The 72,089-nt window shown below is 38.6% G+C and overlaps 1 protein-coding gene across 1 annotated transcript; it reads right to left on the minus strand.

Annotated features, from left to right (window-relative positions):
• Window positions 1-29,801: 29,801 nt before the first annotated feature.
• Window positions 29,802-37,829, minus strand: LOC107402989 (UDP-glucuronosyltransferase 3A2-like). The gene is made up of 4 exons (XM_042261888.2): window positions 37,362-37,829; window positions 34,159-34,390; window positions 32,645-32,864; window positions 29,802-31,134 (listed from the first exon to the last, which is right to left on the minus strand). The coding sequence occupies exons 1-4, from the start codon at window positions 37,812-37,814 to the stop codon at window positions 30,858-30,860; spliced, it is 1,182 nt and encodes a 393-aa protein (XP_042117822.2). The 5' UTR covers window positions 37,815-37,829; the 3' UTR covers window positions 29,802-30,857.
• Window positions 37,830-72,089: the final 34,260 nt, after the last annotated feature.

Below are 72,089 nucleotides of genomic sequence, written 5' to 3' on the forward strand. Positions count from 1 at the left end.
AGCTTTATTTGTTAGAGCACAAAAAAATCATCACATTTACTGAGACTTTACAATAATGCAAAAACATTTATACAGTCTACAATAATGTAAAATTCTAGCAACAGCTTTCATTTAAAGACCCAGCTATTATTTTCCACTTTACATGTGAGAAAGTATGAAGGAAAACTGTCTAAATTTATTCATTAACTTTGTCACTATAGTGAGTTAGAGTTTACAGGTAGCTACAAGTCAGTTTGACTGCAGAGTCCCTGCATTTCATAGAAAAATTAAAATGAAATATGCCAAGAGTTGATATGCTTGTTTGCCTTTTTGTTGCTGTTCATTTCATGTTAGGAGTTTGTTTGTTTGGTTGTTCATTTCTTTGATTTGTGGAAAGTCATGTTTAGTAGCCCACATTGGCTTTCAACTCACAAACCTGTTTCTTGAGGCAGCCAAGCACTTGGAGTATAAACAGGTGCCAGAACAAAGTGGTGTTTCCATGTTTGTTTATGGTTTGTTTGATCAAATTCAAGGGTTATAAGTTTAGTTTAAATGCTTATTCAAAAAAAAGAAAAGGAAGGAAGGAAGGAAGGAAGGAAGGAAGGAAGGAAGGAAGGAAGGAAGGAAGGAAGGAAGGAAGGAATGAAGGAAGGAAGGAAGGAAGGAAAAGCAAGAAAGACAAAAAGGCCACCGTGCCTTCACTGGGCATTCTGGCACTTCTCCTTATTACTCATGTGTTAATTAACAGTCTGTTTGCAGTATTGAAGTTTAACTCCTGACAATTTCAACCTATATCTCTCATTTACAGAAAAAAAATCTCAACCCATCGATTCTTGATATTTTTGAGAATTTTAAATGAAGACAATTAGGTCAAAAACAGAATCCCCACATGAGATTCACTGGAGAGTTTCAATTATTATTTGAAGACAGAATATAGGATTGGGACTTCCTTTTCATTATTCCTGCATCATGTGTCTCAGCCCAAACTTATTTTAGAATCTGAGACTCAGATATGATTGTAGATTACAGCACACACTATTAATGTGTCTCCTCAGTGGAAGGCCTCTCACCTTTGGGTCTGCAAGGCAGTAGTGTTCATAGTAAAGAGTTAGGATGGCTACTCTGTATGACATAATATCCAGCTGAATAGATCCAACTGAACGTTAAAATTAAAGAAAATATTTTATCTATCCTATATTTGTGAGTCTAAAATATCATATCTAATTATGATATTTTAGACTCACAAATATAGGATAGATAAAATATTTTCTTTAATTTTACAGAATACAAATAGACTAGCTATTGTAACTGTAATTTTTGCTTGATATATGTAATTATACTAGGTTAAAGTTAAAACCTTCCTTTTGTTTAGAAAGAAAAGGGGAAGTAATGGGGGCCTATGTGGTGGTATTGTGTTCCCCAAAATATTATGTACCCTAATAAACTTATCTGGGGTCAGAGAACAGAAAAGCCACTAGATACTTAGGATAGGCAGTGGTAGCACACATCTTTAATTCTAGCATTCCAGATGCAGAAATCCATCCGTTCAAGGATACAGCCAAGCACAGTGACTCACGCCTTTAATCCCAGAAAGTGAACCTTTAATCCCAGGGAGTGGTGGTAGAAAGCAGAAAGGCATACAAGGTGTGAGGACCAGAAACTAGAAGCATTTGGCTAGTTAAGCTTTTGGCTGGTTAAGCTTTTAGTCTTTTGAGCAGCACAGTTCAGCTGAGAGCCATTGGGATGAGGACACAGAAACTTCCAATCTGCGGAAACAAGACCAGCTGATAAGTTGGCCAGAATCTTTAAGATTCTTGCTACAGGACTGTCTTTTTTCTGCTGTGAAAACATGTTACATTGATTGGTTGATAAATAAAGCTGTTTGGCCAATGGTGAGACGGAATAGGGTTAGGCAGGACATTCTAACTAGAGAGGAGGAAGGAGAAAGGCAGAGAGAGGAGATGCCAGCCGGCCGCCAAAGGAGCAACAAGCAATGGGATGCAGGTAAAGCTACGGAACATGTGGCAAGACATAGATTTATAGAAATGGGTTAATTTAAGATGTAAGGTCTAGCTAGTGAGAAGCCTGAGCCATGATCATGCAGTTATACATTATATTAAGCCTCTTTGTGTTCATTTGGGTCTGAGTAGCTGCAGGACTGTGAGGACTCAGAAGATGGGTGGGCATGAGAGAACAAAGTGCTATGTGAGAGGGAGAAAGTCTTTCATTGGAGATTTCCTAGAATCAGGTCAATCCTAACATTCCAATCCTCCTCAGTTCAGCAGTGATTAAGAAATAGTCAAGTGGAGCGCTATACACATGGTCCCTCCCTATGCCATTGTCCTTGATTCAACTGTTGATGTATAGAAGGGTTTCAATTGCCTCAAAGCAAATAACAGTGTGATTCTGACTCCTGTGAGAATGATCTCTCTCTCTCTCTTTCTCTCTCTCTCTCTCTCTCTCTCTCTCTCTCTCTCTCTCTCTCAGTCTGTGTATATGAGAGAGAGACTCTGGGTGAATGTGTATGTGTCTGTGTGTCTGTCTGACTGTTAGTCCGCTTGCCTTTCTGATATTTAAGGATAAATGTGTGTTTTAAGATGTAGAACTGCCGGGCGTTGGTGGCGCATGCCTTTAATCCCAGCACTCGGGAGACATAGCCAGGCGGATCTCTGTGAGTTCGAGGCCAGCCTGGGCTACCAAGTGAGCTCCAGGAAAGGCGCAGAGCTACACAGAGAAACCCTGTCTCCAAAAACAAAAACAAACAAACAAACAAACAAAAAGGATGTAGAACCAACAGTATTGAATCAACTTCACCTTACATAGTGAATGAAAGTTTCATACATTTCATTCCTATGGACTAAAGTCAATAAGCTGATGGAAAAAGAAAGGCCTGTGTTTTAATCTGAAACTAAATTCTAAGTTAGGGATATCATCATATCTGCTCTATCTGCTTTTTTAACTAACTACCATGACAAAGAAGAACCAGCCTACTAGAAGGGATGAAGGTTGGCTGGTCAGGCAGAACATGTACACAAACAGGTCCTGGCCTGAATATTTGTAGCAAATCACTGAGGATCTCTGCTGGTCCCCCAAAAACAAAAACAATATTTAGCTTGAGATATATACATAGTGAAAAGTGGGGTAGACAGGTATTTATATATGGTTCAGTTGTTACAGTGCCTGCCTAGTATACACAAAGTTCTACATTTGTTCTCAAGAACCATACAAAAAATTTATGTCAGACATTTTTTATCCCAAAACTCAGAAAGTAGAGGAAGTTTGACCAGAAAATCGAGGTCATCATTTAATACAAAGCAGTATTGAAGCCAGCCTGGTATATATGAAAACTTTTCTTTAGATGATAAATAGACAGATAGGTATGTAGGTAGACAGACACACACATATATACATGGATACATACCTACATACATACATACATATGCTATGGGATGTATTTCTGTATGCTGTGAATATGTGTTGCTCTCATTGGCCTCCATGGGCATTTCATGCACATGCTACACTTATATACTATATGTGCTGGCAAAGTAATCATGAACACAAACATAACAGTAAAACTTTTTCAAAAATCTAAAGGTTCCCATCTTGATTAATGAGCTACCCTGCTCAGACATTAGACACTCTTCATCCTGTGGTTCATGGATATTTCCCACTGTGTCTTCCCATAACTACATGAATCATTCTGGCTCCTCTTCTGAAATGATCCCTGAGCCTCAGGTCCAGAAGTTGCTTCATCCAGTCATTTTGTTTGATAAATTACCACAATGACGGAAAATATATCACATTAAGATGGCTGATATTTTTTCAGTGAAAAAATTTTCATGGGGACAGATGGCTATTGAGCCCTTAAGAAATTTCTCTTCTTAGACCCAAGTTTCTACCATTTTTAATAAAGCCATTAAGGGTCATCATGAGGTCTCAACAATTCTGGGGTGCTCATGAAGAACATCAGATGCATGAGGAACTGGGGCAACAAATTCTCCAAAAATCCTAGGATCTTCAGGAAAGGTACAAGTATCTATAGAAGGATTTCTATTTGGGCCACCAGCTCACAAATAATGGCACAGAAACTTAATATGGATTCTTAAAACTAGGCCTTAGAGCAGGCTTATCTCAGTAGCTCTGATAATTTAAATTAGGCCATTTATATTAATCTACATTTTACCATGTGGCTTTTTACCTTTCTTCCATTCTGTATGTCTGATTTCCCCCCATCTCCTTGCCATCTCTTCTGTTCCTCAATTATGTCTTTTACTTCCTCTCTGTGTCCATAAGTCCTGCCTTTACTTCCTGCCTACTATTGACAATTCAGCTCTTTATTAAACCAATTAAGCACTATATCTTCACACAGTGTATAAATATCCTACACGTATCATCAAACAATAGATTCTCTGTGGCTACAATTTCTTTAAAACATTAGTTTGAGTCCAGAGCTGAAGCATGGAAAGATAAATTTAGAAAAGAAATGGAATTTGTACAACAAAACCTGGGAGGCCAAAGTGATTAGGAGTTATACCTGGACATGAGTGGGAGTAATGAAGGGCGAGGGTCAAGGGAAAGAGAGCCTATGAGAGCAGGAGATCCCAGCTGGATCAAGAACAGAGAGGGGGGAGAACAAGGAATAGGAGACCATGGTAAATGAAGACCACATGAGAAAAGGAAGAAACAAAGTGCTAGAGAGGCCCACAGAAATCCACAAAGATACCCCCACAATAGACTGCTGGCAATGGTCGAGAGATAGCCGGAACTGACCTACTCTGGTGATGGGATGGCCAAACACCCTAATAGTCTTGCTAAAAAACCCCATCCAACGACTGAGGGATCTGCATGCAGACATCCATGGCTAGGCCCTGGGTGGAGCTCGAGAAAGAGGAGGGTTTATATGAGCAAGAATTGTTGAAACCAAGGTTGGATAAATCACAGGGGAAAATAGCCAAACGAATGGAAAAACATGAACTATGAACCAAAGGCTAAGGGGCCCCCCAACTGGATCAGGCCCTCTGAATAGGTGAGACAGTTGATTGGCTTGACCTGTTTGGGAGGCATCCAGGCAGTGGGACCGGGTCCTGCGCTCAGTGCATGAGTTGGTTGTCTGAAATCTGGGGTTTATGCAAGGACACTTGGCACAGCCTGGGAGGAGGGGACTGGACCTGCCTGGACTTAGTCTACCAGGTTGATCTCAGTCCCCCGGAGAGGCTTTGCCCTAGAGGAGGTGGAAATGGGGGTGGACTGGGGGAAAGGGGAGGGGGGCAGGAAGGGGGAGAACAAGGAAATACGTGGCTGATATGTAGAACTGAATGGTATTGTAAAATAAAATAAAAGGGAAGAAAAGTGATTAGGAGTTATCAAAGCACCATGATTGGGGCAGAGCTGGAGAAGTCAGGGAAGTTAAAACTATATGTTGTGTGAACCACTCTTTTCACTTAGATTTGTGTTGTCTGAAATAACACAACACAGATGAAAGCCCATCACACCTTGAGTTTCCTTCTCTTGTTCTCGTTAGACTGAGAAGGGGTGCCCAGGGAAAGAGCCATTCTAATGAGTGCTCATGAAAAGGAGTTCATCCTGCAGAAAAACTGAGAATTTCAAACTGCACAAACTGAGCCAGTGAGGCTGGGAAAAAGTGAAGTTTCAAGAGTTGGGTCTTTACCTTCATTACATTAAAAATACTAGCACAAAAGCAGATGGATGAAACAACTTCTGCACCTGAGGCTCAGGGATCATTTCAGAAGAGGGGACAGAATGATTAAGAGTCAGAAGAATATGGAGTTGGCTGTGAGATTGTGTCTCCTAGGAATATCAGAATCTAAACTCATGAAGTCTCACCAGCAAGACATAAGCTACATAAGAACAACATAAAAATGCTAAAGTTGATGTAGGGAAGCACAGAAGCCTTCAATCCTTCACATTTATAACAAAAAGAAACAACAAAAATACAGACACAGATAAGAAAGGCTGAAAATGGCAGAACCAATCTTACCTAGGGAAGACCACAGTAATTGCTTATCCAATACAAAATGGACATGGTTTTGATATAATAGATCAAACTATGACACTCTAAGACTGTTAACAAAGTTAACCTTGAATCAGGGGGCAGTGTCCATGACTATATGGCCAGAATTAGCCATGGAGAATTTTTAGGACTCAGGATATGATAGAGAACATGGGAAGAAATAGAGAGCATAGAAAGATATGTAGGCCCTTTCAGTCTGGGAAATATGGATGGAGAGGGTCAGCTGGTTATTCCATTGCAGCTTTTTTGAATTATCAGGGTTTTATCCCAATATCTGACTCCAGAGTTGTTATTGATAATAGAACAATTGAGATAAATGCTTCCTGTCCTCCCTAAAAACATACATTTAGGATTAAATTAGATAATGCATTCATCAATTCATCAATTCTGCCTTCCTATTATATCTGTGTCCTTTCCTGCCTTAATCTTTGGGTCACATCCTATTTAACTATGAATGTGATCATGTTAACAATTCATGTATATAAAGCCCTACCCAATTGTTGTGAGCCTCAGACCAATAATGGAGCCAGGACATTTGTGGTGTACAGAGTAACACAAAAGTACCTACAATGAGATGATGCCCTGGTGGCATGCAAACTTCAGTGACTGCATGCTTATACAGAAGAACAGGAACTATTTTTGAAATCAAAAATGTTTATGGATGTAGCCAAACTCCTGAAAAATCAATAAATTCTCATTGCTCCCTTTTTTGGAGGAATAGACTGATCACTTTGACTGATATGTTTCCAATCTACTCAAAATCTAAAGTCCCAGTAGAGAAGCTTTTCTTATCTTCCTTACAATATACCACACAGTCTGCTGCTGCTGTTTCTACAAGAGATGCTATTTCCATCAGCTATTTTTCCCCACTCTTTGGTAGAATCCCTTCTTGAGCACCACATTGCACAATGCACCCTTCCTACCCTAGGTTTGATCTAAGCTTAGCTATAAAATCTCCTGCATGGTCGGTCCACTGCATGCTGTTTGCATGAGACATGTTAACCCAAGTATACTGGTCTCACAAGACTATATTCCTAGCAAGCACTCACCAGCTGTAGATAAAGTCAGGATTTTTGCAGCATCCAAAAGAAGAACCTCAAGGAGAAATAAGCTCACTAGAATCCCAATCCGATGCTCAGCCATCTGTAAATCAAGTGGAGCACAGGCACAGGATGCACAGCTTGAGAACTGTGTGCCACTAAGGGACCCTGTGAGCCTCTGTCACAAAGCACTGGCTGTGGCCTTGAAATAAGGTAAAATCAGGAAATCTTATTCTGGTCTTCCAAATGTCCTCTTGCTCTTTGCCTTGTCTCTGCTGGTCTCTTTCCATTGGACATTCTGTTTTACCGTCCTTCACCAGAGTCGATAGAGGAAGAGGTGCTGAGTTAATATTTAACTTGTCCTCTAGCCAAAATATCCTCTTTACTGCCCCTAAATAACTCTCTACTTTGTGAATGAAGGGACCCTGAGAAATCCTGTCAATGACAGCATCTTGAAGTGGCATGTACCATGAACATGTTACAGGCTAATTCCTTAACTTACAAGACTCTGCCTCCTCTGTCGTTTCTCTATTTGTATCCTATTGCCATGTCTGCAAGCCATTATGCCCAGTGCCAGTCTCAAAATCTCCAATAGTGTCAATGTAAGCTAGTGATTCGGGAAAACATCTAAGATTATTGCCCAAGGCCTCTCACTAGTCACAAATTCATGAAAATATGTTAGTGGCCTAAGTGCAGGACTTTATCCCCCAAAATAAAATATGTACCTTTCTTTACTTCTTGCTTTGCGGCTTGCTGTGTAGCTGGGAGGATGGACCATGGAGTCCTCTACTCCTTTTCCTTTCACTTCCTGTTCATTCTTCCCAAATTTCTCCTTCTTTTTAATCTCCCTGCCTGCCAGTCCTGCCTATATTTTCTCTTGTTTGACTATTGGTCATTCAGCTCTTTATTGAACCAGTCAGGTGTTTTAGACAGGCACAGTAACACAGATTCACAGAGTTAAACAAATGAAACCTATCCTTGGTTCATTAAACAAGTATTCCACAGCATAAACAAATGTAGTACATTTTCAAATAGTATTCCATATCATTTCCCCCCCTTTGGCCTAAATAAAAATTAAAAGTTTTAACTTAACATAGTAAAATTTTATACAACAAAAACATTTATCAAGTAAGAATTTCTTTTACAATATTCAGTCCATTAGTATTTTGCAATTTAAAGAAAATATTCCATTATCTATCTTATCTTAGTGATTCTAAAGTTTTATACCTAGTTTACTTTTTAACCTAACTGAAGAAAAACTATAACTATTTAGTCTTTAACACCAAAGACTCCAGGATGAAGGATGACATAACAGTAAACGCATCTGGCTTTCTAGACAGTCACCTAAAGTTCCTCTGTAACATTGGAGCATGCACTTTCAGCCTATAGGCCTACAATATCTGGCAAACTTTTCAGTGAAGCAGGAAATTTGAAGGACTCTCCTACCTTGTGTTGGTGAAGTTTATCAGTCACTTTCCTCTGAATCCTGCAGAATATCTGACAGATTCCTCTGTGAAGCAAGAATTTTGAAAGACTGCCTTGCCTTGTTTTGCAAAGTTCAGCAGTGACTTTCCTGTGAGTGTTACATGTGCAGTCTGCACAGCACACTGTCAACACTCAAGGCAAAAGCAGTTTCTTGCCCAAATGGCTAGCCTTGCCACATTGAAAATAAACTCCACCTGGAGTTTCTCCTATGCCTATCATCCCTTTGTGAAGTAAATTTTTGCTGCCAGGATCAGATTATGTCTTATTGTCATGAAAATCTTAGGTCATTAAATTTCTTAAGTGCTATATCTGTAGAACTTTGAAGTATTTGAAAATCATTTATCTGTCTAAAATATACCTGTCTAATCATGAAAACATACCAGATGTGACTACAAGTTTAATTATTATAGACTAACTACTAAACTCATCTCTTAATAATATTTTGCATTTTTAAATGAGCTGCATAAGCACTATACCCTAAAACAAGAGTAGAAGCATATACACAGTATAACAAAAATAATTATAAATTTGTATTAATTTGTCAAAATCCATTCTAATGCATAATATATGAGATTGATAGTTGTTTTTTATCCTATATTTCTATATTCCTGTAAATGATAGAAAACAGACATAACTCATCAAATAACAAAAGACAACCCACCCCATCTTTTGGGAATGTTGGCATCATGTACTCCAGATTTCTTCCTGTTGTCTGTGTGTAAAGGCATCTTTAGGGGTCCCTGAGAAAATGTGAGCTAACAGCCAAGTCATGGGAAGATCAGCTATTACCTTTATTGATATATATCACCTTACAAGATTCAGGAGGCCTTCCCCAAATAATCATGATCCATATCAACCCAGAATGAATCTACAGACTCTCATTTCCTATGGAAACAAAAGCTAAACCTCTTCTCCAATGTAACATATTTTTTGACATTATTTTAAAGTTAAGATAGCTCTAAAGTATGTAGGTGGGCTCAATTTAGCAGTCCAGTTCTCAAGTTCATGTCTGCCAGCAGCTGTCATTTGCTCCTCAGCATTCAAAAAATTCAAAATCAAAACAATACTATACAGGATCCAGATTCCCTGTGTATTTTGCATCATTATGTGGCTTTTTCTTTTATATTACTTATACTCTCTCTTTAAACAGTTTATTTCTTTCTATGACTGTTAAAAGCCTTTTTCTTTTTCTGAAACCTTCACACATTGTAAAACACAGTGGAACCTATTTAGAGTTTTTTTTTTCCTCGCTTGAATCTGCTTTACTGCATATCTCTAGTTTTTTTTTGTTGTTGTTGTTTTTTTTTTTTTTTTGACATGTGAACAAACTTTAAACTGCTAAGTGGAGAAGCTTTGGGGACTGGCTTTACCCCACTTCTTGGGTCATGAAAGCCAAGCCTAAAGTTCAAGACCCAGTCAGACTGCCCAGTCAGAGCTACCAGAAGTACCTTTGAGAAGGAACTGTCTTCAACCACCAAACTATGGAATGTTGGTGCCCTGCACTTTGGAAGGCACTTTTTACTTAGCTTTTGGTTTCTATTTAGTGAGAAAAGCCTTCTTCAGTGCTGTGCTATAAGGCAGAGTTTCTTAAAGGAGTAGTATTTATTTTGACTTTGTGGGTGTTTTTTTTTTTTTTTAGTTTTGTCAGGCTATAGGAATATTTAAGACTCACAGTGAATGCCAAAATATACTTGGTTGTTTTTACACTTTTTACTCTTTGCTCTTTGGGGGCTGAAGCCCACCATCCAGCTCCCAAAGAATTACGCAGCATCTTATTCTTACTTATAAATGCCTAGCTCTAGCTTGGCTTTTTTTTTTTTAACAGATTTTCTTAACTGAAATTATCCAGTCTATCTTTTACTTCCAGGATTTCAACTTTCTATATACCTTCCTTTACTTCTTACTCTGTGGCTAACATTTCAGCTGGGTGACTGGACCCTGGAGTCCTCTTCTCCTTCTCCATTTGCACTCCAATCTCTCTTTCCAGATTTCCCCTCTTAATTATTCTCTCTGCATGCCAGCCCTACCTGTCCTTTCTCCTGTCAAGCTATTGACCATTCAGATCTTTTTTTGACAAACCAGGTGTTTTAGACAGGCAAATTAACACAGCTTTACAGAGTTGAAAAATGAAACATAACAAAATGCAACAAATATTTGCATCATTAAACAAATGTTACACAGCATAAACAAATGTAGCACATCTACAACTAATATTCCAGAACAACAGAATAATTAAGATTGAAGCCTACAGTTCTGAATAAACACCATAAAACAGAATGGAAGTATTGCACAATCCTCCCAAGAGCAAGTTGGAGGTGCCATCAAATTCTGCCCACTTGTAAATCAAACCAAGAAGAGGACCATACAGCCCTATGCTCTCATCTTCACATTATGGTCTAAAATTAAACAGTTTTAGTGAAGTTTACCAGTGTAGTCTCAAAGCACGAGATGCTGTGGAATAATCCTTTTGTACACTGTAAAGATGTATCTTTGCCACGGCACATCTTGATTGGTTTATATAAAAGAGCTGACTGGCCAATAGTTGTGCACAAAGAGTCTGAGTAGGAGAGCAAGACTAGGAGGATTCTGAGAAGAAGAAGGTTGTACTCTCAGGGTCACCAGCCAGACACAGAAGAAGCAAGAGATAAACAGGCCATGTTGAAAGAAGGTACTCTTAGCAGAGAGTAAGTAGATAAGGAATTTGGATTAATTTAAGTTGTATGAGCTAGTTAGTAACAAGCTTAACCTATTGCCTGAGAATTTATAATTAATAAGTCTCTGTGTGGTTATTTGGGAAATGGCTGGGAGGACAGTAAAGTCCACCTACAAAGAAGAGAATCTGCTTCAACACTTTCAAAGCATGTAGAAGAATACAGCTTGAATTTTGCTGTGTAGTATTGTGTTTTGTGTCTACAAGTTTTTAATCTATGTCCAAATTTAGACTTTATATTTGTATATAATCATGCTTATTTCATAGTCATGCAACTAAAGATACAAAAAAGGAGGAATAATATGAGAAAGGAGACTGCATTGTTCTTCACAACAAATCACCAGCCAATCTATTGTTGTCATACTTCTCAAATGTATTAATGTGATAGTGAATTTCATTTCTAATTTCATTAGATTGAAGCATACTCAGATAGATGGAAAATTTTTATTTCTGGTCATGTATGAGATTGCTTCCAGATGGGAGTAGATTTTGAATTAGTGAAAAGAGTAAAGAAATTCTCTTTTCACCCAAAATGTCTATGCACTGTCACATCTGCTAAGGACTAGAAGTGAAAAAAAAATACAACGGAAAGGTAGATTCTTTCTTCCTCCCTCTTCTGGAGCTGAGACAACCATCTTACCTTACCTCCAACATCAGACCTCAGGACTGGAGAACTGGTTAGGTACATGAAGCACCTGTGGACCTGAGTACAGATACACACTACTCATATAAGAGATAGGCAACTATAATCCCAGATCCAGGAAGGTAGAGATAGGTACATCCTGGGCTTGCTGGCCTGACAGTCTAGATTAATTGACAAGCTCCAGGTCCAATAAAAGACCCTGTCTCATAAGTAGGGTGAGCAGTATAAAGGAAGACACCTAATAATACCTAGTGTCAACCACTGCCTTCCACATACATGTTCACATATGTATATATGAAGTGTCACACTCATATATGCACACAAACACACATATATCACATACAGATACATCTCCTTCTCTCTCTGTCACACACACAAATACACACACTCACACTAACACTCACACTTACATACACACACACACACACAAAACAAGCTTTCTGCTTGTGTGTACAAGCAGAAAGATATGAATGGGAGGGAGACTTCAAGAGGAAAGGAAGTAGATGAGATAGAGAGAAACGAGGAGGAATTATGACCAAAATGCATTACACATATGTATGAAATTCCACATAAAAACGTTCAGGTACTGCATTTCCAGCCACCAAGGTAGAGAAAATAGTTTTTATACAGAAATGTGTGTGTGCATAAGTGTGTGCGTGTACAAAACATTTACAACAGGTTATTTTTTTCACCCAACAAAACTATAAATAGCCTAGATTCTATCAATAAAAAATGAAATGTATTAACTGTGACAATGCACATAATAGACTATGACTAAGAAACACAATGAATTACAAATATTATGGATAAATCTTTACATAATAACTTACATTTAAAACAATACAATGAAAGAATATATAATTTAGGATCCCATTTATATAAGGTCCAGAAGATAAAAACAAACATAGTAAAAATATTTATTGACCACCAATGGCTACTGGAAAATAAGATGGCCAACAGCAAAAATTATGAAGTGCTATATAGGAGAAATCTTCTGTGTTGATAAATCCTCATTGTGATCAGAGATATAAATATAGACATCCATATATGTCTAATTATTTGTTTTAATTATGATGAGTTTGTAACTCAATAAAACACTTTCCAAAAAGAAATTTACCAAGAGGAAGCAATAGATCGATCTGCTTTCTATATTAAATGATTAAAGACTAAACTAGAAACGCTATCTGGATGAAAATGTTATTCACATTTTGTTCATTAGGAAGCACGAAACACTCAGTACTAATTGTACTCAGTTTTCAGAATTCAGATCATAGAGAAATATTCAAATCTGGTCAGGCCTTCTCCCTGAGTGAGAGGACTGGATTCAGATTTTAGGAAGGACCTAACATCTGGCTGGAATTTACAGAACAGAACACCAAGGACAGATTGATGCATGAGAGAACAGAGTGGTATGTGAGAGGGACAAAGTCCTTCACTGGAGATGAAACAGGTCAGTCCTAACATTCCAATCCCTCCTCAGTTCAGCAGTAATTAAGAAATAATCAATTGGAATGATATGCAGAGTGCATACATTGTCCCTCTCTATGTGATTGTCCTTGATTCAACTGTTGATTTATAGAAGAATTTCAGTTGGCTTGAAACACTTAAAAGTGTGATTCTGACTCTTGTGATTCTGACTCGTGATCCATTCTCTCTCTCTCTCTCTCTCTCTCTCTCTCTCTCTCTCTCTCTCTCTCTCTCACACACACACACACACACACACACACACACATACACAACTTTGATGAACATTCATGGTGCTTGAAAGTACATTCCACATTACCAGAGGAGAAAGTTATTCATCAGTATCACCCAGTTACAAAACCTGAGACCTGCAACAGCAGTCTGCCTACAAGTAATACTTCTGTAACAGTGATACAGATGTTAAGAGAGTAACCAACTATAATTTAATTTGGGTTCAAGTACCACACCGTGAGATGGAACATATATCTGACATTGCTAACGTGCCCAAGAATCTGAGACTAGGTTGGCCATGGGTCTAGGGGAAAACCTAATATTATTATTCTGTTAAAACAACATACAATAAAATGGCTGTTAATGATGTATACTGTACTCATAGGTCAGTGCCTTGCCCAAACCTCCTCAGCATTTCTTGTGGTAGATTGGGATCGGGACAAAAGAAAGCATCTAGAAGTTGCTAAGGGAGCTAAATTTGAACAAATGAGAATGCGTGTGAATATAGAAGTGATAAAACCAATTTGGCCTGGACCATCAGCAGGAGTTAATAGTAAATTTCTCAGTACTCACTTGTCTGAACTAATTTTATATATATATATATATATATATATATATATATATATATATATATATAGTTATAATTTCTTTATAGTGACCTATATCCCCTTGATCCTACATTTAGTGGTTTAAATCCTGGGTTCTGTTACTTCTGTCTTCACTGAGATTCTCAATATGAGTGTTAGAGATACTTACCAGTAACTCATATACTCTCTTTAATAGGTTAATGCCCCTAAATACTGAATAAGGTTTATTAAAAAGCCAATTCTTCTCTCTCTCTCTCTCTCTCTCTCTCTCTCTCTCTCTCTCTCTCTCTCTCACACACACACACACACACACACACACACACACACCTACATTTCTCCCTTAGTTGATCTTTTCAGTAAGAAAATATTGGAAATAGGAGGTTACCTCGGTAGTCCAGACTTGGAATCTCAGATTTCTTACTTCAGTGGGAAGAGCCCAAGAACAAAAGCCTAGAAACTTAGTATTTGGTCTTACCTCTCCAAACCCATCCATGGTGAATTGGACTTTGACCCAATGCCTCCATTATCTACTACCTGTGACAGCAGAAATGTGGAATAAACAGTAGATAGGAGAGACCAGAGAACATACAGCATGAGGATCCGCTAAGCATTAAGTGAAGGGTATCATACTACATCACGGAGGGTATTACTTTATTACTGTAACTAATAAGGCAATTCCATGTAATTTATCTGGTAATCCAAAGAGGTTTATTTCTGAAATAGCTTAAAGTCAATAGGGGTTGGTTATAGGATCTGAGAGAGATGAGGTACTATCCATAGTAGAGAACTATGGTTTGGTGTCCTATCAAGCTTCCAGGACCATGAGGTATCCAGAAGAGGCCAAACACATATGCACCTTGAGTCTTAAGGGGTTCCCTCTCAGCCATACCCCAGGGGCAGGACAGCCCTAGGGGCAGGTCACAGGCAGGTGTTGCAGTTACCAGCTGTCATTCTAGGGGCAGTGTTTCAATGTCAATGCTAAACTACCCACTACATCTTCCCACTTTTGTCTAAATAAGAAAATTCTAACCTAATACAAAACTACTTACAATAGGGATGATTACCAAATATAGTCCTGGTGGAATAAGGGATAATGACCTATACAAGATAAAACTATACCAACAAGAACAACACCGAAAAAAGAAACACATACTAAAATCCAGAGGATATTACTGTAATTAATAAGGCAATTCCACATAATTTATCTGATAATCAAGAGAGGTTTACTTCTGAGATAATGTACATCCAGTAGGGGTTGGTTACAGGATCCTGGAGAGATGAGGTACCATTCAACAGAGAACTCGGGCTTGGTGTCCCATCCAGCTCCCAGTACCATAAGGTATCCAGAAGGGGCCAAACACATATGCACTTTGATTCTTAAGGGGATCCCTCTCAGCCATGCCCCAGGGGCAGGTCATAGGCAGGTGTGGAAGTTACCTGCTGTCACTCTAGGGACAGTGTTTCAAGGTCAAAGCAGAAACAGCTACCCACTACATCACATACCATAGCAAAAAAAGCAAGTCAGCCCCAGACCCCTTCTCTTTTAATAAATCCATACTATATCCTTCATGAAGCCCCATGTGGACTTCTTTTAACTTTAATTATATCACAAAGGTCTCACTTGAAAATGTCATTAACATATAAACTATGGAATTAAATTCATAACATATGAATTTGGGAGGACAAATTATAACCACAGCAGGAAACTAAGGATGAACTGGTAAAATGACTTTCCCATAAGCCATGAAAAAAAAAAAACAAACATGTAGTTGGTTGCTTTTTTAGTCACTGACTCTTTGGCTCTTTTGAGTGCCCACCACTCCGCTCCCAAATAAATATATGGAGACTTTTTCTTTCTTAGGAATACCCTGCCTTAGTTTGGCTCTTTTCTAGCCAGCTTTTCTTATCTTAAATTATCCTATGTACCTTTTGCCTCTGAGCTTTTATATTTCCCTATGCTATGTACCTTTCTTTTACTCTGTGGCTTGCTGTTTACCTGGAGGCTGGACCCTATTCTCCTAGCACTCCCCAATCTTTCTTCCCAGATTTCTCCTCCTATTTAATCTCTCTGCCTGTCAGCCCTGACTATACTTTCCCCTGGCTAGTTATTGGTTGTTCAGCTCTTTATTAGACCAAGCAGGTGTTTTAAACAGGCAAAGCAATATAGTTGCACAGAGTTAAACAAATGCAACATAAAAGAATGCAACACATCTTTGCATCATTAAACAAATATTCCACAACATAAACAAACGTAACACATCTTTAACTAATATTCTTTATCAACAACAGACATTGGACTTTTGAGTCCCAACAGGATTCTATTTCCTCCACCATATGTTCCAAAATATAAAAACTTCAAAGTATAATTTGCTGGAGCATCCTTATGCAAGATCAAAATAGACATTAGGAGGACCAGACACTTGGATCTAGACAACAGCCAATTTTTCTCCTGACACCAATTCTACCAAGGGTAATGTTGGAGCTTGATTTTTCTGGATATGACTTGATAAATTTGGGGAAAAATTACAGCCACACATGGTACTTGAAATGCCCATATTAACCATCGTTTTTCATCATTTAGTCACTTAATTCATCAACAAACAGCCAATATTAACTGTGTCCTTTTTTCAAAGTGCTATGTTAGGATAGAAGCTAGAAGCCTGAGGGGTAACTCAGACAATCAAACTCTTGAATGGCATAGAATCTTAAACTGAATTCTGAAGCCTCTTATTAAAACAGAACAGAAAACAATAAAATTTGAAAGACCTGGGGTTTAGTCCGGTTCCCATGCAGGTTCCACAGCTGTCAGCCTAAAGTCTATAAGTTCCTTTGAGCTTGGTTCAGTTGTCTCTGCAGATTTACCCTCATGATCTTAACTCCCATAGCTCATATAATCCCTCCTCCATTTCTTTAACTGGACTCCTAGAGCTTACCCTGGTAGTAGGCTGTGGATCTCTATATCTGCTTCCATCACTTACTGGATGAAGACTCTATGATGATAGTTAGGGTATTCACCAATTTGATTACCACGGTAGGCCAGTTCAGGCACCGTCACCACTATTGCTAGTAGTCTGCATGGGACCAGACTAGACCCTCTGCATACAGGAGACAGTTGTGTAGCTGGGTCTACTTGAGGGGCCCCTGGCAGTGTGATCAGGATCTATTCCTGGTGCATGAGCTGGCTTTCTGGAACCCATTACCTGTAGTCGGACACCTCGCTCTCCCTCGATGCAGGGAGGGGCTTGGTCTTTCCTCAACTGAATGTACCAGGCTTAGCTGTTCTCCCCCCCAATGAGAGAACTTAACTTGTTGAAGCAGGGGATGGGTAGTAAGTCAGGGAGTGGGAAGGTGGGGGGAAGAGAGGGAGGAAGGATGAGAGGGGGATTTATGGTTGGTATGTAAAATTTAAAAAAAATTAAAGAATGTTAAATATCATTGAAATTGTATGAATTTTATTAATAATTATAAAATAAAGTATATTTAAATCTAAAAGAAAAGAGAAAAAGACCTGGGGTTTGAGAGGAAGGCAAGAGAGAGTTGAATTTCCAATAAAGAAGAGCAAGACAATCTTGAAGCTCTGAGATTTGACTAACACATCCAACTACAGTCTCTGAATAAGATGCCATGATTTCACTGGTATCAGCCCAATTAACGTGTGTCTGACTCTTAAGGCCCTTTCTGATTCTTTTTTGTTTGTTTGTTTTTGTTTTTGGAGACAAGGTTTCTCTGCGTAGCTTTGCGCCTTTCCTGGAACTCGCTTTGGAGACCAGGCTGGCCTTGAACTCACAGAGATCTGCCTGCCTCTGCCTCCCAAGTGCTGGGGTTAAAGGCGTGCGCCACCACCGCCCAGCCCCTTTCTGATTCTTAAACCATAGCAGTATAATCTGTCAGGTGGAACTAGGCTTAGGAAGCACTCCCCAATGCTGTGACCACAGCGCCACCAGGTGTTGGCTCATCATATGTACAATTCCCTTGTCAGAGGCACAGTTCAGTCCTTTCCTTCAACAAACCTCTGCCCAGTTTGCTAGTGTGGGGCAACAGAAGCACAGACAGCCTTCAAAGCCCGGAATCTCCCTCTAGTCCTGCTGCTGAGCTACAGTTCATTCCACCAGGGAAGGGCACAAGTATCACAGTTTTGGCACGAGGACTTTCTGAGATACCAGAGAGGAAATGCTGCCTACATTTTACTCATAACAGAAGACAAAAAAATCTAGGCTGATGCTGTGAGTGTGCCACAAGGAAGGACACTATATATTTTATTTAATATAATTTTATTTTTTCTTTTTTTATTATGAAGAAATTTTCTATTAATTTTACATACCAACCCCAGATCCTCCTCTCCTCCCTCCTCCCAACCCTCAGCCTTCCCCCTAACTCATCCCCCATTTCCACCTCCTCCAAGCCAAGGCCTCACATGGGGAGTCAGCAGAGCCTGGTACCTTCAGTTGAGGCAGGTCCAAACCTCTCCCCCTGTACCAAGGCTGTTTAAGATGTTCCATCTAAGAGCCCACACATGTACCAGGGACAGATCCTGATCTCACTGCCAGGGGGGCCTTTAAGCAGGTCAAGCTACACAACTGTCTCACCTATGCAGAGGGCCTAGTCCAGTTCCATGGAGGCTCAACAGTTATTGGTCATGAGTTCTGTACTCTGGTTTGGTTGTCTCTGTAGGTTTCCCCATCATGATCTTGATGCCCCTAGCTCATAGAATCTCTCTTCTCTCTCTTTGCCTGGACTCCTGGAGCGTGACTTGGTGCTTGACTGTAGATATCTGCTTCCATCAGTTACTGGATGAAGACTCTATGATGACAGTTAGGGTAGTCACCAATCTGATTATCAGGGTAAGCCAGCTCAGACACCCTCTCCACTATTGCTAGTAGCCCCAGTTTACTCATGGAGATCTCATCTATTTCCTCTTGCCAGGGCAACCCAGGTGTCCCTCCTAGGGTTCTCCTCATTAACTAGCCTTTCTGGAGCTGTGAATTTTAGTTTGGCTATCCTTTGCTTTACTTCTAGTATCCATTTATGAGTGAGTACATGCTATGATTGTCCTTCTGACTCTGGGTACCTCACTCAGGATGATATTTTCTAGTTCCATCCATTTGCCTGCAAATTTCATGTTGTCATTGTTTTTTACTGCTGAGTAGTACTCCACTGTGTATATGTGCCACAACTTCTTTATCCATTCTTCAGTGGAGGGGCGCCTAAGTTGTTTCCAGGTACTGGCTATTATGAATAATGTTTCTATGAACATAGTTGATCATGTGTCCTTGTTGTATGATTCAGCATTTCTCGGGTATATGCTCAAGAGTGGTATATCTGGGTCTTGAAGTAGATTGATTCCCACTTTTTTGAGAAATCACCATACTGATTTCCATAGTGGCTGTCCAAGTTTGCATTCCCACCAACAGTAGAGGAATGTTCCCCTGGCTCTGCATCCTCTCCAACATAAGCTGTTATCTGTGTTTTTGATCATATTCTTTCTGAAAGGATTAAGATGGTATATCAGAGTCATTTTGATTTGCAATTCCCTGATGACTAAGGATGTTGAGCAATTTCTTAAATGTCTTTCTGCCATTTGAGATTCGTCTGTCAAGAATTCTCTACTTAGCTCTGTAGCTCATTTTTTAATTGGATTGTATTTATTTTGATGTCTAGTTTCTTGAATTCTTTATATATTTTGGAGATCAGGCATCTATCAAATGTGGGGTTGGTAAAGATCTTTTCCCATCCTGGAGGCTGTCATTTTCTCTTATTGACCATGTCCTTTGCCTTACAAAAGCTTCTCAATTTCAGGAGGTCCCATTTATTAATTGTTGCTCTCAGTGTCTGTGCTACTGATGTTGTATTTAAGAAGTGGTCTCCTGTGCCAATTCATTCAAGACTACTTCCTACTTTCTCTTCTATCAAGTTCAGTGTAACTGGATTTATGTTGAGGTCTTTGGTCCACTTGGACTTGAGTTTTGTGCATGGTGATAGATATGGATCTATTTGCAATCTTCTACATGTTGACATCCAGTAATGTCATCAGCACCATTTGTTGAAGATGCTTTCTTTTTTCCACTGTACAGTTTTGGCTTCTTTTTCAAATATCAGGTGTTCATTGGTGTGTGGATTAACGTCATGGTCTTCAATTCCATCCCATTGGTCCACACGCTAGTTTTTATGTCAGTACTAAGCTATTTTTATTGCTATAGCTCTATAGACGAGCTTGAGGTCAGGGATCGTGATGCCTCCAGAGTGATCCAGGGATCGTGATGCCTTTATTGTACAGGATTGTTTTAACTATCCTGGTTTTTGTTTGTTTGTTTGTTTGTTTGTTTGTTTGTTTTTCCATATGAAGTTGAGTATTGTTCTTTCCAAGTCTCTGAAGAATTGTGTTGGTATTTTGATGGGGATTACATTGAATCTTTAGATTGCTTTTGGTAAGATGCCATTTTTACTATATTAATCCTACCTATCCATGAGCATGAGAGATCTTTCCGTTTTCTGATATCTTGTTCAATTTATTTCTTCAGAGGCTTAAAGTTCTTATAATACAGGTCTTTCACTTGATTAGTTAGAGTTACCCCAAGGTATTTTACATTATTTGTGAGTATTGAACTCTAGCTGGAACTTCAAGCACTATATTGAATAAATATGGGGAGAGTGAACAGCCTTGTCTTGTTCCTGATTTTAGTGGAATCACTTTGAGTTTCTCTACACTTAATTTTATGTTGGCTGTTGGCTTGCTGTAAATTGCCTTTATTATGTTCACGTATGTTCATTGTATTCTCTCCAACATCTTTATCATGAAGGGATGTTGAATTTTGTCAAAGGCTTTTGTGGCATCTAATGAGATGATCATGTGTTTTTTTTCCACTTTGTTTATATGGTGTATATAAACATTGACAGATTTCCCTGTGTTCAACCATCCTTGCATCTCTGGAATGAAGACTACTTGGTCATGTTGGATAATTTTTTGATGTGTTCGTGGATTTGATTTGACAGTATTTTATTCAGTATTTCTGCATCAATGTTCATGAGGGAGATTGGTCTGTAATTCTCTTTCTTTGTTGCACCTTTGTGGTTTTGGGTGTATCAAGGTAACTGTAGCCTGATAAAAAGAGTTTGGTAATGTTCCTTCTGTTTCTATTGTGTGGAACAGTTGAAAAGTATTGATATTAATTCTTTGAAATTATGGTAGAATTCTGCACTGAAACCAACTGGTCCTGGCCTTTCTTTCATTGGGAGACTTAATGACTGATTCTATTCCCTTAAGGGTTATTGGTCTATTTACATTGTTTATATGGTCTTGATTTAACTTTGGTATGGGGTATCTATCCGGAAAATTTTCCATCTCTTTCAGATTTTCCAATTTTGTGCAGGATAGGTTTTCAACTATGACATGATGATTCTCTGGATTTCCTCATTGTCTGTTGTTATATCTCCTTTTTCATTTCTAATTTTGTTAATTGGGATGCCCTCTCTCTCTCTCCCTTTTGGTTAGTTTGGATAAGGGCTTGTCTATCTTTTTGATTTTTTCATAGAACCAACACTTTGTTTCATTGATTTCTTATATTGTTCTCTTTGTTTCTATTTTATTTATTTTATTCCTCACTTTGATTAATTCCTGGCATCTATTCCTCCTGGGTGAGATTTTTGTTTTTTGTTTTTGTTTTTGTTTTTGTTTTTGTTGTTGTTGTTGTTATAGAACTTTCAGGTGTGCTGTTAAGTCACTAGTGTGAGATTTCTCCATCTTCTTTATGTGGGCATCTCATGCTATGAATTCCCTCTTAACACTGCTTTCATAGCATCCCATATGTTTGAGTATGTTGTACATTCATTTTCATTGAATTTTAGAAAATCTTTAATTTCTTTATTGACCTAATGGTGATTCATTTGAGCATTGTTCAGTTTCCATGAGATTATAGACTTTCTGTAATTTTTGAAATCTAAATTTAAGCCATAGTGGTCCAATAAGATATAGGAGGTTATTCCAAATTTTTGTATCTATTGAGATTTGCTTTGTGACTGAGTATGTGGTCAATTTTAGAGATTCCATGGGTGCTGAGAAGAAGGTATATTCTTTTGTGTTAGGATAGAATGTTCTATAGATATCTATTAAGTCCATTTGACTCATAATATCTGTTAGTTCCCCAAATACTCTGCTAAATTTCTGTCTGGCAGACCTGTCCATTGGTGAGTGTGGGGTGTTGAAGTCTCCCATTACTAGTGTGTGCGGTTTGATGCGTGGTTTAAGCTTTAGTAATGTTTCTTTTACAAATGTGGGTGCCCTTGTATTGGGGACATAAATGTTCAGAATTGAGACTTAACTTAGTGGATTTTTCCTGTGATGAATATATAATATCCTTCTCAAATTCTTTTGGTTCATTTTAGTTTGAAGTCTCTTTTCTTAGATATTAGGATAGCTACACCACCATGTTTCTTGCATCCATTTAATTGGAAAATCTTTTCCCAGCCTTTTATTCTGAAATAGAGTCTGTCTTTGAAGTTGATGTGTGTTTCTTTTATGAAGCAGAAGGACAGATCCTGTTTTCATATCCATTCTGTTAGCCTGTGTCTTTTTATAGGCAAATTGAATCATTGATATGAAGGGATATTAATAACCATTTATTTTCATTCCTGTTTTTTGGGGGGGTTGTAGTGTTGTGTGTTTCCCTTCTTTGGTATTTGTTGGTGTGGGATTATCTATTACCTGTGTTTTCATGGATGTATCTAATTTCCTTAGGTTGGATTTTTCCTTCTAGTGCTTTCCGTAGGGCTGGATTTGTGGATAGATATTGTTGAAATCGGGTTTTATCATGAAATATTTTGTTTACATAGTCTATGACAATTGAGAGTTTTGTTGGGTATAACAGTCTGGGTTGGCATCCATGGTTTCTTAGCGTCTGTATAATGCCTGTCCAGGACCTTCTGGCTCTCAGAGTCTTCATGGAGAATCAGGTGTCATTCTGATGGATCTGCCTTTATATGTTACTTGTACTTTTTCCTTTGCAGCTCTTAATTTTTTCTTTATTCTTTATGATTACTGGTTTGATGATTATATTGCAAGGGGACTTTTTTGGGGGGTCCAGTCTATTTGGTGTTCTGTAAGCTTCTTGTATTTTCATAGGCTTTCTTTCATTATGTAGGGAAAGTTTTCTACTATGATTTTTTTTTTAATATATTCTCTGTGCCTTTGAGCTGGTATTCTTCTCCTTCTTCTTTCTCTATTATTCTTAGGTTTGGTTTTTTCATGGTGTCCAGTTTTCCTGGATGTTTTGTGGTATGATTTCATTGGCTTTAGTGTTTTCTTTGACTGATGAATCTATTTCCTCTATGGTATCTTCAATGCCATAGATATGTTCTTCCATCTCTTGCATTCTGTTGGTTATGCTTGCATCTGTAGTACCTGTTCATCTACTCAGATTTTCCATTTCCAGCATTCCCTTGGTTTGTGTCTCTATTAACTCTATTTCAGTTTTCAAGTCTTGAACTGTTTCCTTTACCTGTTTGATTGCTTTTTCTTGGTTTTCCTGGCTTTCTATAAGAGATTTATTGATTTCTTCCAATTTTTTGTTTGTCTTTTCCTTGATTTCTTTAAGGGACCTTTTCATTTCTCTTTTAAAGGCCTCTATCATCTTCTTAAATTTAATTATAAGGTGGATTTCTTCTGTTTCTTCTCTATTGGGATGTTCAGGTCTTGCTGATATAGAACCACTAGGTTCTGGTTGTGCCACATTGTTCTTTATGTTGTTGAATGTATTTTTGCACTGGCGTCTACCCATTTCTTCCTCCAATTGGTGTAAATGGTGTCTGTGTCTGAGGGAGCCTCTTTTGGTGTAATTGGCACTCTTGGTCCAATGGGAGCTCTTGGTCCAATCAGAGCTCTCAGACCACTCAGAGTTGAGGGACTCTGTGTCTCAGGGAGCAGCTGTGATCTCAGAGGATGGGTGGGTTTGGGGGTGGGGTAGGGCTTGTAGTGTCTGGTGGTGAATGATAGTAGTTCAACCTGCCTGCAGGAGTCCTGCCTGCTGGCCTGAAATGGGGCTGCAATGGGTGGGGGTACTGGGGCATGTGTGAGCCCCTGTGCCTAAAGCCTATAGGCTAGAGTGATCAGCTAGGAGAACAAAGACTTGCCTGTTGAACCAATTGGAACTGATGGAGTCTGTGTCTCCCACTATATATTTTAGATGGCTGGCAAACCATATGTTTTGGCCAAAGCAGAAAAGAAAAAGTAAATAACCAAAGTAGAGAAATACACCATTTTAACTGTTTTTTTTTAATGTGCACTTGTGTGTCTATGTACATGTATGCCACATCTGTGAGAAGTCACAGAAGATGGAAGACACAGTTAGAATGTATCTGTTGTGTCTAATATGCTCCCTGGCCCCTGTGGACAATGATGGATCCATTTCAAATTCCAAGTGACTGAACTTGAGGTTTGAGGGAAAAGGAGGACTAGGGCTGTGTCTGGAGTGTTGGTTGCCTCTGCCCCACAGACACACTTAGCAACTCACACCCACAATGGCAGATGAATGGACATTCACAGAGCAGCAAAAGACAGGGACTTGGAGATCTTGGGCAGAGGATGAATAGAGCAGCCTCCCCCCTCAAAGGAGACTCATGGCACTGGTCCTATACAGGCTGTCTCATCCCACTGCTCTTTTGTACAGCTGACTGCTACTGTAAGAGTTCTCAGCCTGGATTTCCAACATTCTTGTCAAATGGGACATGGAAACACATAGAAATCTGCATCTGAGAACATTTCTTAAGGTTCTGTTTAGGCTGAGCCTTAGGAAAGAGAGATTCACGCAGGCCCCAACCTACGCTTCTGCTTCAGCATTTCATTGAGTTGTGTTTAGTGCTATCTGGTTGCAGAAAATTGAATTACCCTTCTCTCCCTCCTTCCCTCCCTCCCTCCTCCACCTCGTAGACAACAAACTGTAAACACATTCATAAAAGAGCTCTCTAGACTATTAACCCACACATCCTAAAACACCAAATTCTTCAACAACCAGATTATTATTTAGTCCAAAGAAATGTCTTACCACATCCTCAAAAATGAAGTCCTGCCCTTGGTTTCCCTGACAAATAGTCAAGGGAACCAGAGCAGCTTTGGCCTGCTCAAATAAAACTACAAGAAAGGAGTCAGTCTGGGAAGATGCAGAGGGGAGAGGGCTGAATTACATAATGGAAGGCAGAGCAAAGGATATGCAAAGAAAATGTGCCAAGGTGGAGATGCCTCCTTTCCTGGCTGTCTGGAATATGCACCAGAGTGACTGGCCAGCTCTCCTTTGGTTTCTGCCAGTCTTCCTTTGCCTCTTGGTGCTTGGTGTACTGAGCCACAGAGAATGTGTACTGCATAGAAACCATCCTAATGGGTGGCAGTCACATGAGCCCAGACCTTAAGAACAGCAAGTGCCCAAAGAGCTATACTGATTTTGCCAATTGTGTTCCCTCCTTTTAATGTTGTAACGCCTATTTCCCCCCTCTGCTATACTGAGCAATATTTTTTAAGTGCCATTTAAGGCATTTCTGTAATTGTTAAGTGTCCATGTCATTGCATTCAACTTTCTCAAAAACAAAAGATGTAGTGTTGCTGTAATAATTCCTGTAGCTTTAAAGCATTGTTCTGTATAAAAAGAATAGAGGAGAAAAGCAATCTACAGAGCATGGGGCTGCCAGTTAAACTAGGGGAGTTTGAAGTGATTTTGATGAGAGCATGCTTGCCTTCTCTCCTCTTCCCCTCCTGCCTCTGTTACCTCACTTCATCATGAGGAGCATGGCCATATCTTATGTTGCCCTCACAAGCATTTTCATCATAGTTTTGTTTAGCTTTCTGATTCCAGAAGCAGTGTTCAGTCACTCACATGGGATCTTAGTTTAGCATTGCACCCAGATAGCTCAAGCTGATATCAAAGACAAGAGCTGAGAGGCGTCTCTTCTTATGGCAGACTAGGCTCAGTGCTTGATCTAAATCCGAATCTATAGGGTCCCTTATATGCTACTGGTCTCTCTCCCCCATTTCCTTACCCTCTCCTTCTTTTAACAAAAAAAATAATTTATAAAGAAAAGATATTTTTTCCCTAGAGTTCTAGGGGATGAAGTCTACCACTAAGCATTTCAGTTAGTGACTGGTGAGAACTTCTTTTTCCTTTCAGTGTGGTGCTATGAGCTCTATGTTCTTCAGAAGTCTGTTCTTTATTATTTCTATTAATACTACAATGAAATTAAGTACTGATCCCCATTTTTGCAATTGGACATATTTCCTAATTATCATTAGATAGAGTTTGTAGTGCTATGAGAAAATACCATGGATAAAACAATGGGAGGAAAGGGTTTTTTCATCTTACTGTCCACAGCACAGTCCATCACTAAGGGAAGTCGAGGTTAGAACTCACACAGTGCAGGAACATGGAGGCAGGAGCTGATACAGAAGCCATGGAGGAATGCTGTTTACTGGCTTGATGTTCATGGCTTGCTCAACCTACTTTGTTATAGCACCTTCAACCATCAGCCCAAGTTAACCACCCACAGTAGTCTGGGTCCTCTTGTATCAACCATCAATCAAGAAAGTGTACCAAAGGCTTGCTCATAAGCCAATCAACATCTTAGAAGACTAATATAATAGAGCTACTAACAGATGTCAACAACAGCCTGACTCAATAAAACTGCCATGTGATTTGTATTGTTTGTTTATCCCATTGATGGTCAGATCTTCTGATATTTGCACCTAAAGGATTCTTCTTAGACATAACTGGCATATACTTATTCCTGCAGCAACCTTATTTGAATTGATTCTAGATAATGAACTTGATCTGGGTGAAGCAACTCTGCAGGCAATGAGGATAAACTTTTACCTGTAATAGTTAGGTGGCAGTGGAGGATGTGGGTGGGGGTCTGTTGTAAACTTCTCCTCTCAATAGAATTTACTTGTAAGATATCAGCCTCTTTGGAATTTCTGACTTGAGATAGAGAGAGAGAGAGAGAGAGAGAGAGAGAGAGAGAGAGAGAGAGAGAGAAATCTGCTCAATGTGCCACTCGAGGGCTCCTGTGACTTACACATGCAGTGAAAATCCAGACTTAGTCAAACACAGAGGTTACATTCAGATCTTGTCACACTGAGCTCCTTAGGGACTGCCAGCCGATGTTTCAGAGGTATGAGGGGAGCACTCTCATTGCTGTACCTCCTCCATCTGACTCTCCTCCTGGACTGGATTGAGTCTCTGGTGTTTTGTTCAGAACATGACTTGCAATACAGCCACTTTGGAAATCAGTGTGGGGGTTTCTTAGAAAACAATCTACCTTGGAAAGCAATCTACCTTGAGACACAGCATTACCACTCTTGGGCATATACCCAAAGGAAGATCAATCATATCACAAGGACACTTGCACAACTGTGTTCATAGCAGCATTTTTTCATAACAGCCAGAAACGAGAAACAACCTAGATGCCCCTCAAAAGGAATGAATAAAGAAAATATGGTACATTTACATAATGGAGTATTACTCACCTGTAAAAACAATGACTTCATGAAATTTGCAGGCAAATGGATGGAACTAGAAAAAAATTATCCTGAGCACAGTAACCCAGATCCAGAAAGACAAACATGGTATGTGTTCACTCAGAAGTGAATACTAGATGTAAAGTAAAGGATAACCAGACCACAATACACAGCTCCAGAGAAGCTACATAACTTAGGAGGACCCTAAGAAGGATACATGGATCACCTTGGGAAGGGGAAATAGATGAGTCCTTCTGGGTAAACTGGGAGTTGGGGTGTGATAAAGGGGAGGGCATGGGGGATGAGAACATTGGGGAGTGTGATGGTCATGTTGGAGGAGGAGAGAGCAAGGAAAAGGAGCCATTATAAGACTAGGGAAAAACCTAATGCTAGGGAAATACCTAGGAATCCACAAGGATGACCCCAGCTAAGACCCCTGGCAATAGGGAAGAAAATGCCGGAACTGTCCTTCTCCTACAATCAGGTAGGTGACTACCTTAACTGTAACCATAAAACCTTCACCCAGTAACTGATGGAAGCAGATGCAGAGACCCACATGCAAGCCCTAGGCCAAACTATAAGAGTCCAGTAAAAGTGAGAAAGAGGGATTATAGGAGCAATGGGTGGGGGTCAAGATAATAACAGGGAAACCCAGAAAGACAGACGACCTGAACTTGTGGGAGCTCATGGACTATAGACCAACAGCTGGGGAGATTGCGTGGGACTAAACTGCATGTGGGTGACACTTTTGTAGCCTGGTCTGTTTGTAGGACCCCTGGCAGTGGGACCAGAATCTATCCCTGGTGCGTGAGCTGGCTTTTTGACATCCATTCCATATGCTGGGATGCCTTGCTCAGCCTTGATGTGGGGAAAGGGGCTTGTCTTCCCTCAACCAAATGTTATAGGCCTTGTTGACTCCCCATGGGAGGCCTTACCCTCTCTGAGGAGCTCATGGGTGTGGGTTGGGAGAGGTGGGGGGTAGCAGGAGCAGGTGAGGGAGGGGGAGCTGTGGTTGGTATGTAAAATAAATAAAAAAGTATTATTTAATTAAAAAAAAACACTGATGGAGTACCAGTGGATACATGACTAAATACAATCACTCCCCTCTCCCAAGATGTATCATCAGAAAACAGCTCACAATTGAGGAGTAGGGCCCCTCTAGTCCCTCCTCCATCTATGCCAGGCTGTTAATGGGCATCACTCAGGTGTTTGTTCTTCTTAAGTTCTTCTTTGTTAATTTTGTTATATTTGTTTCTTTGTGTTTTCTTTAAGCTCCTTGAATTTAGATGAAGTTTATGATTTTCTTTTAAATTATGCATCCTGGGATTCATACAGGGATTTCTTGTCAACAAATATTTCTATAGGCCTGATAGGTTTAGGGGTAAAATGTTGCCTTGATCATTTATATCCTGGGAATTTGTCACGGGATCTCAGCATGGGGACTTCTTTTGTCAATTCAGTGTTATATGTGAGCAGAGCAGATTGGGCAAGAGAATGCTGAGGTCTGGAAATCGGGTGTGGCTTATGTGGAATGTTATCGGGCAGATGCAGGGACCAGGGCTGGTGCGCAGGAAATGGGTTCTTCAAACCACACATTTTTAAGGGATCTAGATTCCTTTTCATGGGAAATGGTATTTAGAGACTAGAATATATTACCAAGGTTCACTCCTTGCTAGGGAAAGACTGCTGCTTTTCTTTCTTATCTTTTTATTGGTCAGATTTAAGGAATAACAGGTTGATTAAGATTATAAAAGTCTCACATCTGTACCTCTGTGTTGAGCTCCTCCTGTCTTTAGCACATAAAATAATGAATATTGGGTCAGCTCGTAAGCTGAACTAAAAGCCCATATGGTAATGTCACTACTCTTTCCAAATCCCCATTTCAAATTCTTCTTTTAGTAGCTATGGAACTGTTCATTGTCATCAAATTATTTGCTTATTTTCTCAACCTATGCAAAGATAATGCATTCTCAAATAATAATCCACACAACTATGAAATACAAATAATAAACTGCAAGGTTATTTGCAATTATCTTTGTCTTTAATCTGAGAATTTAATGTGCAAATTAAACTTTCTCAACTGTCATTGCAATAGTTTTTTTCTCATGCTTGCATAGTTATAAAAACACTGGTGAGAAGAAGTGCATTCATTTATGTATATATTTTATTTTAAGGGTTTAACTATTTTTCTATATTAACATGTTTTATATATACAATAGTAGCAAACCTGCAAATCCAGAGGCTGTGTGTAATATGAGCTCTGACATGTGATCCTCATCCACACACTGCAGATATACCGTCACAGGATTTTCCCATGTACACTTGGTTTCAAAAATAATATTTTATCAATAGCCACACATTGCTTGTTGTCCCTGAACTTCTATCAAATAGGACATTCTACATTTATCACTTCACTTTCTATCTTCTTACTTAATATCACTGAAGTTGATGCTGAATCAATTTATAAATCTCTAGTTTATTCTGTTTTACTGTTACTCTGTTATTTCTGTTTTAGCTGTTACTCCAATAAGTGGATAGAATGTAGTTCCTTTTCCTTACTTATTATAATTTCTCAGACATAGGGAAATAGATCTATCATATCAGTCATATCAAAGATGATTCTCCAAACCCTCCAACTGCATATGAACTATAATTTTGATGTCTACCAAGAAAAATAAGGTTACTTCATTCATATGTTGTCATTATCAGATAAATTGGTAGATATTACATGCTAGCAGAGGCTGTTCCTTCCTAACAGGAAGAGTAGAATGGAGCAGGACAGGCATTCTGAACTCTAAAGAGAGATTATAAGATTAAAAAAAATAGAGGAGTAAGTAGAATTTGTCAACTAATTGGGGTTTTTATCTCAAATGATATGAGAAATTAGAGTCAGAGAATGGAAGTCACAGAGAGGATGAAACTGTCATAACACTGCCAGTGGCAGAAAGGAGTGAAGAGAAGAAATTTGCTGGGAAAGGAAGGATTGTACTAGAGCAAGAGGATCCAGGTAGTGGAGTCACCAGTCAGTCAATGTACTGTATGAGTGTTAGGAAAGAGGCAGAAAATAGTGAGGACAACTGGAGGTCCACCAGTAGGAAGAGGGAAAGAAGAGAACCCTGGGAGTTCCTTGTGCTAGGGAAGGGGCAGGCATGTAATGTGCCAGAGTTCCCAGCATCCTCCCCCAGGTCAACCCTAACATTAGGACTTCTTTTCCTTCCTGACCACACCCTGGGGCCTGAGCCACAAGCCCAGCATTTTCTTCAACAGCCACAAGGTGCCCAGAGTGAGCCCCAACAGGAACAATAGGACATCCAGCAGGTTCTGCACATGCCATGGCTGTTGAAAGCCATGGAGCTTGAGATGTGCTCCTCCCCCTGTTTGTAGGATGTGGTCAATCCAGCCCACCAGACGCTGGGAAGGTGTCAGGGGGTGAGAGCGCCTGATGGCCCTGGCAGCCATGGCTGCAGACTTGAACCTATGGGCAGACACAGAGAGAATGTGTTACCAATGTGCTGTGCTAGTACTTGAGACCTTACACACACACACACACACACACACACACACACACACACACACACACACACACACTTTTTCTAGTACAGATCCATAGGTCAGCTTTGAACAAAACTGTTGGCATATACTTGACACTGTGTACCTGAGTCCCAACTAAAAGTTCAATAAAAAGTTAAAACGTAAAACCTTACACAAAAGGATCAAAATTAATCCTGGATAGGAAGTTTTAAAAATGACTGTGTCTGTAAGGATTGCACGTATGGTGCTGAAGGTGTGCTCACATTAGATATATTTGAACATGTGTGACATGATGTATATCTGATAAAATGAAGAGGACATTGAAACCTGAGTATTTTGTCCTGTTTGGCTGTAAAATCTTTGTGCCGGTTGGGCAAGGGATGTGTGGGTCATCTGTTTCTGTCTCGGTTATGATCTCATTTGTGCTAGATTTGTGAAAAGTTCCTTTACAACAGGTCTGTCCTGAGCCCTAGGAACAGAGTGGAAACTGATACCCACTGCTTCCTCTTGGTGTGTGCTCATGTGGGACGGACAGAAATGGCACACGTGATGGAGATTTTGCAAATATTTCAGTGTCAAAGAGAAAGTAGTGTATGATGAGTGAGCTCAAGGACAGAAAAAAAATGTGAAGTACATGTTCTCTTAAGAGGATAACATTGGAGAGATGTGAAATCAACACAAAGACACTGATGAGGCAGGGTCAGCCACATGAAGGACATGCAGAGGTCTTTTTCCAACTTTCAGTGACAATGGCTCTCATAGCCACTTATTTGTATTTGGAAGTTCGTTTCTCAGTCGGGGAACTGTTTTAGGAAGGACTCATAACCGTGACTTCATTTTAGAAGGTTTGTCACTGAGGGGGTTTAAAAAGCCCACACCTGGCCCACTCTTGAACGTTCTGTCTCCTGCTTGCAGATCAAGATGTAAGCTCTCACCTATTGCTCCATTTTCATGCTGCAGACACAGTCACCACCATGATGATCATGGACTAACCCTCTGAAACTGTAAGCAAGGCCCAATTAAATGCTTTATCTTACATGTAGCCTTGGTCATGGTACCTTTTCACAGCAATACAATAGTAACTAAGACAGTCCTCTTCTGATTCCATTGAAATTCTATAGGTATATGATGAGTCTGGGAGATTAGCCACCTTAAGAACATGCAAATGATCTCTCCTGCTTCAACTGAAATTCTATTATAGGTATCCAAAATATAAGAGGTCAAAAAGATAATATGTGTGTATAAGAAATCATCACACCAAATCAGGTAGAAACATATTCTCAGCACCTCACCTAAAATTAGGATTATTAGCAAAGGAAAAGCAGGACTTTCATGTATCACACATGTATTATAACACATCCCACAAAATTCTGTTTCATTGATAAACAAACTACAAAGACCCTTTATTGCTAGGCATTCAGACTAAGTGACCACAACCCCAGAAAGCTGCATACCTCTTGTCTTCTATGACTTCTTTCAGTGTAAGTGCAAATGTCTCTGCCTTGAGTGTCTCTAGCTGAACAGAAACACCAATTTTCTTTGCTTCTACTAGGACCATGTTTTTAGGTTGGTCTAAAAAGAAGGGAATCCCCACCATGGGTACTCCATGCTGGATGGCCTCCATTAGGCTATTTGTTCCCCCATGGGTGACAAAAAGACGAATTCTAGGATGAGCTGTTGCAAAAGAGAAAGATGGTCCAATATTTCACTATCCAAGTTTCTGATACCAAGTAAAGCACCAAACCCAAGAAATACCAATGTGCTGGGAAGAATAAATTTACTGATGTTGCTTTTGAGATTTGCAATGTTCCATGATGTGATATCCAGTCTTTTGTTTGCACAGAGATGCCTTACTTTATTGAAATAACATAGGACCTAGAGCCTAGGGACAGCTACAAGGAGAGTGACAAGCCAGGAAAGTTTCCTTGTCCTTCTATTCATCTTCATCTTCTCCACTGATGCTTTCTTCTTCACTTATCTCATCTCAGCCTTCTCTCTTTTTTTCACATCTGATCTCTCATAAATCTTATCTCTGTGTGTTATCTGCTCTGTTTTAAGAGAAGCTTACAGAAGGGGATGGTAGACCAGGAACTCCTGTATTTACAGATCTTGACTGTTGGTCCATATTGAAAGCTACCAAAAATTTCTTATGATCATAAAGAGATCATCCCAAACTATACCTCACTTAAAATCTACCCATATTTCCTGGAAATCAAGTCTTTTTCCTATTGTGTAACCTGTGATTTTACAGAACAGAGATCTATGTGAAAAATATTCCAGTTTCTTTTGAGTCACAGTCTAAGGTACATAATTCAGATTCAGCCATTGAGTGTAGAAACTATGGGTCTCCAAAAAGTCACACAGAAACAAATAATATGAGAGGATGTGGCTTTAGGGAATTCTCTGTTGCTCAAGAAATCAGTCTCTCCATATCGTACTGTAAGCTTACTTGGGTTAGCACTCAAATACCTCCCTACCACCTCAACCCTCCAATATTCATGTTGGAAATACCTGAGTTTTCTGTACTTTTCTGACAACCAAGATGTTTCTGCATGCTTACATTCATGTGTGTGTTTGTTTAAAAATACCAAAGATGTCTCACATCATTGTGAGAATAGCGACAACAAATGGTGGCAACTGCCCCAAGGAGTAGTTTTAGCTCATATTGGTCAAGATTGTGTTGGAGTGATCAGATCAGTGTTAAAAACTGTTGAGTCAAGGCTACATATCTATTTTGGGTCTTGAGATCAGTTGGAGTTGAAATGGACAAGGAAGTTGCTACTATGGTCGTCTAGAGTACAGCCCGATTCCTCCAGCAAATCTAGCTCCTTTTGCCTGCCTGTTGGAGCTATATCTTTACCTATCAGCAGCCTTTTCTTCTGCAAGTCCAAGCACTCAGACATCAGTTATCTACTAAGTCCCAAAGCACATTAACAGAAATAAAGTAAAAGGTCTAGGAGGTGCTTACCCAGAAGGTCAGTCTGGGGAAGCCAATCCATGATTTTGACATTAGGAGCCATTCTGACATCTTTGGGCCAATGAGCATCCTTACATGCCCACAGTACCCCTTGAGAGAGGCGAGCAAAGGCACTGTTCATCTCCTTAATAAGTTCCTTGGTCTGATACTGGGTTGCTAAGGAGCCCAGTGCCACAAGGACAAAATCTGAGTCTCCAAACTTAATGATAAAATCCTCTAAGTCCTACAAGAAACATAAAGGAAAGAAGGCAAAAAAAAGGAGTTTGTAAAAGCCAAGGCAGCTATAATATGAAACAAGACAAGGTATCGAATAAACACAGGCTTTGGTTGCTTCTGTTCTACATGATAAATCTCCTTTCATAACCCCTGTACAGCTGTATCTGAGGTAGTTACTGCATTGATTAGCAGTCAACTCTTCACCATTGGGCTCTTATGAATTGCTCTTCCAAGGAAATACATATTCAAGACTTTATTGGAATAACAGATTCCTGTTGCTTAAAATATAAGCTCTGGAGTTCACTAATTGCTAAGGACAATTTTTTGTTTAGTAACTTGAGGTCCACCCTAACTATTTTTGGCATCATTTGTATTATTTTATATTCATGCTAGAAATATTGTAAGTGTACAATATTTCTTCACTTGCTGTGTTACAGAATGTCTTTTCCTCTAGTGGTGATTTCTAGCTTTGTTTACAGAGTAATGATAGATTCATAGAATGAGTTGAGAAGTCTCTTTTCCCGTGGAACCACCACAAATATTTGTAAAGGAACTGGCATCAATTCTTAAGTGTTTCACTTTATTTACCAATTAATCTATGATATATCAGACTTACTTAATTGAAGACTTTATTATTGTTCAGTCTAATTTAATCTCATAAGTTTAAGATTTTCTATTTTTTCTTGAGTCAGTTATGTTAATAGACATGCATAAAAATATGTTCCCTCATATAGATCACCTAATTTAATGATATATCACTTTTGTGTATATCCCTTATAATCTTTATTGTTTTAAGTAATAGTAGGTATTTTTTCACTTTAGGACTTAATTATTTTATTGTTCTTTCTTATTTATTTTCTCAGTACTAATGGTTTTCAGCGTACTGCTCTTTTGATTTTATTGATTCTAAGCTTTTCTATTCATTGTTTCAATCATCTACACTCTGATTCTCTTAAGCCCCTTTTTTTTCTAGTAGCAGCCTCATTAGTACTCTCTTCATTATCTGTGCCTTATATTGAAAGGTTACCAATTCAAATACTTTGTCTATACTAATGGAATAAGAGCTAAAAATTATATCCTATGTCTTGTTTTTATCACACTCCATTCTTCCATTGTGTTTTGTCTCCTTTTCCTCGATATATAATATTCTTATATGATCCTCTTGATTTTTCACTTTTACTTACACATTATTGATTTCTATCTTACCCTACTGTGATAAGAGATATTTACATTAATCCAAGATTTTGAAAGTTACTGGGGTTCTTTTGTGTGTGTGTGTATTGGGGGAGCTAATGCATGAAGCAAGGAATTTGTTTTGTGTATTAGAGAAGAATTTGTACTCTGCTCTTGTTGGAAAGAATACTCAGAACTGGAGAGTTGGTTCAACAGTGAAGAAAACTGGCTGTTCTTCCAGAGGACCACAGTTCAGTTCCCACATAGCAATCACAACTCTCTTTAACTCTAGCTCCTGTGGATCCAGTGTCCTCTTCTGGCCTCTTCTGGGCACCGGCACAAATGTGGTGCAAAGACATAAATGCAGGGCAAATACTCAGGCACATAAAATCACTTAACCAGTTGCATCTCTGTGAGTTCGAGGCCAGCCTGGTCTACAGAGTGAGATCCAGTTATATATGTTATATATGTATGTATAACAGTCTTCCAAATAGTATGAAAAGTCTCCTCAAAATATTTGTTGTTATTTTTTTTACAGGTCCGACCATCACACCAATGTAAAGATCTTTTTAAAGATCAATGTAAAGCAGTGATATATATATATATATATATATATATATATATATATATATATATATATATATATATATATAACTGATCACTCCCCAAATTATTCTTTGCACCAACTGTAAGGAAGGGTAAGCACTGTGGTACCCAACAGAGCCAGAACAAACCCACACCCTTTCTGCTTTGATCTGAACACCGAAGAAACATCATCTTCATCATTTCAGCATCTTGGCCACCATGTATAAAACCAAAGGTTTATACTCCCATCATGGGTGAGGGAACACCACAGTGACAGGGAACAAGCAATCTAACATCCTTGGCTCACTGTACTTGTAAATTTTCAGTGATAGTGATTCTGAGCCTGCATAGAAATGCGAACTACATGGTAACTTTGATGGCTTACAGTAGCTGGATGGAGTACCTAGTGCTCAACAGGCTGGGGACACAGAATAACAGAAGCAGTTCTTCTTGTCATTAGTGCTAAGTTCTGTCAAGGTACATGCCTTCTGAAAGTATTATCTGTTTCATTATGAAGAACTGGCCTCCTTAACACATTCTAAGTGTTTTGACATTCACTGTATTTATTATATATGTATTTCAAAATTCAATTAGAAATACAATACTAATTAAAGGAGTTATTCCACCACAGCCAGGAATATAGAGAGACTCACATTTTGTAATATCTAACCAGGTCTTCAAACTTAGCATGGGGTACATTGTCACTGTACTTTCACAACCTAAAATATGGAGGCTCAGAGTTCTTCTGTTGTCTTAGAGTACTTCCTTTCAGGACATCTTTATGAAGAGACAGTTTCCTCCTGTGGTGGTTTGAAATAAAAGAGCCCCAAAAGGGAGTGGCAACATTGGGAGGTATGGCCTTGTAGGACTGAGTGTAGACTTATTGAATGAAGTATATCACTATGAGGGTAGGCTTTGAGGTCTCCTATGCTCAGCTATGCCTGATGTCACAGTTGCTTCCTGTTGCCTGTGGATCAAGATGTAGGACTCTGAGCTCCTTCTCCAGCATCATGTCTTCTTACATGGCACCATGTTTCCCACCATGATAATAATGGACTAAGCTTCTGAAAGTGGAAGCCACCCAAATTGAATGTTTACCTTTATCAATGTTGCTGTGGTCATAAAGTCTCTTTACAGCAATAGAAACCCTAACTAAGACACCGTCTAAGCCCTGCAGGCCTCTGAATGAAAGATAAACTGAAAGCTAAGGTTTCACTCACTTGAGGTATTGGTCTAACAGGTTTGTCCATTAAGCCTCCCACATAGATCGTGTTGGGAAGCACAGGATGAGGAAAATCCAAGGCAAAGTCAGAGCTGACAAACCACAACTCTGCTTTCCGTGGAAGGTCAGACAAAACTGGCCGAGAGCCTTCTGCAAAATGCTGCTGGATGGTGCTGTCATATTGAGAAAGTATTTCTCTTTTCTTCATGAATGAATCAAGGAACATCAGGAAGTTCTTCACTGTGGCCCAGAAGTACATTTGGTCAGTTAAACTGGAACCAAATCCTGGGACAAAAGACAAAGGGCTTGGTAGCCCATAGTCTATAATGCTAAATAGAGAGGGAAGAAAGGCCACAAATTGTTTCCCAAGTTTCTCAGCAATCAAGAAAACACAAGGATCTGTTACATCCAAAAACAGCAGTTCAAATTTCTTATTCCTTAAGGAGTCCATGATGTCCTTTCTGCTTAATAAGTGACTGCATAAGTCCGTATAGTGTTCAAAGATCTTTATATTGGTATGATGGTTAGACCTGTAAAAAAAAAATATATTTTTTGAGGAGCTTTTTCATACTATTTGGAAGACTGTTATACTCAATCAAAGTATTTCACAGCTAGACTAATGCAAACCTATAATCCAACACTCTGGAATCGAGAAAAAAGTATCAGGAGTTCAAGCCTTGTCACAGACTTATGACTTTGAGGACAGCAGGCTGGGCTAAATAAAACCATAACTCACTTAGAATAAAATTATTTTTAATATATTTTATGAGAAGAGGCTCTGAGGCTTGAGATTTTTCCTTCTGTTTAACGCTATACAAATTATAGTGTTACTTAATATGTAAAACACATTGCTTTTCATAAAATAAAATAAAATATTTTTTAATTAAAAATAAATAGGCCCATGGGAAATAATTTTCCATTCATCTCCTTACTACAGGGAGACATTTATTTTCTTCTTAATGACATTTGCTTATCAGAGTTGGGGAGGATATTCCAGGTGATAATGCTGCACCACCTTTCCATGTGAATTACAGCTGTTGTTCAAAATCTTCAGCTTTAGTCATTCTGATATAGATATAGCTCTGCTTCCCAAACTATTTCTTATTCCATCACATTTCCTCTAAGGATCTATTCCCATTCATCATCAGTGTTAGCTTATTTTCTTCTGTCTTAGAAGAAATCAATCATTATAGTGGATCTCAGAGTATCAGTCTCCATGGGCAGGTGCATAATGTTGTTTAATTCACATTATATAATGATTTTTTATAGTTGTAGAGAATCTTGCTCTATTGCCCATCTGTATAAGTTGCATGATTATAGCTTCTATAATGATCAGTGTTAAAGTCATTTCTTGTGAAGAACCAGAGAGGTTTCCTAGTGAGATCTGAGCTTGCTCTGGCAGCAGGGCTGCATAAGGGAATGCTTGGACCATAGGCATGGTTACCATGTGTTTGGAAGCAGATAAGCAACCTGGTAAGATGTACAAGTGCACCATGTCATCAGACATCAAAAGATCCACAAGATGAGAGCCCAGAGTCTGGCTTATTTTTGCTCACTTTTAAACTCTACTTCAAGTCACAAGAGCTGTGGTTTGTCTATTGTGGGAATTCACACTGCTAATGAAGGACCTTGGGGTATCTGGCATGATAGAGCCATGGTATTTTCTGGGTATGTGACTGTTTAAAACTGAGCAGGGTTGTGTACTTTTTCTCTCTTGGTATGACTAGAGACTAGAGAGCTGGTTCAATTCACCAGATGGATTCTGCAACTGGATCTACCTTATCCTGTATATGTGCATCTGTTTTCCCTTAGCATCCATGAATAAATTGACATATATTCATATATATACCCTTTTAGCTCTCTGATCATTTGTCTGCAAAGTTTCACCTGTCAGAGAGTTTGTGCCCAATATGGCTGTGTAGATATAGTGGGATCTTTAGGAGGACACCTTTGTTGAAGGTTATTAGAAACCCGTACCCTATAGATGGTTAAAATAGTCCTAATTAGACTTTGAGTTAACTTCTGTGGGAGACATAAACCTGTTCTTTCTCTTCTCTTGACTTTTCAAGTCACACATTCTTTAGCCATTATCTGGTTTAGTCACACATTTTCCCATTATCATGATGCTTTCAATCAACCTGAGTGATGCTCACACCAGGAGCTTGAACTTCTACAACTTAATAAGTTTCTTTTCATTGTAAACTCACCTAAATTGAGTTACTCTGTTAAAACAATGGAATGTAGATCAATACATGGCATATCAAGTTTATCACCTAAATTCTATTTTTTACATATTTTATATAATAATCACTAAATACCTCTAGTAGAATGTTAATCCCTTTAAAGTAAATCAAGTATAAAAACTCTCAAGAACTTTCTATTCTCATCAATTTGACTGTATTTTACTTGTAGTTTGAACCACACCTCAAGAATTCAAGCTTGAAAAGAAAATACAATATATATGTCAAAAATGTAAATAAATAACAACCATGCTAGACTAAGGTGTAATTTGACTTCTTTCAAATATATGACAAAAGATATGTGATCTTTCGGTCTGTGAGTGAGAAATATTTCCAAAAAGAATCATGGTGCTGCGAGTACCATCTGGAATATTAAGTGGAATTTTCCAGGACAGAGATGAGTGAGACCAATGAATTTAACCAGGAAACAAATCCATCCTTGTTATCCATGTGGAAGACAAAGGAGGTTCTGTAGTCAAAGACTAAAAGCCTCAGGCTCATCTGTATTACCTAGCCATTGAAAAATTAAAAACTAACCTCTGGCCATTAGCTGTTAAGTCAATGATAACCAAGCGACAATTCATAGAACCACAGAGGTTAGGTGAATAGTAAGGGACCACTAAGAATGGGGAGAGCTCATTAGGAAAGGAAAATAGACTAGATAGTTACTGGTGTAAGTGTGGGTCTGGGATGGGGGTATCAAGTGGGGTGGGAGGAAATTGATGAGGGAGGGGATACAGGGAGACACAGATAAAATAAATGGACATTTTAGGAGTAGAATTTAAACCTATCATAATAAACACTTGCTAAAATGTATGCAGATATGAAGGTGATCTCAGTAAAATTGCCAAATGATGTGGGAGACAAAGTCCCAACTTGCCATCTCTTACCACCAAATGAGCTTCCAATACTATAATTGAGTGAATCTAATTGAGATGTTGGACAAAGGGGTCCCACAGAAATTCCCCAAACAACCCATGCAGTTGCCAAAACTATAGGTTGCTCGCCACAAACTGACAGCAAATCCCTATTGCTGAAAACAACACATACATAGACCAATAAACATGGAAAAAATGAGCTGTTGTCTGTATAGAGCTGAGGTTCTAGCATCTTTGGTACAGAAACATATTCTGCATGTGACCAAAATAGAAACATAAACACCAAGCCAGTTACAAAACCAGTGATCTACAAGATATGCTAGGCCAATGGAGGCACAAAGCTTGTAGGAGTAACCACCCACTAACTGATTTGACTTTAAGTCCACTCCATGAGATGAAACATACCAAACACTGTAGTGGGTAGCCAGTCCAGCTTTGGTCTGGAAGTTCCCACCTCCATTGATGCTTCAGTAACTATCATGGCTACAAGGCAGGGCCAAGAGAGGACCCTGAAGACCCGAGATCCAGACGCGCTGCTCTCTCTTGTTTCCTGGACCCTGGACGCTGGAGGTAGACCGAGCAGAGTTATCCCGAGAACACCACCAGACTGCACTGAATCTTTCCCAGACCCTGCGACCTACCTATCCCTTCATTTGTAAGTTATGCCACTAAATAAACCTCCCTTTTAACTATGTAGAGTGGCCTTAATAATTTCATCAATATCTGTCGCTCACATGGGGTATATTCCAAAGGCTTGGGTGGCTCTCACCCTCAGCTTCCTCCTCAGCTGGTGGGTGCTTGAAGCTGCAGGTTACCACCTGCAGAGTTGTGTAAAACCAGGAAAAACCTACAAGATTCCATTCCTGAAAAGGAGGTAGTCCGGTCTCAGTCCTCTGGCAAGTTTAGCCCCAGACCAGTGAAATCACTGAGTGGGGCATTCCCCCTCCTCCCTGAGTGCCGGCTCCCAGCCCTAGCCCGAGGCTTCCACAGTTTCACCTAGTTAAAATAGACAGGGCACTGTCCCCTGTTCTCCTGTGGGGGTTTGTAGCCTTGCCTGCTGGCAGACTATTGTCTGTAGAGGCAGAGAGGGGCTTGGAGCGGTCTGGAAGTCTCCACGCCCTGAAGCTCCAGGGGGTCACCAGAAAAACTGCTGGCTGCCTGTGCTCACCCTGCTGCTGGCCAAGGCATTCAACAGGTCCTGCTTTAGCACTATACCAATGCTTCCTTCTGGCTGAAAAGTGCTACTACACCTCCCAGAACCACAGAAAGGTAAGATAGGCAAAGCAGCGTCTTATTTCAAGTAAAAGTACTTGATAATTTTATACCTTAAAATTGACTAACAAATCTTGAGTAATTCTTGTAATATGGCCGACAATATTACCTCACAAGAATTTAAAAACTTTTTTGCCCGTATGATGAATGACATTTTCCTGGAAATATACGACCTTCCTAAGGCATATCTGGCCTGTACCATTTTGGCATTCATCATAATAATTCACACAGTGTTCAAACACTGGTTTAATAATAAGAACAAAGATGAGTCATTATTGGGACTGATACAGGCTTTAAAAGATAGCAATGAAGGCTTACAGAAAAAGATTCTCTTTCTGGAATCTGCTTTCAAAGAAAGCAATGAAGGTTTACATAAAAAGATTCTCCCTCTGGAATCTGCTAACCAGGATTTACAGGCTTTCAAAGATAGCAATGAAGGCTTACAGAAAAACATTCTTTCTCTGGAATCTGCTAATCAGGATTTACAAAACAGGCTTGTACTGAAAATTGATCTTATTAATAATAAATGTGAATATTTAATGGATAGAACACTAACTCGCCAGACACTATATAAGGAAGAAAGATTATCATTAATGGATAAGATAAGGTCCATGGAATCATGTGTTTCTGAGGAACATAAAAAACGTCTATGATTCCATGAGAAATCTGGAGTCCCTTGCAAGAGAGGAGGTTCACTCCCTAGAACAGACCAAAGGTGCTTATTTGCAAGCCCTAGAAGAAACTCTCAGTAAACATGACAAGGGACCTAATAAGTAGAAGGGCAAGACCATAGAGGTTGTAATATCTCCAAATGGCTCTCATACAATGGCTTATCCTGTTATCATCCATGAGAAGCCAGCAGATGACACACACCCCGAGCCATATAATACATATACATTACAACCAATTTCAACAAGGGACTTTAAAAATATAAAGCAAGCAGTAGTTATGTCTGGGATACACTCCACATATGTAAGACAGATGTTAAATTCATGGTCTACCTCTCATAGAATCATTCCAGATGACTGGCATCAGTTAATTTCAGCTGTTCTAGAATATAGCCAGCAGTTACAGTGGAAAAGCTGGTTGAAAGAAGAGGCAAAAAATTTAGAACAAGGTAAACTCAGAGGTTTTGTGATCTCCCAAGATCAAATACGTGGTGAGGATGTTTCACTGATAGGAATATACAAGCCACTTATGATGAGCATACAATATCCCTATGCTGTACAGCAGCTCTAAATGCTTGGAAAAAAATTCCAGAACCCGGAAAACCAACCATACACAAAGATATTTGAGGGACCGCTGAACCCTTCACTGATTTTTTACAAAGGCTGAACACAGCTATAACAAAAGCTGTGTCAGATAAAGAATTAAGAAAAGTATTAACTGAGTCCTTGGCGTTCAACAATGCTAATGCAGAATGCAGAAGAATACTTACACCATTAAAGATCAGATCAGCTCCTTTGGAAGAATAGATTCCATATACTAATGGTGTTGAGTCTCTTAACTATAGTAATGAGGTTTGGATAGGAGAGACAAATCCCAGAGGTGAAAGAAGGCCCCATGGTACCAAATGTTTAAATGTGATACACCAGGTCATATAAGTAAAAACTGTACATGGGGTACTCTTAGAAGTAATACTCCTTTTAGAAATAGCCTATACAGGGACCCCAACCACCTCCTGGATTATGTAGAAGGTGTGGCAAAGGCCGACATTGGACCAGTGAGTGCAGATCAAAAATAGATATACAAGGCAACTCTTTACTGGCAAGAAACACCTCAGGGGGCCTCTTGCAGGCCCCCAAATCAAACATGGTATGAACATTCCCAGCCACTGTGGAAGAAATTCCTCTCCAGGACAACGGAATAAACCAATGCCTAATGTGAAAACCAATACTGCAATGGATGATAAAACAGCTCTGATAGATGGATCACAGTTTACAAAGAACACAATAAAACAAATATTTTGACAGACTTACATAAATGAACAAAGACCAAAGCTTAGAATTCGAATTAATGGCCTGGTTCTGGAGGGCCTGGTAGACACAGGTGTGGATGTGACTATAATTACACCAAAACCATGGTATCCAAATTGGCCTCTTCAAGAGGTAGGTGTCCAAATTATAGAGATTGGCACCCTATCTCAGATAAAACAGAGTTTGAAATGGGTTGAATGCATAGGGCCAGAAGGACAGAGAGGAAGACTGAAGCCATATGTAGCAAATGAAGCAGTAAATCTTTGGGGCTGAGATCTGTTACAACAGTGGAATACCCAGATTAAAATTCTTATACTCTCAGAAAAGGAATACAGACCAATGCATGCTTCTAGGAATAATATCATAACATGCTATAAAAAAAATCACCAACCATTCAGGCTGTACACAAACAGAGCACAACTGCTATTGAAATTTCAGAAGTACCAACTGCCTTACCTTTAAAATGGCTAACTAATAAACCTATCTGGATTGGACAATGGCCTTTGAAAAAAGAGAAGCTACAAGCTTTAGAGCAGCAGGTTCAAGAGCACTTAAATGCTCAACACATTGAAGAATCTACCAGCCCTTGGAATTCTCCTGTATTTGGTATTTTTAAAAAGTCTGGTAATTGGAATTGGAGAATTCTGACAGATCTGAGAGCTATTAATAAAGTAATTCAGCCAATGGGCTCCCTACAGACTGGGATGCCCCTGCCCTCTCTGCTACCCAAAGAATGGCCTATAATAGTTACTGACTTAAAAAGTGTTCTTTACCATACCCTTACAAGAAAATGATAGAGAAAAATTTGCCTTCACAGTACCTAATTATAACAGTTCTCAGCCAATCAAGAGATATCAATGGAAGGTCCTCCCACAGGGAATGTTAAACAGCCCTAACTTGTGCCAATACTTTGTGCAAAAACCGTTGGAGATAATTCATGTAAAGTTTCCACAATCCATAATTTATCACTACATGGATGATATCCTATTAGCTGGTCCAAAGTTAGACACATTAGAAAGCATTTTTGAGGAAGTAAAAAAAAGTTTTGCCTCTCTGGGGACTGCAAATTGCTACTGAAAAAAAAAATACAAAGAGGAGATTCTATTAATTACTTAGGATATAAGATAGAGCTACAAAAAAATAGACCCCAAAAGGTACATCTAAGGAGAGATCGATTGAAGACTCTTAATGATTTTCAAAAGTTATTAGGAAGCATTTCCAACTTACTAGGTATCATGGAAATACCCAAAGATGGACTACAAAATTTGTCTAATACTCTAGAAGGGGACAAAGAATTAAATAGTCCAAGAGAATTATCAGCCGAAGGTGAGAAGGAATTGGCTCTAGTAGAAAAGACAATTCGAGAAGCATGTGTGGATTGTGTGGATCCAGAACTTAAATGCATTCTTGTCATATTCCCCTCCAGACATTCCACCACAGGTACTAGGGAAGATATCATATTGGAATGGATATTCCTATGATATAAACCAAATAAAAAATTAAAGACTTATATACAAAAGATCTCTGATTTGATTCAAAAAGGTAAATTAAGACTTTGCCAGTTGACAGGAATGGACCCAGCAGAAATTGTAGTACCTTTAACTAATTTTATCACTATGGAAAGATAATGAATACTGGCAGAGAGCCTGCAGTAACTTTTTGGGAGAGATTAACAACCACTATCCCAAAAGCAAGAGAATAGAATTAATAAGACTGAATGGGTCCTTCCTCACATTGTACGACAAAAGCCTATTTCTGGAGCCCTCACATTCTATACTGATGCAAATAAATCAGGGAAAACAGGATATAAATCAGGAGACTTAAGTAAGTACAAAGTCCATATAGCTCTGTACAAAAGGCAGAAATGTATGCCATTCTTATGGTACTGATGGACTTCACAGAACCCCTCAATATAGTCACTGACTGTCAATATGCAGAGAGAGTTGTTTTACACATTGAAACTGCTGAATTCATTCCTGATAATACAGAATTAACTTCATTATTCATACAATTGCAGAAAATCATGAGAAAAAGGGAACATCCTATATAAATATAACACATATCAGATCCCATACAGGTCTGCCAGGACCTCTAGCACAAGATAATGATGAGATTGATCAGTTACTAATAGGTAATGTACCAGGAGCCTCAGAATTTCATAAGATATACCATGTAAATAGCAAAGGTTTGAAGAAGGATTTCCCCATCACTTGGCAACAAGCTAAGGATAGTGTGAAAAAACATCCTACTTGTTCCATCCATAACAAAACTCCATTACCTACAGGGAGCAATGCAAAAGGTATACAAAGAAATGAAATTTGGCAGATGGATGTGTTTCATTTTGCAGAATTTGGAAGATTAAAGTATGTATATCATACCATTGACACCTATTCAGGATTTCAATGGGTAACTCCTATGAATTCTGAAGAGGCTGATTCTGTGATTACACACTTATTAGAAGTTATGGCCATAATGTGAATACCTGTACAAATTAAGACAGACAACGCCCCAGCATATGTCTCCAATAAAATGAGACAGTTCTTTGCTTATTACACTATAAAGCATGCTACAAGTATACCACACAATCCCATAGGCCAAGCAGTCATTCAAAGATCCAATCGAACTTTAAAGGATATGCCAAATAAACAGCAACAGGTAACAATGACTCCTAGAAATAGATTGCATAGTGCTTTATTAATCTTGAATTTTTTTCAATGCTGATGAGAAAGGAACAACAGCTGTGGAGAGACATTGGACGACAGACAAAACTCCTGAGCTAAACCAACTGGTTTATTTCAAGGATGTGCTGACCTCAGAATGGAAACCTGGGTATGTTCTACGTTGGGGAAGGGCTTTTGCTTTTGTTTCTGCAGGAGAAGAAATGCTATGGATACCAACAAAATTAATAAAAATTTGATTCGAACAAGAGAAACCCCTTGATGAGGAGAAGTAAAAGCTCATCCACCAATGTGACATCTCTACAAGTTGCAAGAAAAATTTAACAATCAAAGGTTGGAGTAGGGTTTTGTTTTTGTCTTTCCAGGATAATGGAAATACCCATCTTCCAAAAATCATAAGGCCTTGCATATCCAGATGTTTACAGCAGAAAGAAAGAATCTATTGGTACCAATCTACACAGGGTAAATTCTCACTGTCTAATATCTCTATCTCTACCAATCTAGAAAAGTTGTGGTTCAAATTCAGTTATAAACCAAGCTGGCTTTGGAGATGGAATTGGTTCACTCCTTCTCTAAACCCAAGCAAAATTGCTAAAAGAAAAGGTTGAGAAATTCTTCAGTCCCATATCAGAAGAGCCCTCTGGTTTGGGACAGAAGGAAACCAATAAAAAGAAATCATTGTCTTCAAGGTTCTAATTCTCTCCATGCTCAGTCTTGATTTCTCAGAATCCTTTCTTACATGTTATGTCCTCTTTAAATCCAAACTTTCCATTTGATAAAAAAATGAGTTTTTCCAATAGCAATCTCTGAAGTCTCCAGAAGGAAAATGGGGCCCCAACAACAACAACTCTACCCAATCCAGAATGATGCCATGGTAATCATCATCATACTACACTTCTTGATAAAATTTTACCCATTACTCTGGCGTCCAACATGTTGGCAAGAGTTTCCACCTAAAACCTGAGAAAAGATTCTAAAACGGAGCTAAAAACAGCTTCCTAATTGTGTCTCTCAAATGAGCAACACATTAAGCTGTGTGGTGGATTTAGCCTTTGCTAGTACAAAACAAAAAAGGTTTCTGGGCTATACACTGCTTGGATAAAAGCATAGACCCAAGATAGCTCCCAGAGCTGGCGGTAAACTACCACCACCATGTTGGGAAGCTGAGGTGGGCGGAGCCAGCAGCCATAGCACTGTTTCAGCTTACAAATGCTGCAGCTTAAAGCAATAGATTCACAATAAGACAGATTCAGATGAAACAAGACTTTAAATGCTTTACAATGTGTGTAAAAATGTACATAGGCTTGGAAGAGAGAGGAAAAGGAACATAGACAGTTATAAAAAGAAATAGAAAGTTTTTTTAAAAAAAGTCTTTAAAGAGACAGTAAAATTAACATAAAAAAATAAGCCATGTAAAGATGAATATTACACAGAGAATCTGGATTGTGTTGTCTTTGGGATTTTTAACTACAGAAAACATTTGATCGTAAAAGATGTTGAGTTAAACCAACATGTATATTTTAAAGATTCCTTGACTTTAAAATTTAGATGTAAGGATATGTTGCTTTGGAAAGGAGGCTCTGATTTAGTTTTCACAGAAAGCAAGAGGCTATGGATTTGGTCCAGATTAAGATATATCAGGTTTGACCAGCTAAGACCCACTGAAAGGTCTTCGATGACACCATGGCCCAGATGATTCAATGTCCAGATTGGATTCAAGGCAACTGGCTCAGACAATACAGACTCATGGACTATTCCATAATCCTAAAATTTTCTTTGTATCCCCATAAGATAAAGCACCTCCCTCTAGCAGGAAGTAATAAGAAAAGCTATGCCCAAATTCCCAAATTATATGTAATTTTACTTTGTTAAGGTTAAAAACTTCCTTTTTGAAAAAAAAGGGGGGGAAGTGCTGTGGGATGTTCTGTATGTCCTGTGGGAGCCCATTCTTGTGTTCCTCGTGGCACAAGCTGTTCTTGAACCGAGCCAGAGGCTTCAGTTTTTAACTTGTTTCAAGGATGAGGCTAAAAACATAGAAAAACAATGGAGGGATAAAGGAATACAAGTTTGCCAGGATCAGCTTATTGGAGAAGGCCAATATGCTTCATTACAAACACAATGTTTATATGATGTCCAAACCCTAATTTTATGTCAAACAGCAGCCTTGAATGCATGGGACAGAGTTGAGGAACCAGAAAAAAAAACTTAGTCATTTACAAAGGTTATGCAAGGCCCAAAAGAATCTTTCACAGATTTTTTACAAAGACTGGCTTCAGCAGTAAAGAGAATGGTCTCGGATTCAGAAGCTAGTAAGATAATAATTGAATCTTTGGCCCTTGAGAATGCGAATGCAGCATGCAAAAGAAAATGAGGCCATTAAAGGCAAGATCTACACCTTTGCAAGATTGGATTAGAGATACAGTTAATGTTGAGGCTTATGACCATGATGATATGTGGGTAGGAGAAGATACAGTTAATGTTGAGGCTTATGACCATGATGATATGTGGGTAGGAGAAGCAATATCAAAGGGTTTGAGAAATGTTAGATGTTTTGGATGTAGAAAGAAAGGACATCTGAAAAGGGACTGTAAACAGGTCAGTCCTAGAAATAATGTTTCTTCAAGAAACACTGGCAACAGAATGCCCCTTCCTTCTGGAGTATGCAGAAGGTGTGGTAAGGGAAAACACTGGACCAAGGAATGAAGATCAACAAAGGACAGACAGGGTAATCCTTTGCCTCAGTCTTCGGGAAACTCCCAGAGGGGCCACATGCAGGCCCCCATAGCAAATCCAGTTCAAACATTTCCTGCAGCCATAGAGGAAACCCCTGCTCAGAGCGATTAAATAACCCAATGCCTATTGGAATAAATCATGCTGGTCAGGATGATGAAACAGAGAGAATAGAAAATTCAGGAGAAAACATAAAGAAAATTTTTTGGCAAACTTTTATTAATGAACAAATACCAAAATTAATGATAAAAATAAATGGTGTTTTGTTGTCTGGTCTGGTAGACACAGGTGTGGACGTTACCATAATTGCACCAGAATTTTGGCATCCAACTTGGCCTCTTCAGGAGGTAAACGTTCAACTATTAGGAATTGGGACATTATCTCAGGGGAAACAGAGTGCAAGATGGCTGGAATGTATAGGTCCAGAAGGACAGAGAGAAAAATTAAAACCATATGTGGCTAACATAGCTATGAACCTGTGGGGTTGAGACTTGTTGCAACTATGGAATACTCAGATTAGCATCCCTCCAATCTCAGAAACAAATCATAAACTAGCACATGTTTCTGAGAGAAATATTAGAAGATATTGTTCTAATGAGTGGTCATCAGCCATCCATATTATACAAGAATAGGGCACAACAACTGATGATCTTCCAAAGACACCAATAGCTCTACATTTAAAATGGTTAACAGACAAGCCTGTATGGGTCCAGCAATGGCCTTTAACAACAGAGAAACTTCAGGCTTTAGAAGAGCTGGTAGAAGAACAGCTAGATGCTCAAATTGTATGGGAAAAACCCATATCTGGAGTTCGTACATTTTATACAGATGCCAACAAAGAAGGAAAGGCAGGTTACAAATCAGAAAATTTAAGTAAAGTGGTGTAAAGTCCTTATAACTCAGTTCAAAAATCAGAATTTTATGCTATTCCGTTGGTATTAATGGATTTTTCAGAACCTCTCAACATAGTAACTTACTCTCAGTATGCTGAAAGAGTGGTATTATATATTGAGACTGAAGAATTTATCCCTGATGCTTCAGAATTAACTTCACTATTTATTCAATTACAAGATACAATCAGGAAAAGGAGTCATCCTTTATATATAATTCACATTTGATCCCATAATGGTCTGCCAGGCCCTCTAGCACAAGGCAATGATGAGATTGATAAATTATTGATAGGAAATGTGCTGGAGGCCTCAGAATTTCATGAAAAACATCATGTCAATAGTAAAGGTTTAAAAAAGGATTTTTCCATAACCTGGCAACAAGCCAAGGAAATAGTAAAGAAATGTCCTACTTGTTCCTTCTACAATCAAACGCCATTACCAGCAGGATGTAACCCAAAGGGTACTCAGAGGAATGAAATCTGGCAGATGGACGTGTTTCACTTTGCAGAATTTGTAAAATTGAAATATTTACACCACACCATCGATACTTATTCAAGATTTCAATGGGCAACTGCTTTGAGTTCTGAAAAAGCTGATTCTGTAATCACTCATTTGCTAGAAGTTATGGCCATCGTGGGTATACCTGCAAAAATGAAAACTGACAATGCTCCATCATATGTCTCTGTTAAAATGAAACAGTTTTTTGCTTATTATAATATAAAACATATTACAGGTATACCACATAATCAAGGTCAAGCAGTTATAGAAAGATCAAACAGAACTCTAAAGGATATGCTAAAGAAACAGAAAGGGGTAACAAAAAAAAACCAGAAATAGACTGCATAATGCTCTATTAACTTTGAATTTTCTCAATGCCAATGAGAAAGGAACAACAGCTGCAGAGAGACATTGGATAATAGAAAAAACTACAGAATTAAATCAGTCTATATACTTTAAGGATGTGCTGACCTCAGAATGGAAACCAGGGTATGCATTACGTTCGGGACGAGGTTTTGCTTTTGTTTCTATGGGAGAAGATAAGCTGTGGGTACCATCAAAATTGATAAAGGTTCGATTTGAACAAGAGACCTCTTAATTAGAGGAGGTGATAGTTCATCAATCAGCATGAACATCCAAATTAAACTAACTTGTACCAGTAACACATGCCTTTTCATTTAATCAGATAATAATTTGCCAAAAAGGAACATCCCCAAAATTAGTCTTGGGGAAAGGTTTTTGTTTTTGTCTTTTAGGAGAATGAAGGTTAATGAATCTGAAGAACACAAGACAAATGAGACAACTGAAGAAAAGGGACAAATCATCTATCCCAGGAAACAGAGTGAAACGGCACATGGGTATATATTATCTAAAAAATTTTATGTCTACCTAAATGTTTGTTTCTGCTTTTCTCTAAAGATTTAACACTATTGGTCTTCTAATAGTCCCAGGTCAATTAAAATTTAAAGCTGACTTTGGAGTTGGAGAATGGCTCTCTCCTTCTTTAAACTCAAGCATGTTGTTAAAAGGAAAATGCAAACTCTCTGTATCATGCCAGAATAAAAGAGCTATCTTCTGCTATGGGACAGGACAAAAGCCAAATTAGTTAAGGGACTATTCTATTACTAATCTCAACTCTTTGATTCTATTCTGATTTTTTTAAACTTTTCTTAAAGTATGAATTTTATATCAAAATTTACAAGATTAATATATATATATATATATACATACACACATTTTAAACTTTGTTAAGATATGAATGGTCATATAGAGTACTAACTAATTCTAGAGAAAAGGCTTCAATTACCTGCATATATATGTCTTTGTGTTCGAGTCTCTTATCAGTTTTCTGCAGGAAATCACGGCCAGGCCTAACATCAACTGAAGTCTCCAGGAAGAAGATGGGGCCCCACAACAACAACAATTCCACGTGGACAATAATAATATCATTAAGCTGACAAACATCATCTACAGATCAACTTTGAACTACAAGGTGCTCAGAGCAATTTTGAGATGACTAGCTGAGATGATCCAGTCTCAAAGACTACTTGAATAAGGACTTGAGATAAACCCTGAACTTTGGCAATATACACAGACTGGATAGTGAAGGATATAGTTACCTTTCCTAGTATTTGAAAATTAACCTAAAATTTTTCTTTCAGGATAAAGATAACTTCGCCCATACCCAGCAGGAAGCAATTTTAAGAATACGACGACCACATTCCCAAAGAGGTGGTGTGCGGCGGGTGGTTTTTTGGTCCTTTTAATGGGTTTTGGGTCTGGGATAATTTTCATTGTTTAAGGGGGTTGGTTACAAGTTCTTGTCAAGGGTTAGGAAAAAGGCTAAGCAAAGGTGATTAGATTTAAAGTTCTTGTTTAAAAAAAAAGAAAAGAAAACGACAATTACTAGTTTTAAATACTTTACATTGGATTGGATTGTTTTATATTGTATACAAATTTGAAATTGATATTGTTAGAAAATGCTATATGTTTATTTCTAATTGTATTTATACCATTCATTTAACAATGTAATGCAATTTTCTGATCCTTGAACGTTATTATTACCAACTATTAGGATATAAATAAATGAAAGTTAGTAGTTAAACATTACAACAGAACTTGTATTCATATTAGATATGTTTAAAAATTGAGCAGATATATTTTAGACAGGTCATCTTCAAACCCTTCAGAGATCTACAGAATATGGCATTTAAAATGTTTTAATAACTTAGAAATTTTTCTTTTTTGAGACATGTTGGCTCCTGGCAGTACCAATCTACTTCAGAGAAAATATGGGCATTGAAGAAACTACATATGGAATTAACTTTCATTGTGGCAAAAGTTAGCCACTGGACAACAAAGTATTCTTGAATCAACAGGGCAAAATGGACAGACAGAACACGAAACAAAGGACTACTGATTCTTGCCAAAACAAGTGTGGTTATGGCTTTATCAAAAGGCATCTTCTGAGGCCAGGACAATATGGCTCCATCCCTGAAGTGGCCTTTGCAATCTGGAAAAGGTACAGTCCCCATTTCTTCGAAGGCAGCTTAACAGGCAGTGGGCCAATGGCTTCTGTTTTGCAATGGAACAGCAGCTGAAAGCTCATGCCTCTCAATAGTAGACTGGCATTTAATAGAGGGATGTGGAGAAGAAGGAGATGCTGAGATGAAGCCATATATACACAGCCAAGAAGAATGGACAGCTGAATACAAAAACCATCAACAATTTCCAGAATTTAAAATCCTGAATCATGACATGACACTAGTGGAATTCAGGTGTTTCTGGTACATGGACTGCTCTCACCCAATGTGAGGTTGAACTGTTGACCTTGTGTATATCCTACTTCACAAATGAGTCTGTCAGATATGCTAAGCCTATAAGCTGAAGATGATGCCCCAACACTGCAGAGAATCCTCAGGTGACTGTCCGGCCAGCTGGCTGTTTCTGTCAACTCACAAATTTTTTGGAAGTTGCTTGCATGCACTTCCTGTTTTTGTTTTTGTTAGCTAATATTATTTCCTTCTTGGGTCTCTGAGGGAGTTGAAGATTAGTTAGTTATAGTTGAAGATTAGTTATAGTTGAAGATTAGTTAGTTATAGTTGAAGATTAATTAGGATAGAAAGTGAATTAGATACATTTTGGACTTACCAAAATAGGATAGATAATGGAATTATTTTCTGTAATTTGTCAAATACAAATGGACTAGACATTGTTTAGGTATTTATTACTTGTGTATATTGTATATAGTTATTGTACTTTCGTATATAGTTTTTCTTACATTAGTTATAACCTTTTGCTTTTTTTCTTTTTATTAAAATAGAAAAGGGGAAATATGGTGGTATTGTATTTATACTGAAATGTGATTTTAATTGTATGTTAATAAGTAAAGTTGCCCGGGGGTCAGAGCTATTAGAGCCATAGCAAGAGCTTGGCAGTGGTGGTGCACGCCTTTAATCCCAGCACTTGGTAGGCTGTGTGTTCAGGGATACAGCCAGCATTGGAGACATAGGCCTTTAAGACCTGGAGGGCTGTACTTACAGAGGCAGTCATGTGTTTGGGTTTACAGCCAATGAGAAGGTAGAACAGAAAGACTATATTAAAGACAAACACACAGGAAGTAGCTCTCTTTCGGAGAGGTAGGAGCACCGCAGGAGGAAGGGTAAGATTTTGCTCTGAGCTCTGACCTCTTGGCTTTCTCATTTACATTGGTTCTGTGTTTCTTATTTAATAAGATGATTGGCTACATCTACATTACTCTAAGACTTGCTGTGGAATCTACAGTTAATCTAACTGAGATTCAACTATCTGAGCTTTCTCACAGTACCCAACAGAGATACCTTCAACCCCCAAAAAGCAGGAAGCAATTCTAAGAAAACAATGCTCCTTCTCTCTAAGTTTTCATGTTTCTCAGGGTTATGGATGATGGTTATAGGGTTGGGGTGGAAGAAAATATTAAACTCAATATTCTCCTAAGAAAAATGGGGGAGAAGAAATGGAATGGATAGGTATAAGACATTATGGTAGATTATTGTATATACTAGTAAACAAATTTAGTAAAATAGCAACCTTAGATAATTTGCACTGTAATTTCCACTGTTATGAATTCTTATATGTTTATACAAATGTAAACTATTTTTATACTCCTGTTTAAGATAATTTGTATATTGATACAAATACAGAACTATATTTGTTATAATGTACATATATTTCTACTCTTACTTGAAATATTTTATATTGATGCAAATGTAAATTTATATCTGTTATACTTTATGTATGTTCTATTTTTGTTTAGGATATTCTGTATATTGATATATATTTAAGATTATTGTCATATTGTATATTACACTATATATTCCTACCCCTGTTATAAATATCTTGTGTTGTCACAATTTTTAAGTCATTGTTCTTTACCATACATTTACTTATAGACTGTTTACCTTGTTTACATGAAGCCTTAGTCCTTAGGTTATATTGGTAGATAAGACTTATAGATTTATAGTCACCTATGCTTGTCATCTCTGTAGTTATGTTAGTTAGGTTATCCAGATTTACAGATACATAGGTCAGATGGACAGATAATCTTCAAACACTTCATAGACCTAGAGAATATGGCATTTAAATAACTTAGAATTCTGTTGATGTGAGACACAATTGCTCCTGGCAGCACCAATTTGATCCCGAGAGAATGTTAGGCTTCTAAGACATTTCCATTTGGAAGTTTGTCTTCTTGGCACAAAATGGCCTACAGGGCAAAGAACTGCTCTTGCCTCGACTGCTGACAGTATGAATGCTGTCCTTTCTGGACAAGCAGGACACAAGGAAAGCAACCACTGTACTCTGCCAAGACAGGGTAAGATGGTCTTTCAGAATTCCTGCTTCTGAAAATGGTCTGTCAGATACTCTTGGCCTTTACCCAATTTGAATGCACCAACAATGCTAAGAAACATTAGGTGACTGTCCAGGCTGCCAGCTGTCTTGGTCTACTCTTGGAAGATTTCTGAAAGTTGCTTGCATCCATCTACCATTTCTCAGGTACCATTATATTCCTTCTCAGGTCTTTGATGGGATTGAAGACTAGCAGTTATAGTTAAAACTTAGTATATATATATATATATATATATATATATATATATATATATATATATATATAATCTTAGATATTAGATTCAGGTTCTTTAGGATAGGACACCTTTTGGAATGATCTTTGTAACATACCATTTACCTATGCTCAAGACTTCTCTGGATTTTAGTACGTGTTTCTTGCTTGATATTGTTCGCACTGATTGTAGTTCCATCTTATCTAGGTCATTATCCCTCATTACTCCTAGGCAATATTTGATAACCATTCCTTTGTATATAGTCTTGTATTAAGTTAGAATGTTCTTATTTAGACAAAAGGGATAGACCTAGTGGGTAGCCATTCCAGCTTCGGTGTGGAAGTTCCCACCTCCATTGATGCTTCAGTAACTATCATGCCTACAAGGCAGGGCCAAGAGAGGGACCTAAAGACCTGAGATCCAGAGGTGCTGCATTCTCTTGTTTCCTGGACCCTGAACGCTTGAGGTAGACAGAGCAAAGTTATCCAGAGAACCCTGCAGAACTGAGCTGCATCTTTCCCAGATGTTAAAAGGGAGATTTATTTAGTTCACTTGTAAGTTACGCCACTAAATAAATCTCCCTTTTAACTTCGTGGAGTAGCCTCAATAATTTCACCAATAAAACACTGCATGTGTAATCAAGACCCTGAGACTAAATAGCCCAGGGACCTAGAGTAAAACCAAATAATATTGGTCTAAAAAACCAAAACAAAAAATGTAGCAATGAAATGAATTCTAAAGGCATTTTGCAATACTCCTAGATAAGGGAATTGTTCAGTCACAATCCCAGGAGCTTCCTCCTGTAGTAGATGGGAACAAATATAGAAACCCATAGCCAGATATTATGCAGAGTGTGAGAGATCTTGAAACACTCAATCCAAATTGGGATGTCTCCATCAATTCTCTCCCTTTGGGGGTTAGGGATCCCAGAGAAGTGGCTTGCTGGAAAGAGTCAGAGGGTTCGGACCACATCAAGAAAACAAAGACATCTAAATCAACATGAACAGAGCAAATATGAACTCAGAGAGACTGAGGCAGCTCACACACACACACACACACACACACACACACACACACATCTTTTTTTAATGATTTTATGGAATTTATGATTATGTACAAGAGCAGGTCTCTGATTCTTGTGCCTTCTCTTACACTCTTTTCTTTTTCTTGGTTTTCCTTGTGCAAATCTGATGTGATATTTTTGATTTTATGTTATTATATTTTATTATCTCTTAGAAGATTGTTTGGCTTCTGATAGTGACAGAGTGACAGAAACAGTGGATCTGTGTGGGAGCACAGATGGGGAGCTATTGGGAGGATAGAAGGAGGGGAAACTGCAATCAGGATATATCATGTTTGGAATAAAAAGGGGGAAAGGAAAGCTTTTAAATGAGTTTAACAGAAAAGGACCAAGGCAAGGCACACCCATGTGCAAGTGACTTCCTCCATTAAGGAACTTATGTAAGAAGGTGACAAGGTACATGGAAGAAGGAGGCTCCTCTTTCCCTGAATAGAGAAGTTGAAGTGACTGCACCAGCTTCATTGAGACTACATGCACAGACAACAAGTAACAAACAAGGCCTAGAAGGCACATCTTCCACTTTCTAGAGACTATCCCATCATTTATGGAGCTGTCAGTCATCCACAGTGCAAACACAATCCATCCCCGCATCCACCAATCCTCCCAGTCATCATTTCTCTTAAATTCACTCAAAGCATCATGTGACCAACATCTCCCCATTTGTAAGACTTGATTAGCAATAAGTTGGTTCCAAGAATTGAAACAAATTACCTGTAATGAACTAATTCCTCTACAAGGAGTTGTCTTCTCTTAAAAATTTCCTTTTGCTTATCTTCAGATAGATGCCAGTTTATAACTTGGTATGATATTTTATCCTCTTTAAATCCTAAGAAAATATCAATTGAGTAAAATATAAATTTATCATAATATACCACACATTATTATGGGGATAAAAATTATTTTATTTTATTTTTTTGCAAAAATTTAATTTTTCTTCTTCAGTGGTTTCGTTCTTTTGGATCCATTCAATTCTGTAATCTGGTAATATTTATTTGTAGTATAAATCCTAATTTATCATAAAAAAAACCTGGAGCCAGATACTAGAATAAATTGTAAAAGATCAGAAAGACAAAGGAGCAAGCCACAGCCACCTCTTACCTTGCCAACTCCTCAGCCTGAAAGGGCCAAGCTCCTTTCTTCTCCTCCCTTATATTCCTCTCTCCACCCAGCCATTTCACTTCCTGTCTCCACCCCCCTAGCACTGGAATTTAAGGCATGTGCCTACCAAGTACTAGGATCAAAGACATGAGATGCCAAGGGCTACAATTAAAGGTGTGTGCCACCACTGCCTGCCTATAGTTAACTAGTCGCTAGCCCAACACTCTGATCTCCAGGCAAGCTTTATTTGTTAGAGCACAAAAAAATCATCACATTTACTGAGACTTTACAATAATGCAAAAACATTTATACAGTCTACAATAATGTAAAATTCTAGCAACAGCTTTCATTTAAAGACCCAGCTATTATTTTCCACTTTACATGTGAGAAAGTATGAAGGAAAACTGTCTAAATTTATTCATTAACTTTGTCACTATAGTGAGTTAGAGTTTACAGTTAGCTACAAGTCAGTTTGACTGCAGAGTCCCTGCATTTCATAGAAAAATTAAAATGAAATATGCCAAGAGTTGATATGCTTGTTTGCCTTTTTTGTTGCTGTTCATTTCATGTTAGGAGTTTGTTTGTTTGGTTGTTCATTTCTTTGATTTGTGGAAAGTCATGTTTAGTAGCCCACATTGGCTTTCAACTCACAAACCTGTTTCTTGAGGCAGCCAAGCACTTGGAGTATAAACAGGTGCCAGAACAAAGTGGTGTTTCCATGTTTGTTTATGGTTTGTTTGATCAAATTCAAGGGTTATAAGTTTAGTTTAAATGCTTATTCAAAAAAAAGAAAAGGAAGGAAGGAAGGAAGGAAGGAAGGAAGGAAGGAAGGAAGGAAGGAAGGAAGGAAGGAAAAGCAAGAAAGACAAAAAGGCCACCGTGCCTTCACTGGGCATTCTGGCACTTCTCCTTATTACTCATGTGTTAATTAACAGTCTGTTTGCAGTATTGAAGTTTAACTCTGACAATTTCAACCTATATCTCTCATTTACAGAAAAAAAAAATCTCAATCCATCGATTCTTGATATTTTTGAGAATTTTAAATCAAGACAATTAGGTCAAAAACAGAATCCCCACATGAGATTCACTGGAGAGTTTCAATTATTATTTGAAGACAGAATATAGGATTGGGACTTCCTTTTCAATATTCCTGCATCATGTATCTCAGCCCAAACTTATTTTAGAATCTGAGACTCAGATATGATTGTAGATTACAGCACACACTATTAATGTGTCTCCTCAGTGGAAGGCCTCTCACCTTTGTGTCTGCAAGACAGTAGTGTTCATAGTAAAGAGTTAGGATGGCTACTCTGTATGACATAATATCCAGCTGAATAGATCCAACTGAACGTTAAAATTAAAGAAAATACTTTATCTATACTATATTTGTGAGTCTAAAATATAGTATAGATAAAGTATTTTCTTTAATTTTACAAAATACAAATAGACTAGATATTGTAACTGTAATTTTTGCTTGATATATGTAATTATACTAAGTTAAAGTTGAAACCTTCCTTTTGTTTAGAAAGAAAAGGGGAAGTAATGGGGGACTATGTGGTGGTATTGTGTTCCCCAAAATATTATGTACCCTAATAAACTTATCTGGGGTCAGAGAACAGAAAAGCCACTAGATACTTAGGATAGGCAGTGGTAGCACACATCTTTAATTCTAGCATTCCAGATGCAGAAATCCATCTGTTCAAGGATACAGCCAAGCACAGTGACTCACGCCTTTAATCCCAGAAAGCGAACCTTTAATCCCAGGGAGTGGTGGTAGAAAGCGGAAAGGTATACAAGGTGTGAGGACCAGAAACTAGAAGCATTTGGCTACTTAAGCTTTTGGCTGGTTAAGCTTTTAGTCTTTTGAGCAGCACAGTTCAGCTGAGAGCCATTGGGATGAGGACACAGAAACTTCCAATCTGAGGAAACAAGACCAGCTGAGAAGTTGGCCAGACTCTTTAAGATTCCTGCTACGGACTGTCTTTTTTCTGCTGTGAAAACATGTTACATTGATTGGTTGATAAATAAAGCTGTTTGGCCAATGTTGAGGCAGAATAGGGTTAGGCAGGACATTCTAACTAGAGAGGAGGAAGGAGAAAGGCAGAACAGAGGAGAGGCTGCCAGTCGCCACCATGAGAAGCAAGATGTAAAGATACCAGTAAGCCATGAGCCATGTGGCAAATATAGATTTATAGAAATGGGTTAATTTAAGATGTAAGATCTAGCTAGTGAGAAGCCTGAGCCATGATCATGCAGTTATACATTATATTAAGCCTCTGTGTGTTCATTTGGGTGTGAGCAGCTGCGGGACTGCAAGGACTCAGAAGACGGTGGGCATGAGAGAACAAAGTGCTATGTGAGAGGGAGAAAGTCTTTCATTGGAGATTTCCTAGAATCAGGTCAATCCTAACATTCCAATCCTCCTCAGTTCAGCAGTGATTAAGAAATAGTCAAGTGGAATGTTATACACATGGTCCCTCCCTATGCCATTGTCCTTGATTCAACTGTTGATTTATAGAAGGGTTTCAATTGCGTCAAAACAAATAACAGTGTGATTCTGACTCCTGTGAGAATGATCTCTCTCTCTCTTTCTCTCTCTCTCTGAGTCTGTGTATATGAGAGAGAGACTCTGGGTGAATGTGTATGTGTCTGTCTGTCTGTCTGTCTGTCTGACTGTTAGTCTGCTTGCCTTTCTGATATTTAAGGATAAATGTGTATTTTAAGATGTAGAACCACCGGGCGTTGGTGGCGCACGCCTTTAATCCCAGCACTCGGGAGGCATAGCCAGGCGGATCTCTGTGAGTTCGAGGACAGCCTGGGCTACCAAGTGAGCTCCAGGAAAGGCGCAAAGCTACACAGAGAAACCCTGTCTCCAAAAACCAAAAAAAAAAAAAAAAAAAAAAGATGTAGAACCAACAGTATTGAATCAACTTCACCTTACATAGTGAATGAAAATTTCATACATTTCATTCCTATGGACTAAAGTCAATAAGCTGATGGAGAAAGAAAGGCCTGTGTTTTAATCTGAAACTAAATTCTAAGGTAGGGATATCATCATATCTGCTCTATCTGCTTTTTTAACTAACTACCATGACAAAGAAGAACCAGCCTACTAGAAGGGATGAAGGTTGGCTGGTCAGGCAGAACATGTATACAAACAGGTCCTGGCCTGAATATTTGTAGCAAATCACTGAGGATCTCTGCTGGTCCCCCAAAAACAAAAACAATATTTAGCTTGAGATATATACATAGTGAAAAGTGGGGTAGACAGGTATTTATATGTGGCTCAGTTGTTACAGTGCCTGCCTAGTGTACACAAAGTTCTACATTTGTTCTCAAGAACCATACAAAAAATTGATGTCAGACATTTTTTATCCCAAAACTCAGAAAGTAGAGGAAGTTTGACCAGAAAATTGAGGTCATCATTTAATACAAAGCAATATTGAAGTCAGCCTGATATATATGAAAACTTTTCTCTAGATGATAAATAGACAGATAGGTATGTAGGTAGACTGACAGACACATATATACATGGATACATAACTACATACAAACATACATATGCTATGGGATGTATTTCTGTATGCCGTGAATATGTGTTGCTCTCATTGGTTGATAAATAAAGCTGTTTTGGCCAATGGCCAGGCAGATTAAGTAATACAATTGAACTTAAGATGAGAATGAAGAAGGGCAGAGTCGCAGCAGAGCCAGCCAGCTGCTAAGGAAGCAGGATGTATAGAAAATGAGGCAACAAGCCACGAACCACGTGGCAAAGCATAGATTAGAAAATGGATTAATTTAAATGTAAGCACTAGCTAAAAATAAGCCTGAGCCTTCCACCAAGGATTTATAATTAATATAAGTCTCTGAATGAATATTCAGCAACTGGCAGGCAGGAGACAACCATTTGGTTACATAGATTTCTTTACAGTGAGTGCTAAAATGTGGTCAAAAGATCGACACATTATAAACAAGGCCTTGGGGAACTGTGAGAGAAGCTCCATTGAAAAGAGGAGAGGGCCTTTTACCTCAAGTATATTTTTTTCCTTGGATTGTTATTGGACATGATTTCATACTTCCTGCAACAAACACTTAAATTCAATTTATAAGACATGTTGTTTTTGTTGCATGTCAGAACATAGCTATAGAACGCAATCTGGTAAAAGGATATTCCTAGCGCTCTCCTCAGGGTATCCTGAATCTGGATATGGCCTTCTGGTGTGCTTTTGTGCTTTCCCTGATAAAATCTATAGTGCATGTTAAAACTGACCTGTCCTGAGTAAATTCTGGGAAACAGTTGCTCTGCTAATATTTAATATGTGATTACTGGTATTTATTTCCTTGTTTTTCTTAATCGTGTATTTCTGAACCCCAACAACATTCCTTGAATCATTGTTTTGATCATTCCAGTTGTGTATAAAGTACATTGAAACTGAAGTAATATTTTCTGTTAACATTATAGACAGTAGTCTAATTGATTCCTTAAGTTCTTCAAATCAAGGTCTTGAGGACAGATCTACATAGGTCAATGAAGGTTGACAGTAAGTGTAAGGAAACTTGTTATAGAAACGAAAGAACTACAAGGTCAAACCATTAAACTCTCCTTCCTGGCACTATCAAATACTTGCAAATCATGTGAACCCTAGATACCTTTATTTCTTCAAGTTGCCTGTCATACAGTTTTTCAGGTTGATTACCACAAAATAAAGTGATCCAGACAAATAATTAATGTTCACATGTTTCAATACAGAGTTTCAGTTGAAGGTTGGATAAACATGCTCTAGTAATGTTGTTTCTATATTCAGAAATCCACTTAAACTCTACTGGGAAATAAAACAAAAGTCTAATCCATTATCACATCTGAAATGTCCAATATTTGTGGAAGTAGAAAAGACCTCTGAGTTGGGACTGGTGACTCATGCCTATGAACCCAGACGTTGTGAAGCTAGGATAAGAGCATTGCCCTGAGTTTGAGAACAACCATGGGTATATGAATGTGTTCCGTGAAAGCCTGGGCCTATCTCAGAAAAACTAAGAAAAAAGAAAAGAAAGAAGAGAACACAGAAGGGGAGAAAATAGCAGGGCATGGTGGCAGGGAGAGAAGAGAAATAAAATAAAAGACAAAAGAAAATTTAGGTCAACAACACATGCATCTAAGTATTAAAGACAATTGGTCAACAGACATGGAGGATTTCTTTGCAGACCTCTAGTGCATAGCTTATTAAAAGTTCAAAGAGTTTATAGCCTTGAGCAATGTGTCAAATGTTATGAGACTAGGCAAAACAAGCATGCATTGTAGTTATGAAACCAGAATATTAAGGCAAATTAAATGTATAAAAATACATCCAATAAACAAAGAATTGAAGTTTTCTGGACTTCTGTGCCCAAGTCTATCAGCAGAGACTGGTGGGTTTTGGTTTACTTAAGATTCTCTGTACTCACTAAGCTAAATAAGAACTTTTGATATCATTCCGCAAAGTTTTGTGGTAGCCAGTTATTCTTCGAGAAACTGGGGTTTTCTCAATCACACATCCTAAACTTTGAGCATAAATATAAAGGTTATTAGAAAATATTTCTTAAATTATAGGTCTTTTAAAAATAGAAACTGATCTATGTGACTCAGTGTAGCTATCCTTACTTAGATAATTAAAGTCCTAAATATGGCAGAATGTGTCTGTTCAATTCTACATTTAGGCATACATGACATAAAATTTTGCAAAATGATCAATAATGATGTGATTGTTGACTGTGAGTGACATTCAAGTAATGGGATATTTAATCTGTTCTAGTGCCATAAAAAATATATGATGTTACTTAATTTATAGTGTTAATATTTTATTGAGATGGCTCAGCAGTTTAAAGTGTATACTACTGTTGCAGAGGACCCATGTTCAGTTCCCAAAATCCACATCAGGCAGCTCCCAACTGCCTACTAACTCCAGGTCCCAGTGATTCAATAAATTGTCTTGGCCTCCTTGGGCACTTGTACTCATATGCAGAAATACACACCATAACATGTAAATATACACAATGAAAATAAATATAAACATAAAAATTTATTTATCTCATAGTTTTAAATATTGACAATCCTTGATTGTGTGGAGCTATTGTGTGGAGCTATTGGTGGATGCCTTTTCACTGCATCATAACACAGAAGATGATGTGTTCAATATATAGTGAGCACTTGAGCCACATGACAAAAGAGAAGAAAGAGGCCAGAGAAGGGAAGGTTCATTCTTTCATAAACACCTACCCCACTGAGTAAAAATATCTACCCATGGATGGACAATGTAGTTCATTTCCAAGTGTATACCTTCATAAGCCAATCAGGTTTTACTAGGCCAAATACTTAAGGATGAATAATTGTCAATACCATTGGTTCTGGTAATCACAGTCTACCTACAACACAAAGTAAAATGCAGTAGTTTATCATATGAGGCTGAGACCACAAAGTCTAATGAGATCTAGAAAACATATATACACACACATGCACACATTCACACACATAAAAAACACTTATACACACAAACACCTGTACCATGATTTATATCTAAATAAGATCAAATACAGTACTTTTATCAAGCAGTTCTATACAAAAGCCATTATTTTTTATTCAAAGTGACTTAATGTAATAATTTATTTTAAAAGTACCTGGATTGAGAAGGTTTTCATGAAACAGATAGGTCACATTATGGCCATAGTTGTGAAGAATTTGTGACACACGGCTCATCACCATAAAGTGGCTTCCACCTAGAAATAAAACATAAGTTCATTTTTGTTAAGACTAATGAAAATATTTCTGGTTACCATAAATAGCTGATATAAAGAAATCCAAAAGTAAGGGTAAAGACATAGATAGCCTCATAATGCATAAACAGAAATAAGCTCTACCATGCCCTCAAGTACATTTTAGGTAATATCCAGGACATGAACCCAGAGCTCTGACCAATAGCAATCCTCAACCAAAGATAGGAAGGTCATGCCTAAAAAGATGGCTCAGCAGTTAAAAGCAGTTGCTGCTCTCATAGAGGACTTGGGTTCAATTCCCAGCACTCACATGGTGACACAACCAACTGAAACTTTAGTTCCAGGAGATCTAACACCCTCTTCTGGCCTCCATGGGCATTTCATGCACATGCTACACTTATATACTATATGTGCTGGCAAAGTAATCATGAACACAAACATAACAGTAAAACTTTTTCAAAAATCTAAAGGTTCCCATCTTGATTAATGAGCTACCCTGCTCAGACATTAGACACTCTTCATCCTGTGGTTCATGGATATTTCCCACTGTGTCTTCCCATAACTACATGAATCATTTCCTCTTCTGAAATGATCCCTGAGCCTCAGGTCCAGAAGTTGCTTCATCCAGTCATTTTGTTTGATAAATTACCACAATGACGGAAAATATATCACATTAAGATGGCTGATATTTTTTCAGTGAAAAAATTTTCATGGGGACAGATGGCTATTGAGCCCTTAAGAAATTTCTCTTCTTAGACCCAAGTTTCTACCATTTTTAATAAAGCCATTAAGGGTCATCATGAGGTCTCAACAATTCTGGGGTGCTCATGAAGAACATCAGATGCATGAGGAACTGGGGCAACAAATTCTCCAAAAATCCTAGGATCTTCAGGAAAGGTACAAGTATCTATAGAAGGATTTCTATTTGGGCCACCAGCTCACAAATAATGGCACAGAAACTTAATATGGATTCTTAAAACTAGGCCTTAGAGCAGGCTTATCTCACTAGCTCTGATAATTTAAATTAGGCCATTTATATTAATCTACATTTTACCATGTGGCTTTTTACCTTTCTTCCATTCTGTATGTCTGATTTCCCCCCATCTCCTTGCCATCTCTTTTGTTCCTCAATTATGTCTTTTACTTCCTCTCTGTGTCCATAAGTCCTGCCTTTACTTCCTGCCTACTATTGACAATTCAGCTCTTTATTAAACCAATTACAGCACTATATCTTCACACCGTGTATAAATATCCTACACGTATCATCAAACAATAGATTCTCTGTGGCTACAATTTCTTTAAAACATTAGTTTGAGTCCAGAGCTGAAGCATGGAAAGATAAATTTAGAAAAGAAATGGAATTTGTACAACAAAACCTGGGAGGCCAAAGTGATTAGGAGTTATACCTGGACATGAGTGGGAGTAATGAAGGGCGAGGGTCAAGGGAAAGAGAGCCTATGAGAGCAGGAGATCCCAGCTGGATCAAGAACAGAGAGGGAGAACAAGGAATAGGAGACCATGGTAAATGAAGACCACATGAGAAAAGGAAGAAACAAAGTGCTAGAGAGGCCCACAGAAATCCACAAAGATACCCCCACAATAGACTGCTGGCAATGGTCGAGAGATAGCTGGAACTGACCTACTCTGGTGATGGGATGGCCAAACACCCTAATAGTCTTGCTAAAAAACCCCATCCAACGACTGAGGGATCTGCATGCAGAGATTCATGGCTAGGCCCCGGGTGGAGCTCGAGAAAGAGGAGGGTTTATATGAGCAAGAATTGTTGAAACCAAGGTTGGATAAAGCACAGGGGAAAATAGCCAAACGAATGGAAAAACATGAACTATGAACCAAAGGCTAAGGGGCCCCCCAACTGGATCAGGCCCTCTGAATAGGTGAGACAGTTGATTGGCTTGACCTGTTTGGGAGGCATCCAGGCAGTGGGACCAGGTCCTGTGCTCAGTGCATGAGTTGGTTGTCTGAAATCTGGGGTTTATGCAAGGACACTTGGCACAGCCTGGGAGGAGGGGACTGGACCTGCCTGGACTTAGTCTACCAGGTTGATCTCAGTCCCCCGGAGAGGCTTTGCCCTAGAGGAGGTGGAAATGGGGGTGGACGGGGGGAAAGGGGAGGGGGGCAGGAAGGGGGAGAACAAGGAAATACGTGGCTGATATGTAGAACTGAATGGTATTGTAAAATAAAATAAAAGGGAAGAAAAGTGATTAGGAGTTATCAAAGCACCATGATTGGGGCAGAGCTGGAGAAGTCAGGGAAGTTAAAACTATATGTTGTGTGAACCACTCTTTTCACTTAGATTTGTGTTGTCTGAAATAACACAACACAGATGAAAGCCCATCACACCTTGAGTTTCCTTCTCTTGTTCTCGTTAGACTGAGAAGGGGTGCCCAGGGAAAGAGCCATTCTAATGAGTGCTCATGAAAAGGAGTTCATCCTGCAGAAAAACTGAGAATTTCAAACTGCACAAACTGAGCCAGTGAGGCCGGGAAAAAGTGAAGTTTCAAGAGTTGGGTCTTTACCTTCATTACATTAAAAATACCAGCACGAAAGCAGATGGATGAAACAACTTCTGCACCTGAGGCTCAGGGATCATTTCAGAAGAGGGGACAGAATGATTAAGAGCCAGAGGAACATGGAGTTGGCTGTGAGATTGTGTCTCCTAGGAATATCAGAATCTAAGCTCATGAAGTCTCACCAGCAAGACATAAGCTACATAAGAACAACATAAAAATGCTAAAGTTAATGTAGGGAAGCACAGAAGCCTTCAACCCTTCACAATTACAACAAAAAAACAACAACAAAAATACAGACACAGATAAGAAAGGCTGAAAATGGCAGAACCAATCTTACCTAGGGAACACCACAGTAATTGCTTATCCAATACAAAATGGACATGGTTTTGATATAATAGATCAAACTATGACACTCTAAGACTGTTAACAAAGTTAACCTTGAATCAGGGGGCAGTGTCCATGACTATATGGCCAGAATTAGCCATGGAGAATTTTTAGGACTCAGGATATGATAGAGAACATGGGAAGAAATAGAGAGCATAGAAAGATATGTAGGCACTTTCAGTCTGGGAAATATGGATGGAGAGGGTCAGCTGGTTATTCCATTGCAGCTTTTTTGAATTATCAGGGTTTTATCCCAATATCTGACTCCAGAGTTGCTATTGATAATAGAACAATTGAGATAAATGCTTCCTGTCCTCCCTAAAAACATACATACTAGTGTAGTGGGTAGCTAGCTATACCACCTTTGACTGAAAAGTACTACCCCCAGTGAGTCTTCTGGTAACTGTCACACCTACCTATGACATGACCCTGAGGTGGGGCCAAGACGGGATACCTTAAGACCCATGATCTGGATGTGTCTGCTGCCTTGGTTCCTGGTGATTCTGGATGAAACCAAACTGCCAGCTCTCGTTGGAACAATAGCTTTCATTGGACCAAGAGTAACCTCCTGAGACAGGGAATCCACCAGCCCTCATTGGACCAAGGGTGGCTTTCTGAGACACAGAACCTGCCAGCTCTCATTGGACAAAGAGAGGCTTTCTGAGACACAAAATCTGTCTGCTCTGACTGGACCAAGAGCACTGAGAAGACCAAAAGCAGCCCCATGAGTCACAGAATCAGCTAGCTTGGATTGGGCCAAGAGCAGCTCCCTGAGACACAGAATCTGCCAGCTACAATTAGACCAAGAGCTAAGATTGGACCTAGAGGGGCCCCCTGTGACACAGACACAAAAAGCACAGAGTGAACCAATACCAACTCGCTCAGACACAGGCAGCTCTTGCACCGATTAGCGGAGGAAATGAACAGACATAAATGCAAAACTACATACAACAACATAAAGAGCAATATGGCATCACCAGAACCTAGCCCTCCTCCAAGAGCAAAACCTGAACATTGCAATGTAGAATAAGCAGAAGAAAGCGGCCTTCACGAAGATGCTAGAGGCATACCAAGAATAATGAAAAATTCCCTTGAAGAAATTGAGGAAAAGACAAACAAAAGATTGGAAGAAATCAATAAAGAAATTGAGGAAAAGACAAACAAAAAATGGAAGAAATCAATAAAGAAATTGAGGAAAAGATAAACAAAAATTGGAAGAAATCAATAAATCCCTTAAAGAAAGCCAAGAAAACCATGTAATTAAACATGTGAGGGGGAAAGCTCAAGACCTGAAAAGTGAAATACAAACAATGAAGAAGACACAAACAGAGGGAAGGCTGGAAATAGAAAATCTGAGTAAATGAGCAGGAAACACAGATGCAATCATAATCAACAGAATACAAGAGATGGAAGAGAGCATCTCTGGTGTGGAGGATAAAACAGAGAAACTAGATTCGTCAGTCAAAGAAAACACCAAAGCTAAAATAGTTATAACACAAAATGTCCAGAAAATCTGGGACACCATGAAAAGGTCAAACCTAAGAATAATAGGGATAGAAGAAGGAGAAGAATACCAACTCAAAGGCACAGAAAATATATTCAACAATATCACTTAAGAAAACTTTCCTAACTTAAAGAAGGAAATATCTATGAAGATACAAGAAGCCTATAGAACACCAAACAGACTAGACTCCCACAAAAAGTCCCCTTGCTACATAATAATTAAACCATTAAACATACAGAATAAAGAAAGAATATTAAGAGCAGCAAAGGAAAAATGCCAAGTGACTTAGATAGTCAGACTCATCAAAATAACACCTGACTTCTCAATGGCGACTTTGAACGCCAGAAGGACCTGGACAGATGTAATGCAGACACTAAGAGGCCATGGACACCAGCCTAAACTTATATACCCAGCAAAACTTTCAATCACCGTAGACGGAGTAAACAAGACATTCCAAGACAAAGCCAGATTAAAACAATGCCTATCCATATATACAGCCCTATAGAAAGCACTAAAAGGAAAATTTCAACCTAAGGAAATCAGATACACCCATGAAACACAGGCAATAGATATTCCACAGCAGTAAATCCTAAAGAAGAAAAATACACACACACACTACCATCAAAGGATAAGAGGAACTAACAATCACTGGTCATTAATATCCCTTAATACCAATGGACTTGATTCACCTATAAAAAGACACAGGCTTACAGAATGGAAATGAAAGCAGGACCCATCTTTCTGCTGCATACAAGGAACACACTTCAACTCCACTACCTCAGAGTAAAAGGCTGGGAATAGTCTTTCCAATCAAGTGGTCTTAAGAAGAAAGCTGGTATAGCTATCCCACTATCCAACAAAATAGACCTCAAACTAAAATCAATCAAAAGAGATCAAGAAGGACATTACATACTCATCATAGGAAAGATCCACCAAGATGAAGTTTCGATTATGAACATTTATGCCCCCAGTACAAAGGCACCCACATATGTAAAATAAACATTATTAAAACTTAAATCAAACTTCAAACCCCACACATTAATAGTGGGAGACTTCAACACCCCACTCTCACTACTGGAAAGATCTGCCAGATCGAAACTTAACAGAGAAGTAAGGGACTTAACTGATGTTATGACTCAAATGGACTACATATACTAATCAATATCTACAGAACATTACACCCTAACAAAAAAGAATACACCTTCTTCTCAGCAGAAGCTTGAAGGTTACTTTTGTTAAAATCTTGACTCTTTGCCAACAACAATAGGTATTCAATTTAGGATTAAAATAACATAACACATTCATCAACTATGCTTTCCTATTATATCTGTGTCCTTTCCTGCCTTAATCTTTGGGTCACGTCCTATTCAACTATGAATGCAAACACATTAACAATTTGAAAAAAATGTTTTCACACAGTCTATATATGGGTTTAATGTGGTCTGTTGCCTTTGGTACTAATATGTATTTCCCCTACCCAACCCTGACTTTTATCACTGATTCATGTATATAAAGCCCTAACCAATTATCATGAGCTGCAGACCAAACAATGGAGCAAGAACATTTGTGGTGTTCAGAGTAACATAGCAGTTCCTACATTAAGATGATGCTCTGATGACATGAAAATTCAGTGACTGGGTGCTTGTAGAGAAAAAAATCTTTTGAAACCAAAAATGTTTATGAATGTCATCCAAACCCCTGAAAAATCATGAAATGCTCATTGCTCCCTTTTTTGGAGGAATAGACTGATCACTTTGACTAATATGTCTCCCATCTACTCACAATTTAAAGTCCCAGTAGAGAAGCTTTATTCATCTTCCTTACAATATACCACTCAGTCTCCTGGTGATGTTTCCACATCAGATGCTATTTCAGTCTATTATTTACCCCCACTCTTAGGTAGAATCCCTTCTGAGCACCATATTTTACAATGCATCCTTCCTCCTCCAGGTCTGATCTAAGCCTAGCTAGAAAATCTCCTGCATGGTCGGTCCACTGCATGCTTTTTGCATGAGACATGTTAACCCAAGTATACTGGTCTCACAAGACTATATTCCCAGCAAGCACTCACCAATTGTAGATATAGTCAGGATTTTTGCAGCATCCAAGAGAAGAACCTCAAGGAGAAATAAGCTCACTAGAATCCCAATCCGATGCTCAGCCATCTGTAAATCAAGTGGAGCACAGGCACAGGATGTACAGCTTGAGAACTGTGTGCCACTAAGGGACCCTGTGAGCCTCTGTCACAAAGCACTGGCTGTGCCCTTGAAATGAGGTAAAAGGAGATAACTTATTCTGGTCTTCCAAATGTCCTCTTGCTCTTTGCCTTGTCACTGCTGGTCTCCTTCCATTGAACATTGAACTCCTTAGCCAGAGTCAACAGAGGAACAGGGGCTGAGTTAATATTTACCTTGTCCTTTAGCCACAATAGCCCCTTTACTGCCCCTAAATAACACCCTAAATTGTGAATGAAGGAACCCTGAGAAATCCTATCAATGACAGCATCTTGAAGTGACATGTACCATGAACCATTTATAGGTCCATTCCCTAAGTTACAGGAGTGTGCCTCCTCTGTCATTTCTCTATTTGTATCCTATTGCCATATCTGCAACCCATTTTGCCAGGTGCTAGTCTCAAAATCTCCAATAGTGTCAATGTAAGCTAATGATTCAGAAAAACACCTAAGATTATTGCCCAAGGCCTCTCCCTACTCACAAATTCATGAAAATGTGCTAATGGCCTAATTGCAGGACTTTACCTGAGAGACAAAGTATTAGCCTTTCTCATCTTCTTACTCCATGGCTTGCTGTTTAGCTGGGACGCTGGACCCTGGTGTCATTCTCCCCTTCTCCTTTTGCTCCCCATCTTTCTTCCCTGATTTCTCCTCCTATGTCATCTCTTCCTGCCAGCCCTGCCTATTCTTTCTCCTGCCTAGCTATTGGCTGTTCAGCTCTTAATAAAGAGCTCAATCTGGTGTTTAGACAGGCAAAGTACACAGCTTCACAGAGTTAAACAAATGCAACATAAAAGAATGCAACACATCTTTGCACCATTAAACAAATATTTCACAGTATAAAATAATGTAACGCAGCCGGGTGGTGGTGGCGCACGCCTTTAATC

This window comes from Peromyscus maniculatus, chromosome 15, assembly GCF_049852395.1.
Source record: "Peromyscus maniculatus bairdii isolate BWxNUB_F1_BW_parent chromosome 15, HU_Pman_BW_mat_3.1, whole genome shotgun sequence".
Lineage (NCBI taxonomy): Eukaryota > Metazoa > Chordata > Mammalia > Rodentia > Cricetidae > Peromyscus > Peromyscus maniculatus.

Excerpts from the sequence above, each read along its gene's own strand:
- LOC107402989 (XM_042261888.2), bottom strand. The coding sequence starts at position 37,814 with ATGGACTCCTTAAGGAATAAGAAATTTGAACTGCTGTTTTTGGATGTA. Across the intron at positions 34,391-37,361 it reads CTGTTAGACCAATACCTCAA|GACTTAGAGGATTTTATCAT; the intron begins GTGAGTGAAACC and ends TGTTTCTTGTAG. Across the intron at positions 32,865-34,158 it reads TCCCCAGACTGACCTTCTGG|CTCATCCTAGAATTCGTCTT; the intron begins GTAAGCACCTCC and ends CTTTTGCAACAG.